This window comes from Lichenostomus cassidix, chromosome 2, assembly GCF_008360975.1.
Source record: "Lichenostomus cassidix isolate B80296 chromosome 2, HeHo_3.0, whole genome shotgun sequence".
NCBI classification, from domain to species: Eukaryota; Metazoa; Chordata; class Aves; order Passeriformes; family Meliphagidae; genus Lichenostomus; species Lichenostomus cassidix.
In genome coordinates, this window is record NC_139482.1 from 69,709,496 (window position 1) to 69,776,328 (window position 66,833).

The window sequence follows — 66,833 nt, forward strand, 5'->3', positions numbered from 1 at the left end:
CTTTTTTCCTATTCCTTCATTTTGACCATTGTTGTTGTTCAGGAAACAGCTCTGGTCACTGAGGCATATCTTTGTACTTTAAGCACTTTCCAGTTTAATAATCATAGGAAGGAAAGGTTGCAAATTTAACCCTTTTGAAATTTTCTTGTTGTTTAAGTGTACAGGATTTTAAATTTAACAGACTTGCTCAACTACATCTGGCTATGAGAAACACAGAAAGTGATTAAACTGCTTATGGGAAACCTTGAGATGTTGAAGTTTTGCATCTCTTGGAACAGTTTATATTACTGCTTTAATTCCTAAAGAAAAAAAAATTCAGTATACTTGGTAAAATAGCTGTCTTTACCAGTGAAAAACAACTGAATCTGTATCACAAACATCTTGATGATATTCAAATAATGTGGATGTCAGACAAGTAGCACCAACTTCTTCCCCTACAGATCTGCTTTTGTCATACCACATTAGGTGTTAAGGTAGAAATAGAATCATAGAATCATAGAATGTCCTGAGTTGGAGACAAGTTTCTGGTCCTCTGCTTCTCAATGTGAGGAAGCTGTAGACTGCAATGAAGTCTCCCCTCAGTCTCTTCCTCAGGCTGAGGCAACCAAGATCTCAGCTGCTCTTTATATTTGCTTCCCCTAAAGGCCCTTTACCATCCTCATGGCACTCCTTTGGATGCTCCCTAATAGCTGGTTGTCTTTTTTGTATTGTGTCACCCAGCACTGCCCCCAGCACTCGAGGTGAGGCTGCCCCAGTGCAGAGCAGAGCAGGACAATCCCCTCCCTTGCCTGGCTGTGATGCTGTGCCTGATGCCCTCCAGGACACACTTGGCCCTCCTGGCTGCCAGGGCACAATGACTCAGATTCAACTTGCCATGGATCAGGACCCCCAGATCCCTTTCTGTGGTGCTGCTCTCTAGTGTCTTGTTTGTCAGTTTATACATACATCCAGGGTTTCCCTGTCCCTTTTTATTGCAATAACTGACGCTAATGACAGAGTACCTCCTCTCAAAACTCTCAGTGGGGAAATGCTTTGCCTGAGAGTTGTCCATCTACTTGTTCTTTCTTATGCCCTATGAGTTATATGATTGTTCAGATTATTTCATCATCTTAAATGGCAGAGTTGCTGGTGTAATTTATTCCTTGAAATATTTATCTGACTGATTGTCAGTTCATCTTTAATACCCATTGGAATTGTATTGAAAAAAGACGTAAGAACAAGTAAATATTCTACTGGGCTATTTCTTGGTAATCTGTCTACAGAGAGGAATCAAACTTATTTCATAAATGTGTAGGAAGCTTCATATCTAGATACTTTATTAATTCTACAAACAGGAGGATTTTGTACTAAATCCCATTTTGCTCACAACAGTTACCAATGTAATAATATTTTTAAGGGTTTGTCATCCAGAAAACTAAGAAAATTCACATAATTTCATGACAAGAATTTGTGAATTTCTTTTATTATGTTAGGGCAAAAAAATCAATTATATGTATCAAAATCAGTAATATATGATTAGAATGAAAACAGGTCATAATATTGAGTCAATATATCAGCACTTGGAGATGCTAGTGGATACATAGAAAAAAAAAGACAGAGTATTCGGATTGTCATGTAGTTCTTGAAAACAAGAGATGTAGTCTTGAACTCTCATAGGAACAAAGAAGAGCAGCTACATTAGTGGAATAATAATGTACTTGAGTTTTGAACATCTGAGAGTTTTCCAGGAACAAATTGAAGTTTACTTGCTAAGCAAGATCAACAGAGAGAGGGATTATTTTAAAAGCTCTGGTTTTTTTCACAAAAAACCATTTCCCATGGAGAAATCAGATTCTTTAATACCACTTACAGGATTTTTCACAAAAATCAAAATGTTCTCAAATTTGAAGTGATTTCCAATGTTTTAAAAAAGAATTCAGACAACTCTTTTGCCTGGCAGTTCTGAGTCCTGGATCCTCTGGACCATCCAGATAGCCATGTTTCAGGCTTTGAATCTACACTCTGTGACAAGCCATAACTGCACCTAGACCAATTAGATTTTCTCAAACATTTTGAAGTGGAAGGAAAACTCTCCATGACTTTGGAGAACCTCTGAAAGAAATTCAGGGTTACATGAGGTACTGATGGAGAGAGGACATCTCTGGTGATAGTGGATATGTACAACATTTCCCAACAGCTAAGTGAAAAAAAAATTACATAGGCATCAGTTAATACCCTGTATAGCAGAATCTTGTCCACAAGCATCTCCTCCAGACTGGGAATCTCAATGACAAAAATGGGTTTGTCAGCAGAATAGTACCAGGGAATGGGATGAGCAGAGCCCATGGCTTTCCATGTAATGGAATACCAAAGACTTGGAGTCATGACTAGCTCTTCAAGTGAAAATCATTTGACCCCTTCCTGGCTTGTGAGTGCTTCTATTCTCTGTGGGTAAGTCTTTGCTTAGCTGAATCAACACTGAAACCAGTCTGAGAAGGGAAAGGAGCAAATACACTTGCTGCTGTTTCCTCACCTGCAGGTGTGTCTGTCTTTGCTATGGAAGCTTCATGAAGGGGCATGACTTAGAGTAGCCTTTCCACTCGGAGAAAATATTGAAGAGATGAGATTATACTACAATACTAAAGGGGGTCTGTTTCTTAAGGATAGGCAAGCCTTATTTCCAGACCTTTTCTCTTTAGGGATAACAATATCTACCAAAGAAGAGGATCATGTTGCTTGGGTTGTGTTTGATCAAGAAAAGGAATGGATGGTCAGCCCTAAACTCTTCAAGCTCAGAAGAATGTTGGATGTCTTCTGTGTCATCTGCCAACCCAGCCTCCTCAGTGCCCTCTTCAGTGACTTCCATGAACGCCCCATGGATGGCCTTGGATATCTTTAGGGTCTCTACTGAAGAGATGCCAGAGAGATTGGCCGAGGGGCTGAACAGGTCAGTCATACCCAAGGATGTTAAGACAGATGTGAAGTTATATTTTTCCCCAATCTTCATGCGAGGGAGGTACACTTTCACTCTCTTCTTTTCCATCACCTCGGAACTGGTCCACTCTGTAAGTTTTTCAAAGCTGATTTTGTTCTCAAGCTGCGAAGAAAGGCAGGGAATGAAATGCCTGGTATGTAAATCCAACTTCTTCCCACCATTCATTTCTGTCAAGGCTATCATAAAAGCAAAACTCCAACCAGAATGGTTCCTGAAGTGCATCCTATTGGCATCCTTCCTGCAGTTTATTAATTTCCTCTCCAGTGCTGCCTGTCACTGTCCTTTTATTCAGTTCTTTACCAACTTGACACATCCAATTTGTCCAACTAATCTTGTCTCATGAGGCAAAACTCAACAGTTCACAGCCTAGCAAATTAGTCAGCTTGTGAAAGAGATTGCAAAAAAAAAGGTCATGAAATTTCCCTACAGTTGATAGTACCTAACAAATGCAAACTTTTCTACATCTGTAATAACTCTACTTTATAATTAAAAAATATTGCTGAAATAAGAGTAATTGTTCATATAATGCCTCCTGCATTGATTTTTCCCTTTCTTGAGTCCAGGTAGGTAATTTTATAACACCGCCTGCGTATACATCCTCTTCTGCAGAGCAACAGCAGACCTACACTGCATTACTTTCATTTTATATAAATGAATTCAGGGCTCTCCTGAGAGGCTCTGCCTGACAACCTGGAAGCACCAGGGCAGCTTTTGTGCTCCCCTGCCTGCCCAGCACAGCCCTGGTGGGAGCAGCTGGAATGTCCATGGACAGCAAAAGGTCTGACAGCAGCCAAGCCCCACTGAAGTCATAACTCTTCTGCTTCCCCTGCTAGAGCCATACCTGCTCCAGGCCAGAGATGTCATCAGGCAGCAGCACCAACAGGCTCAGCTCTCCACTGGCATATGGAAGTTCCAGGATCTTAATTTTATCTTCAGCCACTCTTGCCACTTTGAAGGTGTTGTTCTGACACATCATTTGCACAGGTCTGCTCTCTTGCTGCAAAAACAGAAAAGTGAGACAACGTGATGAGGGAGCAATTTTTTCTTTGATCAGACAAATATATAAGGCCTTTGAAAGGACAGGACTCAATCTTCAATCATGGTGTCTTTGAAGTAGAGCTGTGTCTCCATTTTTGTCTCATCTGCTGGTGTGTTCTGGTCAGACACAGCTGTTGTAAACTGACAGGGAGGGATCCAGGTAAATCACCCAGCCAATGACAACAGAATTGTAAATACAACAGATACATATCTGGCCAGAAGCTGTGTCTGTGCCCCCCACCTCTGTCACATTGAAGGGCACTTCCTGAGTGTCTTCTTTAAATGGGGTCTTCCATATCCCTTTGAAGTAAATGGCATTCACAAGGACCAGTGCAGTGTGGAGATTAACAGAGCTTGGTTCAAGGAAATCTTGGATCTGTCCTTTAAGAAAGAAGCAGGGCACAGAGTGGTGAGTTTCACAGCAGTAGTCTTGCGTTTTAGAAGGCAATTAACATGCAGCTGCTTCACTTGACTTTTCCTTGTCTGAAAGTCTGCACATGGAATTAAGTTTCATGAGGATTATTTAATAATACACAAAAGATTGGCATCTGGCCAGAGATTTCTGCAAGACAGGTAGGTTCAAGTGTGTTGTAGATCCCCAGGAATATTTCTAACAAGTGCTTGTGGAAAAAAATATTTATATAGAAAAGAAGGAAATGGAGAGAGAAGTACCAACACAGATTTTCTCTTTCTCACTGTGTTTCTTTCCCACAATTCAGTCATGGTTTTTCCTCCCCCCTCAACACAATAAATGCACACAAGATTCTGAATCATTTATTTCCCATCATCAGCTTAGAGTGCTTTGCTTTCTCCCCTAGAAACCCACTTCTTACCCATCCAGCACATCCTTGTAAAATTATGCCAATATTAGAGAAGCTGGGACTAACCTTGCATGAGTTAAGCTCTCCAGACACAAAAAGTGTGCATATAAAGTGTGCATATCATAGCACCTCTGCCTTTGCCAGATGTATTTAAAATGCACTGTTAGTGCCACACTAGTGCAACAGAATCATCCCTTTCACTAGAAATTATCCACTAATGGCGTCAGGAGGAGGAAATTTCTCCTCTAATTTTAGTCTTTTCAGGAGTTGCTAAAATACAGTTGTCAGAGGGTAGTATATTCCATAATCTTGTCTGACTTACCATTTGTCTGATTTTTCACCCAGGAATTAATGCGCTGTCTGGCTTGATTTGATGCTGTTTTGAAATTGACCATTTCTAGACCAGATCTGTACAGTTTCTTCACACATTTTAAGTAGATCTGTAAAAACATCAATTGTAGCCACTGAATTAGTAATTTTTTTAAAACAGCATGAAAGTGAAATAAAATACAGCTAATAAGCTTTTATAGTGATGCCATGGTTAAGGTGTTCTCATTGCTTTCTTCCTGAAAGAATTTACTAAAGCTGGGCCACAAAAGTTATTTTCTCTCATGACAATTTCAGATCTGACATTTTTATTTCTTTGGCAGTTCAGAGCATATATTAAAGGTGTTTAAATATTTTCTGGAAGAAAGCCTCATCCAAAATCGCTGTTTTCATGTTCATTTCAGACTATTTTATTATCTTTAAGTCCATTTCCTTTTTTTTTTAAAGCATTTTTCCTTATTTTTGGTTATAAGAATTTGCTTCGCTTTAGAATATTTGTATCTTTTGTTTTGAAAATGCAAATGAAAGATTTTGACACTTTCAAAATTTGTTTTTGAGGTGAGTTTTCAAGTGAAGAAGTATGCCACAGTTAAATTATTTGCTAAAAAAAGCCCCAAACAACCAATTAAAATGCAATGGTTTAAGGGAGCAAGTGGGGAGTGGGGAATTGCATTACGAATAATTTTGTTTATTACTCCATTTTTACTCCGGTCATATTTTTGCTTTCCATTTATACTGTTGCCAGGGCAATGGCAAAGGGAAAAGCCATGTAAATCCACACCAGTAGGGACCATTGGATTAACTGATCACCTACTCTGGCCAGTCCTCGTGGATTACAGAATTATACAAGGTTTAGCAAGAGAGCACTTACTGGTAGGATTTGACTTGTCTTTTCAGCATAGAGTCTGTTGGCAATGTGGAGTGAATAATTGGCTTTTGGTGCAGCGATATCAGAGAGAATTTCTTTGAACAGTAGGTGGATATTCACAGACTTGCCACACTGAGTTGTTGATAAGAAGACAAAAAAGTAGAGCTGTTAGGTTATTTTATGAGAAAGAGGAATATTTATAGAGTACAAATAACATGGGAAAGCACACAGTGTTTTAACATTGGCAAATGAATGTGTAATATACAGTCTAAGAGTTCCATGGGAGGGATGTTCAGTAAAAGTGTTAATGATGTACAATTCATTCATAATATATGATGCCACTCATTCTAGTGTTGACAAGCAGAAAAACCTCGCTGGTGAATTTGAAAGCATATAGCTCAGGAATGAAGTGGCAAAAAGAAAAATGCAGGTGTTAATTGTTGCAACTGGTGACTTGTCATGGGTACAGAGCCTCTAATTCCCAGCTGCTGCTGCCTTTTCATGGCAGTGTTTTGCAGGATGGAAGAAGAGCGTTAGATGGCAAGGGAGTCAGGAAGTGCCTTGTAAAATAGTGAAAAAATGGATCATCTGTCTCAAGTCCCAAGAATGGAATTCCAGGTGACACAGGCTAAAAGCATATAAGAAAATTGCACAATGATAAGCAGTAGCTGGGACTTAATTTTTTTAGGATAATTGTGCTGAACTGCTCCTTTCTGAATGCTTAATGAGTCCCTAAATGCTCTAGCTTTAGATAACTACCTTTATTTAAAAAAAAAAAAAAAAAAAAAAAAAAAAAAAAAAAGGAGGAAAAAAAGGTCTCTTTGTGTTTTGGATCCCAAGTAAATGAGGACAGACCAGGCTCCATGGCTCTCATTACCTTTACAGAGGCAGCAGATTAGCACAGACAACAGCTTACAGGTGGTGTCAAGGTACTGGGACCCCTCATGGTTCTCTTGGGGTAGCAGTGGCAATTGGAGGCTGGAAAAGTCCCTGTAGCTTTGTAAGAGTGTGGTTACTTTCCATCCTTTGAGGATTCTGGGCTCTTTTCTAATGAAGCATCTTCCTGTACCACTTTGGGGTCTCAGGCAAGTCTGCCTACTGTACCCTGGCTTCAGGTACTGAGACCCTTTCAAGTGCTGTACCCCAGCAACCTTTGCAGGTGTGGAGTTCATTCACACAAAAGTGTATCCTGGTGCCCAAAGCATCCTTTCCTGTCCTGGCACTTGCAATATGTGCAGCCTGTCTTCTTTCTCTGGTGGTGTTTTGGGTTGTTTGTTTGTTTGTTTGTTTTTGCTGTTGGTTTTTCACTTGGTGTTTGTTTTGTTGCCCTTGTTCTTTGCATTTTGGTGGTTAGTTGAATTTTTTTTAACTTATGTCTCTTAAATTAAGAGACTTAGCAAAGGTTTGGGAAAGTGTTGAATCTACTAAAAGCACAGTCAGAACAGTCTATTCTCAGGAAAAAGATGTGAAAAAGAAATCAATGTACCTTAGGTTTCTGTACCTTGGTCTGTATACTTCCAAGTCCTGCAATTTTGTCAAAGTGAAGAACCTGCGATTGAAAGTAGAAATTAGGTATGTGAAGTCCACTGATAGTCACTGATATTCATGCTAAAACTGTTGGTTTTCACTAACCAAGTCTGATTAACATATAGATGAACTAAGAAATTTCATGTGAGCTTTAAACCACGTGCCATACTGAAAATTTGATCTTCAGCTAAAATCCCTTCTTTTCCAGTTAATGCTATTCAGTCTATAAACTAGCTACAGCCTTATTCCATTGTATTTGTAACTGTGACTCCTATTTTATGAATGTTTCATCTTTTGTATGTTTCAAGTTGTCCTCTACACCTGGAAGGAATCAGATCTGTGAGATAATATAAACTGAAGCAAGAGACCTCATTTAACTATGCTCTAAAACTGCTTTTAATGAAAACCAGAGGCTGTTCTTGCCCTTCATGGGGAAATGCAATAAGTGAAAAATAGCTCCAGAACCAAACCTCACAGTTTGGAAAGCCATTCTTTTTCTAGGCAGGTTTGGAAGATGTAAATGGATAATCTGCTGGGATCAAAGGGTTTGTACCCATTTATGTAACTTACCTTCTCCATCTGATACTCAGTATTATTTCTTGCTCCCAGATAGACCATGGCCAAGGCTGCAATCATGCTCAGGGGGCAATAAAAGATGTTGTCATTGGGATGGTGAAATTTCAGCTCTTTGAATACATCAAAACAAAATTCTGCATTTGCTGCACTGATGGAGCCCATTGTGAAATCAGTGTTACCTAAAGCAAATGGAAATATGACTTTATGGTTATGATATATTATGCTTATTTTAAAAAGTACTGCCAATAGCTCAGAAACTGCCAGTTCATTGCTGGTTTTGTGATGCTGAACCAGTGAATGACATGAAGGCTACAAATGCTGTGATCATTAGAAATATTGTGACTCCTGACCCATTTATATCTGAACACGTTTGTTTTCTTTTGGCAACATGCTATCTCATAAGCAAGATAGGACCTTATACTTGCCTTTTAGGAAATACAAAGTTTCATGCATCCTTCAATATGATAAATATAACATGGAATGGATGAGTTTCCCTGTGGCCATCCAGAGGGCTCTGAATAGTGTTTGGGACAATGCAGACTTAATTTCTTCTGTGGCTGCTCTAGATCTTTAAATCAAATGTAGTCAACTCACTATACTCATTGTGCACTTCTTACTGTTGCTTAGTACAACCAGCCACAAATTTGGATGTTGATTTCGATTCATTTATAGGAGTAATAGGAGTAAGTTGCTCTATAACCTAGCCAGTTGCTTGGATGCTGACATATAAATTTAGGGTTTTCCTGTGGTCCTGTTTCAGACATTTAATCTGTGCTGATGCTTTTTAGCATAAGCATGCATGCATATATATATATATACACGCACACACGTATATATAAATATAAATATATATAATAGATGGGTTTTGTCAGGGAGTGAGATTGAGAAAAGAGAAATGCCTTTATTCCCAATTATTAAAATTATAAAAGGATAGTTTTAATGTGATGACAGATTTTCAATGAAAAAGAACTATTTCTACTCAATGCTGTGGTGCACAAACCACATATTTTGCACACCTGGAAGTACTTGACAGTCAAACTGTATAAGACATATTGATAAGGCAAGGCAAAATCACTGTGCCTGCTGTCTTTTTACATACCTGTCTTACACTTACCTTAAAGCTCTTAAACATAATATCACTTTTTCTTTTTTTAACATCTTAAAGAATACAAATTAGAAATTACATTTTCTTGGAGCAATACTTACCCCAAAATCTTCAAAGAGGCATGTAATAATCCAGCTTGCCAGCTGAACCTAAACAGCTTCCCTGAGCTGTTGGTGATATATATTGCATGATTTCAGACACTCCCACTGTTGCTTTCAAGGAGTCATCTTTTCAGTCACTGCCTTTCGTCACAACCTCGTGATTCATTGCACTTTGAAGCATTGAGCAGACCAGTGTTAAGCTGGTACTCTATCTGCAGCAAGCCAACCTTTATTTATTGGAGTAAAACCTAATTTAAAAATGAATTATTTAAGCTTTTGCTGTTACTTTCTCTTGTTCTCAGCTGTGAGGCACTGTCAGTGCAGAAAGCACTCTAACACAATACTCCCACCAACCATGAGGGGAAAGATGGATGCTGGGCTAACTGCTGAAGGTCTGATAGATATTCAACAACCCACTGCAGCATCTGTGTGGTGCAACAGAGGGAAATTCCTCAAGAACGGTGACTATCTGACATTGTCAAAATAATGTAATTCCAAGCAAAGCCAGCTGCAGGATGGTCATTCTATTGAGAGGGGTTTGAAATGGATTTTTTTCCATGGAGGAACAAACCCAACACTTTCTGTTTGTTTTTCAAGACTGAAGTAGTACTGAAGGGTGTTTTGGTCTGCCAAAACACAACCATTATATTCCTGGAGTCCAAAGGTTGGTGTGGTGTACAGCTTGTACTTGTTAAAAGCATAGCTACATCTATTTCTCTACCTAGGTGAGACTACATTATTTTACCTGAGGCCAAACTACAAGGGTCTACAGCATAGGTGTGCAGGAGGAGGGGAGAAGGGCTCTGAGGAGAAAGCATATTTTGTTAAAGCCTCATTTTGATGAATGCATTTAGAGCAACATTGTTGAGATGAATTAGAGGTCTCAGGATGAGCATGGTAGAGGAAGAGATTTGATGAATAGTCAGGAATTATTAATTTCTTGGGCTGTAAGCCTGACCCCGGAGTATTCAGGTATTCAGAAATTTATTTAAACCAGAGAGGGGGATTTAAAGGATGACTGAGAGTCAACTTTTCATTTTCATTCTGTGCAGGTCATGGCAACAAGGCCCATGGTACTTGCACAGGCCATTCTCATAGATCTTCCATACCTTGTAACTATGGCAGGTGAACAAACTACAGAATTTGTCTGCAGGAACATTCATGGTCTGTTAGACAATCATAATGCACAATATAAAATAAAATTCAATTGTAAAAAGCTATTACTCTTCATTGAATAATAGACTTGATGAGCAGTAGAGAAACAAATCTGGCATCTGTAAAGGCCATTGGAGTGGATAATAGAAATCCAAATCTGTGCATACTAAGTCACACAGCATACAGCAGTAGGAGCACCCTCTGTGAAAAGGAAGGGGAGCTACTTTACCCTTAGCAGTGTTGTTTGTTTTGCTGAAATTCAGGGATGTATCTGCAAAGCCTAATAACTGGGGTGGCTTTTAGTTTCCCAACTCAGAATGAGGATGTTATAGCAGCAACAAGGATGGGAAAATCTAGAGAGAAGCTTTCCTCTCACTTCTCTCAATATTCCTTATTCTGTGTGCTGGGCTGCTGTAGCTTTTACTTTATCCATAGTTATCAGACCATTACTGCCTGAGGGTACAGATTTTGTGTGCAAAGAGCTGTACTGTGTCTCTTCTTATTCTCCCATTTTCACATATTCACATCAGAGTTCCAGCTATTGGTCAGCAGCTGCTCAAGCACATCTTTGGGACTTCCATGAAGAACTTTCCTGGACACCCATACTCCTTTTTATGCTCTGGTTCAATTTGCTGATCCTGTCTGGACCTCTGTGGAGTTTGTCCAGGAAGGACAAAACCAGCCCTGCTAAGATGGCCATCCCTTTGTATAATGTCCAATATTTTCTCAGCATTTTGTTGCACCAACTCCTCTGGGAGAGGACACGTAGGTGTTTCTGGTTTTCCTCCACCCCAGTATATTAGCCTTCTTTGTACACTCTACATTTCATATGTCTACAGCAACACGCTCACCTCAACAATTCTACACACAGGTAGAGTGGTTGAACATCTGAAAACTGCTCAGTTCCTGAGTTATGCAAAATATGTTGCCCTAATATGAAAAACTACTTTGTCAAGACAGACAGGATGGTTTAACACATCCAAAGTAGAGAAGCTCATGGAAGAAAGTTTGGTTCTGCCAATAATCATGGATGAGGCAGTACAATTTTTCAAGAGAACAGTCTGTAACTGCAAACCCTTGGGTTAATTTTGGGGTTTTTAATACATTGACCTTTAGTGCAAAAGTGGTTGCAGAATCAGCCTGGGAGTAGCTGCACATTTTGGTCATCGTAGGCTATCCATATGCAGTCACCAGTCATCTGCTCTTTTGTAACTTTGCCTGCTTAGAGCATTGGACGTGGGGAAAAGGAGATGCTTCTCCTGAAATTCAAAAGCTACAAGTGTACTACCACAAACAAAGCAAGACAAACAAGTTAAAATCTACTTTCAGCCAGTGTTTGAGAATAATGTTTGCTTGTGCTTTGGATGACCTGTCAGTCTGCATCATTCAGACTGCACACTTTACTGTGCCTGAGTGCCTTTCTTACTGGGATCATAAGGAACCAGGACTTCCTACTATAAAACTTTCTACCAGTTGTATTTTGATGGAAATATATACTAGTTTTTATATGGGGGGGTGTGGATGGGAATGTGGCTCAAAGCTGCCCTCTTTGGCTTTTTCAGTGACAGTCCAAAAATCTTTCTTTGCCTTTCTTGTCTATCCGTTGCAAATCTTCTAAAGTTGTAATAAAAAATGTGTTATATATAAGTGCTAAGAAACTGTTTAAAGGAAAGCACAGTTTCAGAGAAAAGTGAGGAGAACTGCAACCATCAGAGAGAATAGAGTTCAGTGGAAATGTGAAAATGTAAATCAGGAGTCACTCAGTAATCAGGCTGTGTAAAGACAGATCTTTCTAATGCGGGACAAATGGATGTTACCTTTCCATGGATTCTCATGCAAATAGTATTTGACATCTTTTACTTTGTTTTTTGCCAGTCTACACATATTTAGGCTGGCATGGTTCAAAATTTGGCATCGAGCCTGTCCCTGGGGAGGAGGCAGTGGAAAGCCCTTCAGGGATGTGTCTGCTCCATGCACCATTTGGAGTTTCTCTGCCCTGCAAGCTCTGTTGTTTGACATTGCACTTTTACAAGCTACAGTTTCTCACAGGAGAAGCACTTGCTGCCAGAGTGGAGAGCTTACATTCTATGTTTAAGTAAACATCTATGATTTTGTGGGAGCACTGCCCTCCACACCAGGAGCTGCTACCACTACCCTAGCAGCAGGAGGCTACTTTCCAGCTCCTGGTGTTTTTCATCACATTTTTAGATGTCTTGTAGATTAAAATGGCAATAAAAAAAAAGAGATTGCAGAAGGAGAATATAGATATTTTAAATTATAATTTATACTGTATTTTGTTGCTGGTTCTGAATTATCTAGATATCCCTGGTGCAAGTTTTTGTTTGTTTGTTTGTTTGCTTGTTTTTTAATTATAATACAAAAGTACTTCTTCTGTAGTAAACTAAGTGACATCCTTGTTTCAGCCACACCTTCCCCTTTGCTCACACACAGAATTCCTGTTGTGAGGCTTGTACTCTTTGGGATGGTATGTTAAAGCACTTGCCTTTATCACATTAATTCTTTTGCTTTTGCATTTCATCTGAAAATATATAGGCCTGATTATGCAAGCTGATAAATTCTAATACTGTTCATTTTACTTTTTTTTCCTTGTAACCTAAGCAATTTATATTGGAGGCAAACCAGATATACACAAAATTCCAACAGCAGTTGTTGAAAAACACGTAAAGCTATTTTTTGCATACTTTATTTATCAAAGAGCTAACAGCCTGTGTTTTGTGATCTCTTCTCTTACCAGATAATTGATAAGAAAACTGTGTCTGTACAGGTAATTCTACTATTTCAGGCTGTATTTCATATTGCAATTGCAATCATATGAAATATCTGCACAGGCTATAATGGGCCTGCTTTATTTAGCAATTCAATTTGTGTTGAGTACTGCAATTTACTGTAATTTTTCCTGCGTATCTGAGCATTGGAAAAGCCCTTTGAATCATCGGTTCTGAAATGGCACCATTATGCTTGCAGTGTTTAGCTTCTTCCCATCAGTGAGTAACAGGAAAAGGAGAAGTGAGTCATCAAAGAGTGGAATATTTTTCCCATAAAAGCAAGTATTCTTCATGTATCTGTGTATTTTGGACTACATTGTGTATACTGCCTACTGCCAAACTGGGCAGGCTGCTGCCTTCTTGTGACCCTGTGCTATGCCTTCTCACCACCTCCTCCACAACCTCCAGGAGGTGGTTTAGGGAACTAGATCATCAGCAAGAAAAATAGCTTTATCAGAAATTTTTCTCTTGATTTGCATCCCAGAGAACTGTTCATCACCAAGTCAGACAAGTAATAGTGATCATGTAATGGAGGGATAAGTGTCAGGGTTTATATATCCTAATGTTGAATTGTCCTGTGCCTAAACTCAGCATGATGAATATTTAAAAGTGGGAGGTAGACTTCAGTGTCATTTACATTTTTGAGAAGGATTACCATTATATTTACTTGCTATATTAGACTATTCCTCTGTCCACTTAATTCTGCTTACTACATTTAATATTTAGCTTGCAGTGGGTTTATTATGATAAATAATAATAATAATAATAAAAACAAACAGAGGGAGCCCCTCTAAATACCATCACTATAGATTTTTAAATTTTTTCCTGTTAAGGATTAATAAAATAGCTGGAACAAAAAAATCATGCTACGTGAGGCACAAACAGAGCTGGCTCAAGTGAGAATGGCTGATCACTACTCACTCACCCATCAAAGTTTAATGTGGGAATTATGTGTCTCATTCCCAGGCATCACAGAGCAGGCCTTGTCAGAAAATTGTCTCATTATTCTGAAACCCTGTTTTTGTTACATAGAAGTTTCTGAGGAGGTTGGGGAACTTGCTCACACATACGAAGTTTTTCACAGAAAAAATAAATAAGTAATGGGTCTGGCCTTCTTGAGAACAAGCAAAATTACATTAGAAAATCTTCGTCTTCTCTACTCTCTGAGAACAAACCCTGAGAGCTCCAGCTTGAAACACTGCCCCAAATTAATATTTAATAGGAGGCCCAGGGGAATACTTTGCTACACCCCTATAAAGTGATATTTTCCTTGAGATCTTGGGTAGATAAGGCTATAAGAGACCAAGTACCTGAGGTTATGCTTTTAATGCAGATCCCTATCCTCCTGTCTACTTCATCTGAGAGAATATATCACTTACATTTAGGGCACTAAAATCATGGGTTTATTGGATCCATACTGCATTAGTAAATGCTCAAAGTAAGATTTTTTTTGCAGATGTGTCTAGAAGTGTACAGCTTTTTGGCAAATTTTGCATATTGCATTTTAAGGTAGATGTCATTTTCATGAGGCCTCCTAAAATTGAAACATGCCTGAAGTTCATGGAGTTTAGTTTTTTATATTTAATTTGGCTCTTCTCAGATAATCTTTTTATTTACAGCAAACCAGAATTTACTATAAAGTCAAGAGAAATGTCTTTTGTTTTGTCTTTTGTCCTTACTGCTTTCTACTTGGGATGTAGGGGGAGAGAAAGATCTAATTTCCCACAAAACTTCCACTTAAGGAGAGGAATATCTTCCAAAGAAGAGAATGGTGTTGGTGTGGTTGTGTCTGATGAAGAAGAGGAATGGACGGTCAGCTCTGAACTCATAAGTTACTGGGCGACACAGAGGCATTGCCAGAAGCCCTGCGGCACAACCTGCTTCTGTGCCCTCTTCATTGACTTCCACAATTGTCTTCTGGATGGCCTTGGACACAACCAAGCCACCTTTCGTAGAGATTCCTGACAAATCAGCTTTTCCCCAGTCAAAAACATTCATTACTCCCATTTCCTGGAGAGTATTGTTGAGAAGATAACTTTCCTCCATCTTGAACTGGGGCAGGTACACCTTCACTCTCAGCGCTTCCATCGTATCCAAGCTGGTCCATTCTGCGAGTTTTTCATAAGTGAGGGCACATTCAAGCTGTAAGGTATCAATAGTATTGATTGCATTGATAGTAATGATTGGCACCATAATGAAGGAAAGGAAGTTCAGTTTTTCCTACTTGTCTTCTGACCACTCTGGAGCAATGCTAAAGTATTGCTCTCTATGTACATTACTAGAGAGAAAATGAAGTGTTACCTGTTCTAGGCCAGTAAAGTCCTCACAGTCTTCTTCAGGAAGAAGAATGAACATGCTTAGTTCATTATTGAAGTATTGGAGCTCTATAACTTTCGTTTTCAGTTCCCTTATGATGGCCATGTTAAAATATCCTTCTTGAAACATCATCTGCACTTTCCTTCTCTCATTCTGGAACACATGAAATATATTAAATGGAAAACACAGAAGTTATCACCCTGGTTTTAATTGGTTTCAGTATTGAGGTTAGAGTTCAGTTCAAAAGCATTATTTGCACTGGTCATGGTTTTAATGTACTTGTAGCATTCATGTGTTCCTCTCAACTGTAGGTGCCAATGAAGTTATCCATTTTGGATACATAAACACTACATTTCCCTTTCTAATGGTGCCAAATTACTTTACTCAGAACTTGCTTATTACATCCTTCTTTTTTCTATCATGTCAGATGAGGAAACAGATACATCTGATGCAACCATAAATTAAATTCTTTATGAATAATGTATACATTCCCTGAGATAATTTGTCTTTAGCATGTTTCTTCCTGAAAGCACACACTGTTCTGTTTGTAAATAGTACCAGAGGAACAGAATTCTCAATTTCAGTCTCAAGAGCAGACTATTTTGAAACAGCACCCTTAGTTGCAAAATCCCCAACAAAGTTACTGCATGTTCTGCTGCACAAGAACCACTTCTGATGTGAATTTCTACAAACATTTATATATTTAGTTGTCAAACTGGAGACAAATACAGCCTTCTGTTGTTCTGACTGAACACCACTGTTTTGTCTTGGGATAAGAGAGAGGAGGAAAGCTCCCATCTGTTGTTACAGGAGACAGACATCTGACCTCCATCCCCCAGCTGCTTCAGTTCCTGCCCATACTGTACCTTGTTCAGGTGGAAATACATTTCCTTAGTGTCTTCTTTCTTAAATTGTACTGCCCACTTTCCTTTAAAATATATAGCATTGACCAGGACAAGTACAGTAGAGGGATCAATACAACCAGCAGCAAACAGATCTTTGATTTTACCTTTAAAAATAATGAATTAAGAAGAATTATTACTTTGTTCTGGCGATCAGCTGACTTTGACTATTAATAGTTATTTCTTTAAAATTGAAAAGTGGTATAATGCTGTCAGACAAATGACAAAAAAAAATATGTACAGCTTTGGAGCCAAAGAACTCAGGGCATTTTTGTTTCTCTTACTACATTTACTTCCTATTGAGAAAAAAAAGTGCAGGTGTTAAATATACAAAAATCTTGCTATCTTTGGGGGAAAAAAACCTGGAGAATGATATTCCTAAGTGGTTCAATTGCCTGCAATTCAAAAAACCTACACAGTTTTTTCTTTACCTTTTGTCTCGTTTTCAACCCAGAAGTTAATTTTGTCTCTGACTTCTTCTTCAGTGTATTTAAAATTTACTGGTTCCAGTTCTGCTCGATAGAATTTCTTTGTGGAATCCAAGTATTGCTGGAAAGTATAAATTGCAGAAGTTCATTGCAACATGATTTTTTTTATTTTTAGAAGATACATAGTTTCTAAGTGGCTTCAGAATAATTGCATATAGTAGGTCAGCAAGAAAGAAATGAGTAAAAAAGGCATATGTCCCTCTATGCTTTGTGATGGAAGACATTCTGCTGAGCTCCCCACACCACTCCTAGGAGCTGTTACAAGGGACACCACAGTCACTTACCTGGAAAAATGGATAAGTAATTTCTCCAAAGAGCCTGTTGGCAATGGTGAGACAACAGCCTGGTCCAGGTTCACTGACTTCAGCCAACAGAGCCTGGAACTGGGAATGGACTCCTTCATCTTCTTCACACTTCAAACAGGAAAACAGATGTTTCGTGGTAGGCTTGAGCTTTCCTATGCAAAGTTGGACCTGAGGGTGAATTGCAGCCTCTCTCTGCATGAGAAACCCTACTCCACCCAGCTGGTACAGGCATTGGAATAAATGCACCAGGACACCACCTCCTAATCCCCCTGTGCCAGATGTACAGAATGGCAAAACAATTCCACTTCAGACCTGCACCAGTTCACCTCCAAACCATGTCATCTCCTACAGTGATGTCTCTGTGCACACTAAGCAAAAGGCTGCTGGCTTAGAGACTGGGAGAAGCAAGCTCCAGGGTGCCTTTGGCGTGCTCTGTAGTCAAACATTTGCAGGTAGCAATTGAAGCACTTATCACATTTTAGATTTGCACTGCTGTTTTGGTTAGAAACCTGTAATGAGACAGCTGAGCTGTTGAAATGTGTGATCTCACAAGGCCCCTTAAATTACTAATAAAGGAACAGTAATAAGCAGGTCTGCAAATCTAGATGGAGGGGCTGATCAGCCCTGCTGTGGTTTCTGATTAAGTGATTGTCTTCAAGGAAAAAGGCTGACAAACTGGCTCCTGGTGCTTCAGCTCAGAGCTGCAACTGTGTCTTACCTCCTCAGAAGGGTATCTGTTTTGCTGTCTCGTACTGTCCAAAACTTCTCTGAAATGAAAGACCTGCAATGTAAATGTTGGGTGAATGCAGCTGAGTGGCAATACTTCAAAGCTAAAGCAGTGTTGCAAGCCTATCCGAAAATACAACCAGACACAGTCAGTGGGGAAAGGCCCCTTTGTTCTTTACCATGAGATCCTTGCAAATGAGCAAGTAGTTTTAGTAGATGATGAGTGCATGAAATCTTTCTTCATGAGAAAGGAGGCTTTGGGCATCCAGAGAAGGCAGAAAACCACATTAAAGGGAAGGTGCTCTTCTGAGCCCTGGAAAGTGGAGGGATACCTCCAAAACACTTTCTTTAGCACTGATGTAATTTCTTAAACATTCAATTAAATAATAATGCTTAGTCTGAAGAAGTTTGGTATTAGGAACAGCATAATGTATTTATAAAGGGCGCTCTGTGCATCAGACATTACTATCAACCTCTTGGCTCATGTCTTGCCACTGTTCCCTTTTCCAAGCAAAGAAGACCTACCTTCTCAATCTGTTCAAGTGTGCTGCCCCTGGCTCCAAGGACAACCATTCCAAAGGCAGCTGACAGACTTAGTGGAGAAAAGAAGATGTTTTCATTTCTTTTTCTTTTCCTTAGCTCTCTGAAAAAGTCAATACAGAACCTGGCATTGGCTGCACTGAGAGAGCACATAGTGGCACTGTGATCACCTGAAAAAAGGGAAAAAATAATTTAGATATCTCATGCTAACACCCGCTGTGTTTAGATGTGCTGGTAAAGTTTTTTGCAATAGCTTGTCTGACTTATTCAGTACTTCATGGAAATCCCCTTTTCACTACATTCAGGATTTCACAGTGAATCTGAAAACCAGCACCCTGAATGGCAGAAGCAGCACACTTGTAGAAACAGTATTCTGAGTTGAGCTGCTTCTCCAGCTCAAGCAATAGCTATGTCTCTGCCACGTAGGCCTAACTTTGTCCTAACCACACTGCCAGCTCAGATTATATACTGATCTTTTTGCCTCAAGTCATCCAGGCATAGAACTTATTAATTACACCCTTGATCATACCTTACTCTTTCTCTCTCTAAAAACTTTGTGTGTATTACTCAGCTGTGCCTCACATACTGTGTCCTTCTAAAGCTGATTGCTTAACAAATATTGGACAGAAAATTGAACTACAGACAGGCTCACTTAGTAAGATTTTCAACAAAGACACATTGTGAAATAGTAGAAAATTCCAGTCATATCTTTTTATCTGCAGCCTAAAATCTTTTTCCCAAATACCCTTCATTTACAATCACAATTATTACAAACAGATAATCTTAAATTTTCTGGAAAACTCCTCATATCTTAGACCTAAAACAGAGTTCCTTTCTTGTGAAAGGCTTTTCCCACTGTCTTCATCCAGTAAAGTGTTGTAGAAGCATCTGATCATTAGAAATTCAGTTCAGTATTTTAGTGGTTCCACTATTCTGAGTCATTTTTTGTTTGATTCTTACTGAGTCTGAATAATTTCCTTCACAGGTTTGGAAAATATATTTCCCCTATTACACACGAAGAATTAAATTATCCATATAAATATTTGAAAGATCAAACAGTATAGAAAGACTATGCTCCTATAAATTACCAATCTGGGTCATACAGAAGAAGTGGCAAATGGTTTTAATCTTCTTTAGAAACACACTTGGAAAGTTTAGAAGCACCATTGTGAAAGTTAAGCACAAATTCATCACAGTCCCTACATTTTCATGTAACCCAAAACATTGCAGAGCAACTTGAAAATATTCTTGAAAACTTCCTCAAAATATGTCACAAGCCACATATCCGTGCCAAGCAGGTATGCATATCCCTAATGGACATATCGATCATTAGACATTCCTAGTTCTGTCATTTAGAATTAAAGATTGTGGAGATTTTTACCTTCTCCTCGGGACTGACGGCGTCCACTTGACAGTCGAGCTTGTTGATGGGGCTTCTGGAGCTATGGGATATAAAACCATTGCCACTCCCAGTGGCAGCATAAATTTCACTCATGATGAATCACATTCCTGTCTGTTGCAACCAGTTAGTATAATTAGGGGGCCTATTGTGGAATCTTGAATTTTTCCTTATCTCTAGGAGTTCAGAAAGAAGTCACAATTTTTAAATGCATAGTGAGATGTAAAAAAATTCTAACTAGTCATAAGAAAGAAAACAAACTCCTACAAAAAATGTGATTTCAGGGGGTCTTTTAACCTGTAAAAAGTAAATTCTACAAATTTTGATATGTTTTGCTGTCAGGAGTGACACCAATGAATGCATGTATATTGTTTTTGTAGTAGAAACAATTATACTGATAAAACCAGCCCACTGATTTAGTCTGATCATTATCTTATATTGCTTCAGCAAGGTGTGGGCAGCAGGGACAGAGCAACCTACTTATAAGAAGTAGTATATTTCTGGTGTTATTATCCTGAAAAAAAATTCTCCTTCATATTTAGGTAGATACAGTGTGTGGGTGGGCAAGTGTTTGTATGAAGGTATGCAAGCACTAATACTTATAACACTGTTTTGTAACAAGTACTGAGTTATCACTGCTAACATAACAACCCAACCAGATAGTAGGCTTCTCTGGTATTTAGGAAATTCTGAAGGCAGTCATAAAGTGATCATGAGTTTAATTCTTTTCCGGTTTGAATTTTCTCATAGCTTTTTCTTGGGAGGAAATAGAAACTAAAAACACACTGTTCATTCTAGCCCTGAGAACAAGAGACTCAGACCTGCACAGATTTTGCCTGAAGGAAGGAAAGCCATGGAGTCTGGTTTAACTTGCTTAACACTGGGGCAAGAAAATTTCCCAAAGAAGCATCTGGTTTGCTTTCCTGATTTTTGGCTGCTCTCCAGTCACTTAAAAACCCACCTGCTGAGCCTGTTCCTCAGTGCTGAGGAAACTTCCCTGTGTGACCATCCAGCAGCCACTGTGGCACTCACACCTGCACCACCCAGGCTGAGAGGGAGGCCCCTTCACAGCTGCACACCCCACACTCACACAGTCACACCAGGTTTCCTTACCATTACAGAGACTCAGACTTCAAATAATAAGGAGTCTCAGTCCTTAAAATAATGTTATCATGGTGCAATAACAAAATATCAGCTCAAGCTGGTGCCTCTGAGGAGGCACCCCACACAAAGGAAACCCTGGGCTTTTATACCCTCCCTATCTAAGCACAAAAAAGTCCAAGGTCCTTGGTTCCTGCTGTGTTTCTGGGTGTCCAACTCCCTGGCTGGGACACAGGTTCCCAGGCCCTTTGTTCTGCACTGGGTGGGCACTTCATGGCCCCTTACCTGGGGCTCCTACCCAGAGCTCAACCTGCAGCTGCACCCCGAGCTACTTGCCCTGAATGGATTCCCCAACACTCACATTGTCACCGACAGGGAACTGCAGACCAGGACTGGGCAGATGCTCTTCCCTTTCTTGTGGTGACAGGCTGTTCTCTGCATTCTTATTTTGGGCACTAGGCATAGCACATTTGGAGGAAAAATGCTGCTGAATATAAGAGGGGAAAATATACAAGTAGAAGCTGCAAGATGTAGCTGTTTTGAGTAGGGTAGCATTCAGGTGTCTCCCAGAACAGAAGAAGAGAGATGGTTTTCAAGCAGCAAGACACAAACAAGTATTTGCCTTTTGGGAATACTAGCAATTTTAAATCCAAATTAATATTGTGAATGGGAAATTACAATCCTGAAGCACAATAAATCATATCCTTTGTGCACAGGGGTATGTGTTAGAGCCACAAGTATCCCTACAATTCATTCTTCTGTGTAGGTATCTGTTAAGGCAAAGTTCAAGTTATCCAATATGCTTGCAGAGTGAAACACTATTCTCTTAGCCCTGCTTAGCTTTCTAATACTTTTGAGCTCTTGTCTTAGCTGTCTTAAGTGACAGGTTTCTACAGGTTTCTTCATCGTTTGTTATTTCTCTGGTTTTGTAGGTACTTCATTTCTTAATTCCTTTTGAGTTAACCTGAAGACTAACTGTGGCTCCATTTTTCCATTTGGTGGAGGTTTGTTTCACATGAATCATTTTCTGTCAATGGTCAAATTATAGATAATGGAGCTGGACAGGAATTCATTCCCAGAAAGGAACAATCTCTGCTGTTCTGGTCTCATGCTTTGCTACTTTTTTCTCTTCTAAGTTAGTTAAGTTTAGGTTAGAAACTGGCTTAGATAGAGATAGTTTTTTAATGGGGATGTGTGAGAAACCCAGGAGTTTTTGTTCAAGTAGATTGAAGAATCTCCCGAATTGTAGGTTTTGAGGAGACTCACTGTGCAAGTGCTTGCTGGGAAAGGCAAAGCTACACCTCATCCTGTTGTTGAACAGAGGGCTGGACTAGGACTCACACCACATTTGCCAGATCTGTGACTCCCTTCTTGCTCTTTGAGTAATGCAGAGGCTCATTTCAGGCCAGAGAAAAATGAAGAGGGTTGAAGATGGTCACAGTAGTCTCAGAACTGGGAGAATCTCCTTATTGTTTTCCATGGATAAGCTTCCTAACAGGAAAGGATAAAAAACAGGAGGACTTTTTCTAAAGGTTGCAGAGAAGTAGGTGCTGAGATGTGTTGTGTAGGAAGGAAGATGAAGATGTAAAAGCACTGCAAGTACAAATGAAGTGACAGGTTTTGTTTAAGATAGTTAGGCTACTCTGTTGAGAATGCAGATTTAAAAGACAGCTCTTTTAGCTGGTAGTCAGATGCTTGTCATAGTAAAGTTGCTTTCAGGCACAGAGGAGTGGATTGCAGACTGACCTGCTTTCTACACCTAAAATTCCCCACATTTCGATAAGACTGTAAATAGAACTACATCCTTAGGGAAAAGTTTTGTCCAGCACTGTTTACCTGTTTGCAGTTTTTTTGGCTGAAAATCTCAAAATTTGCCTTCACTTTCCAGTAACATTTTTTAATAGTTCTGATGGCCTTGCAGCCAGGAATGCAGGGAATGAAGACTTCTCTATATAATTTTTAATCCACAAAGAGTTGTGATGACATGGAAGAGATAAGCACAGGAAGGCTAAAACAAGGAACAGAGATCCAGTTGGTGATGTCAATCAGCAGAACACAACCTCACAGCAAGAAGCAGTGACTCACTCTGTAGCAGGACAGACCACCAGCTTATCCCTTGTGATTATTCTCTGCTTCAAGAGAGTGCAAGACACTTCGATGTTTACAACTCCCCATTGGCTCTTTTCTCACTGCTTGCAGCCATATGCTTCCCTTGGTGTCAGTGTCTGCAGGATGTAGCAGGGAAGCAGATTCTTGTCAAGGAACGAGAGGCTGATCTCAAGTTTGACAGCAAAGGCTTTCCTTGTCCCTTTCATCTTACAAAATGCACATTCTGCTACCACCCTGCTCAGGTGGTGATTACAGAGTACCTGATTTGTCTGAGGTTGCCTGTGAGCAAAGGTACCATTAGATAAGTGGAGTTGCTGAAGAGCAAGAACAAAACAAGGAGTCTTTTGATTTTCACTAGCCAAGAGGGCCCCCCTCCTGGTTTGTCAGACATCTACAACAAATAGCAAGTCTTATGCAATATATCGGAGCAATTAGGGTGATAAAGTATCTGTGGTGATCCACAGAAAGTTTAGCATGACAGAAAAATTCCTCTTGAAGTTGAGGAAGTTGGAGAGATTTCAGATATTGCTGATGGTCTCAGCTCATTTGGGAAGCACCACGTGAGCAGAGTCTGATATTAATTTGTGTGTATGAGTCAAGAACCTATTGAAAAGCAAGTATCAGCTTCTTAATAGCACTGCTGTCTGCTGACTCTCCAGTACTGAATTTACTGGCTACTGGGTGCAGGAATTGATGAGTATGAACTTTGCAGAGGCCTGGGCCACCTCATGCTGGTCTTTCAACTTCCCAGGGAAAAGGTGAGCCCAGAACTGTTGTTTTTCCACCTGAACATCTTTGTGCACCAGAAGCTTTTCCATGATTGCCATAAACCCCATTTACTCTCCAAGGAAATTTAGACATAACACAAAATAGTACCAAAAAATACTTCATCTTTTATTCTCTTGCCAGCATCCAAAAAAAGCTCTAGCAATACAGCCAGTTCTGCCTGTTGTACCTTCTCTCACACCCTTTCTCACTTATTCATGAGCTTTGACTAACAGGAAATTGCATTTGTAAGCAGGGACATCTGCATGTGTCTTCTGAACAGACTTCCATGGTGTAAGTTGTTATGAGTACAGATAAATATTTCTGCATGATGACCCTGTTTTATAATGCTGATTCAGGCTTTGTGAGTGATCTCATTTATAATATTTCTGGATATAATTTCTTTGTGGCAATTTAAATCATTTTATAATCCAGGTTTCTTTACCTTAATAGCAAGTGCATCATTTTTTAAAGTTATGTGAGACAGAATGTCTATAAGTAGTCCTCTCCTGGCTCTGCCTCAGTGCATACCTTTTCTTGTCTGTCATCATTGTGGGATGCAGTAGATAGAAGGAAATTTCCTTTGCATTTTTCAAAATGGGCTGGTTTTCTGTATTGCTAAGCTACTGAAAAATGTAATAGTCATTTTCATGCAATGGAGCTGGTTTTGTTCTTAGCTTTGATTAGAAATGCCAGAACTGTGTGGCTGGAAGGAACTTTGAGATTCCTGGTGCATCTGCTGCCTGAGGTGGGATGAAAGATCTAGATCACAGTTGATAGGTGTTTGTTGAACCTGGTTTTGAAGCTTCTAGACAAAGAATTTCCAAACCTCTGTTACATTTCAGTTCTTCCTTATTCCTGAAGTTTTAACTCAGCTTTGTCTTAAGTTGTCCTGACTGTTAATTAAAACAGTTATATCCAATCATCTTTAAACTTTGATATGTGCTGCTGGCCAGGTTGTGCAAATACTGAGTAGTCAATTTATTCTTTTTATAAGACATAGTCATTTGGGAGTGTCTCCCTGGTCATAAAACGTAATTATTGCAGGTGTATTCATGACCAGGAACGTTAAACTAGTCACACTACCCGAAACACTGAGGGTATTGTTAGCTACTACGCTACTTTAACAAATTATGGACTTGGAAACCTGAAATGCCTTTCAGGGCTGCTCAGCCCTGTAGCACATTGTATAATTCTCACCATTCTGAGGAGAAAGGTGTTGCTTTTAGCCATCAGTCTGGATGGTAAAAATAATTGTTCTTCCTCATTCCTGGGACAATCCTTGTGGTATGATTTCCATAGCCAGTCAAATTATGCAGTGGCTCAGTAGTCTAACATGTTATTTGCATAAATGTTAGTGTAAATATTCTTGCCAGTCCTTACAGCTAATGAAATCAGATTTTTCGTAGGTCCAGGAAAGGAGCATAAGTGTTTGCCAATGTTGTGCACATATTGTTAACACCTGCATTTTGAAAAGAAAATGAGATTTGAAAATACCCTTCCTAAGCTGCCAAGCCCTGTGAGGATAGTTTGAAAACACAGAGTCAGATTTTCAGCCAATGTAAACTGATTCATCTCCAGAAGAGGTATGAAAAGAAATTTTTTTTTCCACAGGAAAAGGTTCTTCTTCAGGCCATAGAATAAAATGGCTATGTAAATTGTATGTTTTCCCCATACTGCCATTGAACTTGTGCAATATATCATCATTCCAATTCAAATTCCTACATCCCTGGGGCAACCAAGGACTACTGAACTGTCCTGAAAAATAAATTCTCTGCATCTCTTCACATTTCTGCTTTCCCTCAGTTCCACTGATTTTAACCATTGAAAAAGTTTTTCACTCATATTAGCCTGGATAAAATGTGACAGCCCTTTCTTTTCTGGCCTGCCTGTAGCCCAGACACCTCACCTTGTGAATCCCAGATACTTGTATCCCACCCGGCTGTAAACATTGTTGTGTAATCTAATGTGGAACCTGACCAGCATCACTTACCAACAACCTTCATAAAACAAGATACTTTTACTACACAGAATAATATATTTAAGAAAACTTGACTTTAAAGCATTATGCTTCCAAGAATCATTATTTCATGCAAAGTAATCCCTTCTATTTCATTCTTGAGTCTCACTGGATGCAAACAAGAATTTCTTGACAAAACACAATCTCCAATAGCTTTGGTATTTGGCCTGGGACACCCAAGTGAAATTCACACAGAGAAGTGCCTCACATTGTTCCAGATGAAGGCAGATATCTAACTATAACATGCTGATGTGAGGGCATTAAGGGTGTGTGGGGAACCATGACACAACACTTTCCTTGCAACTCTCTGTATGCCAGTGGAACAGAGTCCCTGTGGTGCAGAAGCACACACAGCCAAGTGCTGCTGCTGGGGGAAAGTGCCATTTGGCCCTTTTCCTAAAACTCTTTCTTGTACAAAGTAAACATTACCAGTAAGCCATGGAAGGTAAACAGGATTTGGAACACCATCAAATGCTTGTGGGGTGACTTCAAAGCTCTGACCCTGCAGCAAGCATTCCTATTTGAAAGTGGTTTTAGCCAGTTATCCCAAAAGACCACTATCCAGGCTGCTGTGAACACAGTCAGCTCCATCCCAGTCACACTCAGTGCACCTCAGTACAGACAGGAGACAATTGCATCAATATCTGAAAATAATATGGTACTTTAGAGGGACTTTCATTCATTATGGAATTCTGGATTGAGAAATACTTTTCCCTCAGTGGTCACCCCTTTTACATTTTAGTCAGGTAATTTCCCACTGGTCAGGCAGAAGGCTGTATAACTGGCAAGATGAGGAATTATAGACTTAGAACAATTTTCCTCCAAGGCCAAACACCTCATGGTCTCAAAGAAGCATGGTTTTTTCAGGCACATGTCAAACTCCAGAGCACTGGAGAAGAATTTTCTTAGAAAGGTTTCACAGTGATACCAAAAAACCCCACCTTTTGCATTCATTATTATTTTCAGAATGACAGGTCAGAGAAATGCAGGTGGAAGACATTTAAGTTCCTGGTGGTGGTAAATTACACCTCACTGCGCTTTTAGTTCATGGATTAAATACAACAGGCAAGAGACAAGACGTGGCAAGATGTTCAAAGGCATTGAGTGCCTAAGGCAACCTTCAAATCAGGGTTCAAAAAGCCATACCAATTAAATGCTTTGAATACTTTTACTGCTGGCACACTTCACTACTTCCAAAGGGATTTTCTGGCGAGAGCACCTGAGGAGAAGAGTGAGGAACAAATCTCTACATATTTCTATACCCAAAATCTGTATGGAGACTCACTCAGGACATGAACATGACCTGTGGGTTTCACTGCCTTCATGGCAGCCAAGACCCTTCCCTTGTGGTGGTGTTTAGGCACAGATGAGGTTGCTGGAGACACATGGGAGGAAAGTGGGGGGTTCAGCACTGAGCTGTCACTCTCTTGGGACCTGGTGGCTGGGGATGAAGGCCTGCAACACCACCAGCCTTGTCACGTGGCTGAAGAGGAGAGGCATCATTCTTGGACTTCTTATTTATACAACACTTCACCCAGCTGTTTAGACAATCCTACTGCAATGGGAGTTCTCATGACTAAGGATCAAATAAGAATGAAATAAACTCCATTAAGTGTTGTTCACTTGTTTGGGAAGAGCTCTAAACAGGAAAGGCCCAGTATAATTTTTCCAGTTTTTTTAACCAGAGCAGCTTGGTGATTTTCTTGGGGTCAAGAATATGGATATCAGGAAATGCCAGTGACTTTCAGTAGTAACATGTTATTTATATCTTAGTCCTCTCTACCATGGTATTGTGGTCTCATTGTTCAGAAAGAAGCAGAACCTGCTCTACCCTTAGAGGGAACAACATTGGCCAAAGAAGAGAACGTTCCTGCTTGGATTGTGTTTGATCAAGAAGAGGAACAGGTGGTCAGCTCTGAACTTGTTAGGAATGTGGTGGGAAAACATTCTTTTGGTCACCACTGTAGCAGCAGCTGCCTCAGTTCCTTCTCCATTAACTTCCACAAAGAAGACTCTTCCCCTGCCTGCTCCAGCTACCTCCACACTCACTTTCCTCTCCTCTTTGTTTTTTCTTTCTAAAGGCAGTACTCTATAAATACCATCATGTAGTCAACATCCTGGGTTTTTTGCAAGATCTGCTACATGGTTTAGAAGTGCTGATCAGCCTTCAGACACTGTGGTTCACTGAAGGACATTTTACTGGATGTGGATTTTCCCCACAACATTACAGAAAGTTAGACACTGCAATGGGAATATAGCTGGGGTTCTCAGTTCTGGATATTTGCTGCTGTACTCCAGCTGTGGATCGGATTTCCTCTACCCTAGGCCTAGCCCACATGTTTCAGCAGAACAGTGTGGAGAGCTTGAGGCATCAATGATTATGGCTTGAAATGTATGTGGGGCTCCTGAGGCTTCTGTTGAGCTCTACAGTCATTGTCAGTCTGCACCTCTGCAAGGTTTGCACAAAACAAGTAAATAAGGCAACAAGATGGAGTTGCTGCTGTCTGGGCTACAAGAGATACACCAAAGGCCCCCAGGCATGTCTTTCAGGATCCTTCCTCTTCATCACCATTCATGAGCAAGGAAATGGGCTCCATGCTGCCAAAGCACTTGTCCTTTGACTCTGGGGGCTGCTCTGCATCACAGGCAGCAGTCAGTTTTTTCTTAGTGTTTTATCGTGGTGTCTCAAGGGTGGCTGTGGGCTGAGCAATGCCTCTATTTTAGGCCAACAGGTGCTGTGCTGCTCAGCACTGCTCTGGGCAGAATATTGCATTTCTCACAGAAGACCAGCAGCTGAACCCATTGAGCAAAATGCAGTTAAGTCCCCACTGGATAACATGTAATGGTTGCATGAATATAATCTGAAAATAGGACTGGGTGGCCTTTTTCCTATTATGACACTCTAGATTGTGAAAGCCTTTCCCCTCAGTGGTCACCCCACTACAGTTTATTAAGATGATTCCTCTCTTGGCAAGCTGAGGGCTGGGGAAAAGGCAGGATTGGTCATTGCTGGCCTGTGTTTGGGACTGCTTTGTTCTGACAGATTGCAGGGAAGAGAAGGGACAGGCAGAAGAGTGGGCTGTGGTGGGGGTCTCTTGGAAAAGGAGCTGTCAGGGCTGTGAATGGAGACAGAGCTGCAGCTGATGCTAGGAGGTTGCAAGCTGCAACTCTCTTGGCTACCTGTGCCAAAAGCTACCTGCCTCATGAGGCATTGCATGAGAAAATAAGTCATCCATCAAGATTTGTGAGAAAGGTTCTTTGGGAGTGCTTTTCCAGCATGTTTAAAACTGTCAGTAAGTGTATGGAAAAGCAGGACTCTGTTTCCAAACTTTAGCACTTGAGTGAGGGAGGAATGCAAAATAATCTCAGAGATGTGTAGGTGGCAGTGCTCTTACACAAAAGCTGTGACTCAACATTCTATAACAAATAATATCTAATTTCATGCCGGAGGATTCAGATGAAAAAGCTGCACAGCAGCACTCTCCAAAGAGCTGAGAGGAAGCTCACAATTAACCTACTTCATTCACTATGTTCTTTTCTAGGCAGGTATTAAGAAAGTGAGGAAAAATTCATACTGTCAGAAAGCTATAGACCAAAATACTTTCATTGCATTATTGTTAGGATAGACACCCACATACAGATACTTTTTTTCTGTGTTACTGGACTAAAACAGGAATGGCACCAGACCCTGGAAACCAGAGTTCATTTATACCACAGTTATTGAAGTGCAATGGTATCAGTCTGGGAGTTCTCTTCTTGTGCCTTCAAGCTGCACTCCTTCATGTAAGGGCTTCAAACAGAAGGTGGGCAGTTTTGCCCTGCAGCCTATGCTAAATCCTAGTGCCTGAGAGCACTTGCATTCTCTAGAGAGCCACAGACTTGAATTCGAGCAAGGATATGGGATACAGGCCCTTCACCTCCTGAGCCACATGAATTTCTGCACTGCAGGGGTTAAGTGCTATGTTCAATTAAAAAAAAAAAAAAAGTAATGGCATTTTTCAGGAGCCCATTTTGAACAACTTTCACAAGATCTGCTTTGAATCCATTCACCAGATGTTCTCCAGGAATTTACACCTCATCCTACCTTGCTCCTGTATTTCGACATGGGCAAAGCACCTCATTGCTCACATCAAGGCAGTTCAAAGCAAGCAAAGAAAAATGCTAGCCACTAGAAAATTTACAAAAGAAGAAAATAAAATGCCTTCAAATTTTGGATGAGAGGATTTTACTTTCAGGTGGCCTTTTGGACGTGCAATTTTAAAGGCAGTCTATGTTCTGTTTCAGAGAGACGCATCATAATTTTAGTGTGTCTTCTCCTTTCTGAAACCATATATAATTCTGTGCATTAAACATGTTATTCACTGATTCTACATTGTATATATATTAAAAAAGAACATTATCAATGTTAATTTGTTAAATCTCGTGCAGAATCCCTCTGAGGAAGATATCACTTATGTTAAACCAGCAAATTATCAGTAATGTCTCCCTGTCAGCCAGCAAGAAGTTTTATTTTTTCCCACAAATATTCCAAGGTAATGTTTTACTGTAATTTCCATGATTTATACTGCAATTTACAAAACCTTTTCTCATTTTTCAAAACATGGAGAGAGCTCTGTCTCTCAGATTTACATCTCAGAACATTCAAATTCACCACACAGCAGTATGGGAAAAAGAAAACACATTTCTTGTAAGTTCATTGCTACAGTGTGCCACATCAGTAACTTCAGTGGAACGCTTTAGACCATTTTCTTCCTATTCTTTGAAACTTTGAGATAAATAATTTGATTTATCCCCATATAAAAGAAAGCCTTCTTTACCATGTAAATAATTAACCATCTTTAGGAATATGCAGTTTTGTATCCTGTTCCTGCAGACACCATGCATACAAAATTCTCTTTGGAGTTATTTGAGAACTTAACGCAGACTTAGGAGAGGCTGTCCAGAGAGGTGGTGGTCTCCATCTTTGGAGATATCCAAAAGGCATCTGGACATGGTCTTGGGCAACCAGCTGTGGATGACCCTGCTTGTGCAGGGGAGATGGACAAGATGATCTCCAGAGGTCTCTTCCCACCACAAGCCTATTGTCACCATCATTAGAATGCAAATGGATGAAGGAATACAGGGGCATATGAGTACATCAAAGAAACAAAATGTTATTCATATCCAGTGAGCTTAAGGGAAAATTTACTCCTGTTCTGGATTTAGATCAATATTTACAATTCAAGGAGCCTACTGGCAGAGCATCCAATTCATAGGTTCTAAACAAAAATGGCTGCAGTGTTTATTTTGAAGTACAAACTAGCTGTCAAAGGATTAAGAAAGCATTCGGGAGAAAAATACAATTTCTGCTTTTCATCCAGGTGTTCCTCACAGTGTTAGAAAATAGCCCTGATTTTAAGGTGAACAGAGTTTGCCAAAGAAAATGATAGTATTGGTAGGATTATGTCTAATAAAGAGTAAGAAAGGGTGATCAGCCATGAACACCTCTTTGAGAGGCAGAGATCTCCTCACAATGGAAGCTCCTGTGCCAGCTGCTGCCACGGTGCCTTCCTCATTGACTTCCACGTACGCCTTATGCACAACGTTTGACAGCACCAGAGATTTTGCAAACGTCATTGCAGAAAGGTCAACTTTTGATTCACTGAAGATGTCAGTCATCCCCATTTCTTGTAAAACCTCGTTGAGGTTGAAGGTGCCTTCCAGCTTGAATCGGGGGAGGTACACCTCCACTGTTGACTCAAACATGTTCTCTGAAGAGGCCCACAGCATTAAATTTTCATAGGTCATTCTACTTTCAATCTAAAAGATAGGTGGGAAAGGAGATTAAAATAGGTGGGAAGCTTTGAAAAATTTAGATCTTTACCCAGTGTTAATTCAGACAACTGACTTTCACCCCTAGTGCATGACATGCACTGCCTTACCTGCTCCAGCCCACTGACAGATCCATCAGCTGCTTCACCTGGCAGCAGGATGACCATGCTCAGGGAGTTCTGAGCATAAGGGAGTTCAAGGATCTGAGCACCCACCTCGTCAATGTAGCCCAGTTTAAATTTGCCTTTCTGATACATCATCTGCACAGGTTTTTTTCTGTTCTATTAAAAAGAAAATGGTACAGTCAGTTAGGCAACACAGCTCTTACCAATACCTCTACCCAACAGGGCAGTTGGGTAGAGGTATTGGTTAAGGTCCCAACACACCTATACCTTACTCACAGGGCATTGTTATTCTTGCTGCAATGCTCACAGTATCTAAGGTGAATAATGTTGAGATTTACAGAATACAGATGTACCTGATTCAGTTTAAAATCTCTCTGAACTGTTTTTCCTTCCTCAAATTTGTGTTCCCAGGATGCTTTGAAGTAGATTACATTCACAAGCACCAGCAATGCATGTCCATCAATCACGCCAGGGGCAAAGAGTTCCTTGATTTTACCTACAGGGAATTTTGAAACACTTAATTATTTGTTAGCTGTCATTAAAACTCTGGACTGAGACTCAATTACTGGTCTGTGAACTTAGTTTTGGAAAAACTTAGAAACACAATTCTTGATTTATTCAAAAGACAAAAACAATGTAAGTAATCAAATTGTAGATTCCTCTGCAGAGTTACCAGCCAGGGAGTGCGGGGTAACTGTGGGTCACCAAATTATCCTCTGCTGCTTTGAATCTGCATTTGTGGCTGTTTGCAGGAGCAAATTTTGCTCCTGTAAACAGCAAATTTTGTCTGGTCAAGGCTTATAGGTATTACTGCAATTATCAGGCCAGCCATAAGGGTGGGAATGCAAAAGTATTTGACAGCAAACATATCTTCAATTCAGAAATAATTTAGCTGGTAACTTACTCTAATATTTCAAGAGCAGATGGGAAGGCAAATTGTCTTTAAAGAGCATAAGAGTGAACGCACAGAAATGTGAACAGGTCTTTGCTTTTCCTACACTGCAATTTCATTGGTTGAACCAGTGTAGGAAGGCAGGGACAGAAGAGCTACAGTTTTGCTGTCTTTTACCTTGTGTCTCACTTTCAACCCAAGCATTAATTTTTCTTCTGGCAGCTTCAACAGCACCATGAAAGTCCACTGTTTGCAGCATTGCTCCATACAGTTCCTTGGTACACATTAGAAATTGCTGTAAAGCAAAAGAAAGATTATTAATTACTCAAAAAACTAAAGAAACAGAAAAAATGAAAGATGAGTTGTTTGACGCTTCAGTATCCAAATAAATGACAGAAATAATTGACAGAAAAGCAAAGATGTGACTACCAAGTTAGCCGTACCAAGTAGTCCCAAGACCACTCTGTTATTCAATAGGAAAGGAGCAAGAAGTTCAGCACAGCAGCCCTGTGCCAGAGCCTGTACAACACCCCAGGAGATAAACCCTCTCCAAGGTTACTGTTGCCCCAGCTGTGCCACTTGCAAGTGGCATTTTTGGCTGTAGGTTCACCTTTGGCTGAGTGTTCATGTATTTGAGAAGTGAACAAACCCCTGCTTTATTTTTGCTCTACAGTCATTGATATCCACAGGATGGTTTGTTTGTGGGTTTGTTTTCTTTTTAATAAAAGAGTGGAAAGTTGACAATCTTTTCTTTTTCCCATCAACCCCAAGAGTTATAGCTCCATGTAGCACCTCACATGCTCCAAAACACACAGAAGGGGGGCAACAGTGAGGCTCACAGTTAGAGGGAAGCCTCAGCAGGTCAGGGCCACAGCAGTTAGCAGGCACAGGGGACTTACCTGCTGGAGTTCAAATCCTTGCTGTATAAAGAGATTGCTGACCAAGGCTAAAACATATTTTTCACCAAGGTTTTGTAGTTGTAAAAGCAGTTCCTGGAATGCTATATGATCGAGGTCTCCATCCTTGGTACACTGGGAGCATTACAAACACAACAATTAAAATGATTCCTCTGTATAGCTTTAGTTGTTAATCTGCATCTTAATTAGATTACACTATAAGACTAACTCTGCTGTACTGATTTTTAAATCCAGCTAGCCCAAGATTTACAAATCAGATTATATCACTGAAGGCTTTGATTTGAACTTACTGGAAGACTTGGTCCTCAATAACACCTTGTATCAGGCATTTCCTAGAGGATTAAGCAGAATCTGAGCCTGTGATCTTGACTCCCTCCAGTGGCAAATCCTAGTGCTTTACCTGCACTAATCCACCACACAGTGTAGTAGGGGCTCCCCACCCAAGGACTCACCTCTGAGAAGGAAGGCTGACCCTCCAGGCTTCCTTCTCGCTCCATTTCTGGGGCTGCACTCTCATGATCATGTCCAAGACTCATTCTTCCTGCAGCTTTTCTGACATGGAGCACCTGCAGTTGAAGATGTCAAGTTTTGGCAATTGTAACTGGGATAAAACCATATTCCTTGTTTAAAAGCTTTGCTATGTTGTACTGGATAAGTGGTGTACATTCACAAAATGTTTTTTTCAGCTTCACTCATCAGTTGAAATTACAGACTTGAAATTGTTCGTACATTCATGTTCAGACTCACATTTCTATATTAACAAACCAAGAAGAACTTGCACTTAATCCTTCAAAATGTTACTCTTCACAACCTCAAAATGTTTGGTTTGTGTTTTCATTGCTACAGGTACCCCAAATTTCCAAATAAAAATTTGCCCCAAGCAAAGAGAAAAATTATTTTCTTTGAAACCATCAAAACTTGTCTCTTGCAATCCTTCTTAACATTTGCATCAGCTAAAGAAATAGATCAAAACCACGGTGCTCTTAATGGAAACCAGTCCTTGTTTCTAATGTGAAAATATCTTGCTGAAAATCTCTATTGTAACAATGTTGCATAATACATACACTTAAACTCTTTTTATTGAGGATACTGATATTGAGCAATATTTTAGTTCTTTAAATAAGCAGAAGTCCTTGTCTAAAGGATTGATGTGGCAGGGGGTTACAGTGGTGGTCTCTGTGCAAAGAGAACACACTCTGTATGTCAAACAGGGCTGGCTCCAGACAGCTCCAAAATGTCAAGTCTGTTTTACCGAGACAGTAATTGGCAAGTGATGTCCCTGTCCTTGTCTTGACTCACAAGCTTTTTCATTTTACTTTCTCTCTCTGTCCTTGTTGAGGAAGGTGAATGAGAGATTCTCTGGATGGGCATCTGGCAGCCACAGCAAAAGGTCAACCCACCACACCCTGGTAAGAATCTCTGCCTTAGGATTATTGGTCTTTTACCACTCATGGGCTCAAAAAAGAAAAGAGAAGAAAGGTTGTAGAAAGCAGAAATTGCACTGCAGGGAGTAAAGGCACAGTGTTTGGAGCAGTGGTGGTTCTTCACCTCCTCCTTGCCCACGTGGGTCTCTAGGGTGAGACATTTTGACTCTTGAATGTCATAAGAGACAATGACAAAATGAGTTAATGCTTCCAGAAAGCCAGGTGCAACCACTTCAGTTTCTGCAGCTCTCCCCACTGCCCACCCAGACTCCCACTTTCAGGATTCTCGTAGCAACCACGAGAGGAAATGCCTGCCCATAATTCTGAAACAAAGTCTGATATTCTGACACAGGCTGGGGGAAAGCCAGAGTGCCCCACTGTGCTGTATCACCTCCCCTCAGTCAGCCCTGGCTTTGGGAGCTTGCATGGGGGCACGATGAGACTCTCACCAGCAGATGGCAGGGATCCTAGTGCTCCCAGCACGGCTGTGAAGGCAGCATCTGTGCCTGCACTTGCGCAGGTTTCCTGTGGGACACTCGCACATGTGTAGCACTGGAATGCCCCACATCTCCATTAAGGGAACAGCAAGCAGCATGGAAGCCCCTCACCATGGTTCATTCTTACTCACTTTTTCTATCTGAGCAGCAGTGTTGTTTTTTGCACCAAGATGGATCAGGGCCAGGGCAACAGAGATGCTCATTGGAGAGAAGACAATATTTGTGTCCTCTGAACTTCTGTTGAGCCTTTTGTAGAGGTCAAGGCAAAACTCAGTAATGGATCCAGAAACTGAGCCCATCATGAAGCAGCTGCTGATTGGGAGCACAAAAGAATGAAGACATTTAATGCAGCTGGCATAGCTAGACCATATTGTGAAGCATCTCTCTGCCCTGAGATTGTCCCATAGCTGGTTGCTGAACATAGTAGATGTGCTCTAAATTCCGAGAGTTTTAATCAGCCTTGCACAGATCTGTCAGTCTGTGATGCACAGCAGGAACATGGACACAAAGGGTCTGCAAAAGGGACCCACACTCACAACACATGTAAATTCCTCAGAAAGGAGCCTTTTTCTGTCTTATCCCATGCTGTGTCTTATTTCAACTCATGGTATCAAAATTAGACAGGTATGGATTAACATTTTCCTTTTCCAAACTGGTTTGATGCGGTTGCATCGACTCCTTCCTATTTAACAACATAAGATTAGCAACAGACATAGTGACAGAAACTAAGCCTGAACATAACCATGTGTGATACCCAGAACTGTGGTAAGGGGATTTAAAACAACAGGTTTATAAAAATTAAATCACCATTAATTAAATGTTTTCATCAGGAAAAAGGGTCATTAACAGCTATGGAGACTGTACTGCATACAGAAAAATTAACAGTTTGAAATACACTTTTTCACTCCCCATGGGTTTTCCAGGAGCCACAGACACAGGCAGGATGCACAATTAAAAATTCCAAACAAATTAATAGCTCAAGAGCCCTGAAAAGAAGTCTGTAAGATCCTGCTCAGTGATATGACAGGCCCTGTGTCACTCTCTACTTTTGTACTAGAAACATTACACTCTGATACCTCTCCTGTGGGTCATTTACATTCAATCCACTCTGCTAAGAATAAGTTAGGACCAAGTTCAGCCTGATCCTTGCAAGAAAGAGGCCATCTGAAAAATAGGGGATTAGAAACTCCTTTCCTGAATCTTAGGAGACTTGTAGAGGTGCTGTGTGGATAACACTGGGATCACACAAACCATTCTGGAATCATTATACAAAAAAAAAAACCCCGCATCACTTTCAGTATCAAAAGTTTTGGACAAATAGCGCTGGTCTGTGTTCCAGGAAGATAACTTATTTAGGGGGAAATACACAGGCACAGTGTAGAGACAAGTCCTTCATGTCTCCTGTGGTACAGATCTGTCTCTACCTTTCAGCCTGCACTGGGATCAGCATGGATCAGGTCCAGAGAAAGCTGCCAGAGCTCCTCTCTGGTGGAAAAAGGAGTGAGTGCACAGCCAAGTGGTTCTCTCCAGCAGCCACAGATGCCACAGCACAGCAGGCACTCTTCCTCAGCCCTGTCTGCCCTGAAGTTGCAGCCTGCAAAGTGAAGTAACATGAGTAGCTCTAGTCTGTGTCACCAGAGGTTAAGGGTGGGAAGAGGCTGGTGCAGAGCTGAAGTTCAGGATCTTTTATCAGCAGGGCACTTGTACAGCCTGTCCTGGGCTGTTGGTGCCCCTTTGAGAGTCATCTTTAGCCCTCTGGGGAAGGGGTTGCCTGGTGCTGGGGATCTCCAGCCAAAACTCTCCTGTCACCCTACTCTCCCACTGAGGCCCCAGCTCCTCTACCACAGCCACAGCTCCCTCCCTTCACAGAGAGCCTGACCTTCACAGAGTTTTCTTTATTCAAAGAGCTACTCAAAATGCCTTGCAGTGTTCTCAAGGTGCAGAGTGCATGCTATCTCCAGCTCTGCCATGAGCCAGGCATGACTTTGTATGAAAGGCTGGAACACAGGTTGTTCCCAATGCCCAGAAGTTACCAGGGCATTGGGAGGTGATACGGCTCAGCCAAGATACAGCATTTTTCTGTGAAACCATCTTAGCCTGCAGTAAGTGACAGACAATGGGAACAAACTCAGCCCACAGGAAAACAGACTGAGCCTAAGATAGATTGCTGGAGAGGCTTGGAAGAGATGAAAAAGTAAAGTTTCTGAATATATGAAGGTACAACATGTGGCAAATGCAGACATTTCTTGCCATTTGACTAACTTGAAAAGCACACCAACAATCAATGCTTCATCCTGTTTCTGAGTGATGCTCTGTGGAAAGAACCTGTGATGTTGAAAGAATAGTTCATAGATGTTTCATAGTGAGACTTTTGTTTTACCCTGAAGTCTGGAAGTACTTCACATAAAGACCTAATACAAATGGACAAAACAGATGAGAAAAATCCAGAGGGTTCTTTGCACAGACAAACTAAAGATTAGTTTTATCTCATTAATTCTGAACACAGCTGTTTCAGCTCTGCTGCTTTGCGTCTTTGTATGTAATATGGTTTTCATTTTCCATGTAGTAATGCAGTCATCTCACTGCAAGACATTGCACTAAATAATTTCTCTTTTCTTCCACCTTTGTATCCTACTATCCACAACCTCCTGAGAACAAAACTCAGTGCATCTTAGGTGCTGAAGTCTGTAGTGCTGTACTTCCCCATCTCTTGAAAGATGTGAAATGGAGCTGTGAAATTGGTCACGGTGAATGTAGGGCATGAGGCATTTTTGTAGGTGTGTCCCAGCTTCAGAACGAGTCAAGGAGAAAAAAAAGAGTTGATAAACTTACTCAGTGGGAAGGAAGCACCTCCACCCCACCCTGCAGGGAAAGGGCTGGGTGCCAAGAAGGGAGGGAGAGCCCAGGGTCTGGGAACAGGTTTTTAAAGTGAGTGGCTGGCACACTGAGGTAGCTACTCCCTTAGCAAAAGCAGCAGGCTGTCATCGGGGAGACATCCAGGTACAAACACTACAGCCAACTCCATGGTTTTGTGAGTGGCAACTGCTTAGAGAGCTGCACTGGAAATCCAGAGGAAGGGAGGGCAGGTATGGGCTAGTGGAGAAACTTTCTTACTGCACAATGAAAGGATTTAGTGACCTTTCTTAATCTAACATGGGGTGGGAACAAATGTGTGAATGATTCCACACTATAAAGACTTCTGTGTAATCTGTGTAAAAATTCAATCAGTCTTTTGGAGCTACTGCAAGGACCACGGCATTGGGAGAACATCTACATGGTGGACAGCAAATGGTAATGTCACTTTTAAATAATCTTGGAGTGGTAAGGAGGGATGATCCAGGATCAAAAGAAGCATTCCAGGAAGTTCCTAGCTACTGTTCCACACCAGCCAAAGCACATACACTGAGCATTAGATCCTTTGCATGATGGTTCAGCAGCTTTTAACATAGTCTGGCAAATGAAATTACTGGCACTGCAGTATTTGAGTAAGAAGCTACCCAGGAAAATAGCTTCCTTCAGAAGAAACCACTGCATACCACAGACCTTGTAAAAATTACAAACTTCCTCCATGGCTGTATGAAATGATGAACACTCCTTTTCTATAACTATTCATGATCTGTTCTCTCTTTATAGTTTTTGGCTAAGGGTAGATGAAATCAAAATAAAAACTATCAAGGGACAAAAATGTGTGTGCTGAAAGCTGTCATAATTAATAGTTGTATTAGATTATACTATTCAGTCAACAGGAGGAGGCAGTAAATAGGGTGGAGAGGGTAGGAGAGCTGTAGCCTTGGTGTTAAGGAAATTCTGTATTTCATACAAGTTAAGTAAGAAGGAACCTGTTTTGCCTGATGCTACATGATAATTCCTATTGCATGTTTTACTTATTCAATCTGCATCCCATTAAAGTGCCTTAATACACACTCATTCCTCCTACACAGAGGAAAACAGAATTGGCAGGAATTATATGGTCTATCCTAGAAAAAGACAAAATGGAAGATAGTACAGTCTCCTCACATGCAAATTGGTAGAAGTGGCTTTCTCATTTTTCATGACCATTCATACACATATACATTTCCAAGTGTTTCTGTGCTGATTTGGAGTGAAAGGGACAAACAGAACATAAAAAAATAAATTTTCTATAACACGGAAATTCTGATCATCCCTAAGTGGCACAACACATGCTTTAAATTAAAAACCAATAAATTTCACTACAAAACAGCTTTTCAAGCAAAATTGTGCCAAGCTCATTTTCCAAACATCCTAGCCTCTCAGGATGCTACTTTTATGCCAGAAAGCTTTTTCCTGACTGCTTTTATTAGTTTGCATTGAGTCCCTCTGGTGTCTTCTATACCTCCTTCTAGGCCAGTTATTTCTGCATAAACAGACATTGATGTGCATCAGCCTGCTGCAGGCTGTGCAGTGGCAAGTTATTTGCTGTGCCTGTGTGCAGCTGCACAGGCTCCTCTGCAAGCTTCTGAACATCATTGCCAAACCCAGGAGCTAATATTTTAATAGCAAAGACTAGCGCCACCACTAACAAAACAAAATCTGAATACCACTCCACCCTTTCTCTTTTATAGTGTCATTGTTTAAGAATATAACTTCCCTGGCAGTGGGGATCAGTGTAAAGGGGAAATGCCTAGGAACCCAGTCAAAGAACTGAAATGCCCTCTCTCTCATCTAGTGAACTTTTCAAGGCTTCTTCTTGTGACATGGAAATGTGAGTAAAGAAGGAAAATCACCCTGTATCTCTCATCCTGTGGGCCAGTTTGCCCAGGTCATCAGCACCATCATTTCATATTAAGCCTGTTTCTACCAGAGTGAGCACAGGTGCTCTGAAAGAGCCTGTCTTTCAGCCCTTCTGGAGATCCAGGCAGAAAAGCATCTACTTTCTTGTACAAGCCACTGAGCTCATCATTCTTGTGGCAATTAGACCTAACTGGGTGGACAGAGAGGTTCTGGGGAAATCTCGGATTCAAAAGCATGTGAAATTTAAGCAAGAGTATTTAGGTGTGTCCCTAAAATCCTCATTCATGTCCCACTGAAGACCAGCTCCCTTTGTGTGAGCTCTTGGGCCACCTGAATTTTGGCAGTGTGTTTTGCTGCCTGCATCCTGTAAAGGTATCTCTCTCTCTGCCCAATATATAAAAATTATGCTTACTTTACCAGCCTGTAGACTACTTTGGATCAGAAAACAAAAAACACAGTTATTTGGAAAAAAAGCAACAAAACAACATTAAAATTTTACCTTCTTGCCTGAAGAGGTTAAATGAAGAAGACAACAGCTGAGTTCTGGAACACGTTCCTGTGAATACTGTATTAAAATAATCTCCCCCTCTCTTGTGGGAAAGTTCAGCCTCTAACCAATGATTGCTGATAGCAGCATGTTGCAGTTTGATGCAAATGCCATCAACATGAAGTTTCCCCACAGAAGAATGGGAAACCTGTATCTGGCAATATGCTATTAGCATTTCTCTCAAGCTGCCCAACAAGTTTGGCAGGCAATATCTGCTGGCAACATCTCCTGATTGCAATGCCAAGTCACCCTCAGCTGGAAAACTGATCATTAACCCTGGGGACCCATGGCTGCTCTGCTGTGCATAGTCCCTTTCAAATTTTGATCTGTTCTGGCCTGGACACAGGTGTGTGCAGGGTTCATGCCAAGATTGTTTGGAGCTGAGCTTGCTTGCAGAGATGGGATAAATGAAAGGGAAATGCATGAGCTTTATGTTGCCTGCAGCCATCTCTCCCTCTCAGGTAAGGAGTTGGCTTTATGTGCATGGAAGGAGCTTAATTAGAGAAAGGAAGAAGTATTTCCTTGAACTGTGGCAGGAATCCCCAGCCAGGGGGTATTCTTTTAAATCTCTGGAGTTAAGAATAAAAAAAGGCCAGGAGTGGTTGATCACATAGGTTAAGTCTCCAGCATAAAGTGAGAAGGAAGTAAAGATATGAGAAGCATGGAGCTGCACTAGGACAGTGTTGGATCTCCCATAATAAGTACCACTGAGCTCAGGTGCTACACTGGGTTATGGCAGCTGGACTTAGAGGTCAAAGATAATCTAGGGCTCTGTGTGGCTTTGCAACACTGAAAATGTTATGTCTTTCCTTTCTCACCTCTTCTTTCTTCCTACAGAGTGTAAAACTGCCTTTAGATTCATAGGATACTTATGGGATCAAGCATGATAAGCAGGAAAGAGGAAGAAGGTCCTCCAGCATTATCTTGTCCTTCCCACACTTTCCTTCTAGTGCTGAAGCTGGACCACCCTCTTCTTTAGCCACAGCACCATCCAGCTTTGCTGTTCCCTTCTCCTTTGCCAAAGTCTCAGCCCAGCTGGCTAAGTTCCAGTGCTCCAGTACCCATCTGAAAAGAAGAATTTGTGAGCAATGCAAGATACAAGGATAAAATTACTGTTTCTGTCACCTCTGCTCTTTTTCTTGCTTTTTTGATTCCATTTGCCATTCACTTCCTTGTTTCTGTTTTTTCTTCCTGCATGTTTCTGTACTGCTCCTTAGTCTTCCTTCCTTCTCTGTTCTTTCTTTCTCTATTTCTTAGATTTATGTATTTATGAACATTGCCTTACCATGCATCTTCTGATGCTTTTCTAGTCCAAGCTTCTTTTCAGTGGCAGCCTAAGTATTTTTGAGTATTTCACAAGACTTTCCTTCTTCCAATCTCTGTGCTTTCTCCCACCCTCCTACATTGACATCATTCCTCCACTATTTTGCTTGCTCTGTCATGTATTCTCTCAGAACTTCCTTGACACCAGCTTAACTGCTTTGCCTCAGGAAATGTCAATGTATGTGCAAATTCTGTCTTTTCTAGGCCTTTAGGACAGTATATTCACAAAAATGTACCGCTTTTCCAGTGAGGCCAATTTACCTAAGTAGCATTTTTCAAGTTTCAGAACTTCCCCACAAAAAACTTTTGCTACCCCAAGACACTAAGATGTGGCCCTTCTCCTCAACCAAATGCTGGGAGCAAGGAATGGGCAATGACTGTGCAGATGAGCAAGTGATGAGGTGAGCAGGCACATAGCACTGCAGTTTGCAACTGCCTACCAAAGCCAGCCACAGCTTGCTGTTTTCCATCAGGGGCATCATCCATCACTGGATAGTAATGCCCTGTTGAAAGGTGAGGTGGAGCACCTTGTTGATCTGAGCAAGCCCTCAGCTATGCTCACTCTCTCCATTGTAACCAACACCTTCCAGCACGTCAGAATTCCTACACACAAACTCCCACATGTGTTTTCCCACGTCCTCCCATGCAATTTCTTGCCCAAGGCCAGAGGCCAGCATGGGAGGAACGAAAACAGAAGACTGTAACATGGTTTCTCACACCAGCAGGAGCCTCACGGATCCTTCTCCCTCACATGCTGCAAGGTGGAAAGGCTTCGCACTGGGACTGGCAGAGAGAAAAGGCAGAAGTGGAAAATGAACCTGAGATTTTCATGGGCAAGCCACCCTATTAATAAATGACCAGTAAGTGGGTTTGCCTTAGGTGGCCAAGACAGCTTTGTATCTCTAACATCTGCTTGCCTTGCACAGGCTGGGATACCTTGGAATTAATTAGTCAGGAGGTGGAAAAAGACGGGCCCCACCCTGAAGCTCTGTTTCTCTCTGCTTTCATGGGATAACGCTTCCTGGCCAAGTCATCACAAGGGGAAGAATGCTTTCATAAATCCGTGGGAATATGCCAAATGCTCTGATCAGCATTTAAACAGACTATTAAGTGAAGACTAGCTCCTGAACTAGAATGTCCTCAGAACCTGAAAAAATTGACAAAGTGATGTCTGAGCTTCTCTTCTTTAGAAGTTTTCATTCAGAAAGAAAAAGAGGGATGGGGCAATCTGCCAGAGGTTTTCATCAGTCTAGCAGACCTGCAGAGATGCAGCAGTAAGTGTGATATGGCCCAAAGGACAACCTGAGCTACCTGACAAAGAGACAGTGCCCAAACACAGACTCTGCAGACTAGAGGCAGCCAGTCCGTCTTCTCTGTGCACAGACTGCCTGTGCAGCTGCTTAGTCACCAACCCCAAGCACAATGTCCTGAGCCACCTCCTACAGCAGACCCAGCAGAAGCCACAGTGACAACAGCCCTGAATATGTCAGACCCCAGCCTCCAGAGCAGATCAGACAGTGGTGGGGTATATCAATCATTCTCAGTCATTCAGGTATCACTGGAGTTGAGCCAGGAAAGATCTTTGCAGGTAAGTCCTTCTCAGACAACATGGGCTCACAGCAATTGTTGTATTTTTCATTCTTCTGACTACTATCCCTGTATCAGGACATCTGATGCATATCAGCAAAATCCACCAGAGGTCTGCAGGGTCTCACCTGCCATTGTTTTCATTGCAAGTTAGTCTCCTCAGTACCCTCAAAGATATGGACCACAGACCTCAGTTAACCCTCTGGCATTAAAATGCATTAGAGACCATTAAAGATCCACTGAGGGAACTGCTGAATCATTGTGACTAAAGGCTTCTCATGGGTTGTTAAGTTCAAGAATCAAAACAGAACTCCTGTCTCTAAATTCCCAATAACCAGTGCTCTGATGTTGAAAGTATGCATATTAGGGGTTGTTGCATGTTCTCATTTAGAGATCTCTTTCCAGTTTCCTTTAGACCTGAGACACCAAGAGGATTTCTAAAGTAAAATGCCTCCATCTTTGAGGATACATAATTGAATTCTGTGCATATCCTGACCAACTAGCAACATAGTCCTTACTGGGAACTACCATCATGTGGCTCAGAAGGGCAATCCAGACATTCACTTAGTTGGCTTTGTTTTTTTATTTTGGCTTTGTGGCCAAAGTGAATCTGTTAATTTCCATTCCTATAACATATTGGAAGTCAGGAGTGAACACTAACACTGACAGTGCACCAGTCTGACAGACAGACACTAGTCAGTGCCACAGACTGACACTAGAGGTATTATACATTTGACACAGGTTTTATAGTGCTTTATTGTGAACAGTAATTAGGTAAATGAGTACTGAACATATGCAGCAGGCAGTCTTTAGATAGAAATGAAATCTGATTACCATAATCTCATGTGGAATTTGAAGACTAGTAATTACAATGTTAATTTCACTCAAGTTGAAGTCCTTATTTCTTTCGCACGCTTCAGACATTAAGTAACAGTAAGGAGTTTCCTTAATGCTGAATCCAGAACTAGAAATGGCAGATAATCTGTGCATGAAAAGTGTGGCACTTTCAGTATTAATCCGACTGTGTTTTATTCTTGAATTACAGAATGTTCTTTTCCTTAGGATATATACAACGGGGCTCCTTGTAGCCGCAGTGAACTTGTCCCATCTTCTGTGAGGGAATGAGTCAAAAAAGACCACACAGCAGAGTCCAACCTCCACAGTCTGGGAACTGATGTAGCTCACACTGAAGAGTCTTCTGGGGACGGTTTTTGTCCCCATGATTTTTGCCTCTGGTCTCCCTAGGCCTCAGTGTGGCTGCTGTTTCACAGACGCAAATTCTGCTGCCAGCCTGAACTGTTGTAGCTACACTGCAGAACTCAGGCACTGCTTCACTGGGTGTTGGCAGAGTCTGGTAGGGCACCCTGGACCACCAGAGTGGAGCCAGGGACAGGGAGAGAGCTATCACACCACATGTCCACATTTCCCCTTCTAGCATTAGGAATCCAGAGTGTGAATTATGAGGGAGAGAGGTTTTACTAGGGAGCAGGAATGCAGCTCTTCCTCCCAGAGCCCTTTCCAGCTCTTGGTCTATCTTAAATCAGGCTCTCAGTTCACTTCATTTGGGGAAAAAAGTGTCGTAGAGGAACAAACATTCTTGTTGCTGAAGCTGGGATACTTCTCAATAAAATATGGTGTGTTCTTCACAGTGGAAATTATTCCGCTAAAGGGATGAAACATAAGGAGATAATACTAGTTCTGCTGCATATGTAGAGTACATTGTATTACTCAGCCAATATATGAACCTCTTAGATTTCCTTTCAAAGGTGATAGTCAGGAAGAAAAGCTTTACAGGAGTGTGCACCACCACAAATGCAATTGTGCTTTTTCATAATGAACACACCCTGCTTAAGGAGAACAGAATCGGCCCGCAAGAATCACATTGCGAGTTTTGGTGTGTCTAAACAAAAAGATAAATGGATGGTCAGCTTTAAATTCATCTTTGTGCTGCAGAATCCGATATCCTGGTACTTCTCGGGAGTCACCACCTTGTTCATTTACTTCCAAGGAGACTTTATGGATGATCTTTGACACAACCACGCCTTTTGTTTCACACATCTCAGAGAAATCTGATGCACTTTCATTGAAGATATTTGTCATTCCCAGGCTTTCCAGAAGTGGCTTCAGGTCATAGTCACCTTCCACACTAAACTTGGGAAGAAATACATTCACTTTGGTGTTGGCCATCATGCTGGGATTGGTCCACTGTAATAATGTCTCAGGGGTCAGTGCCTTTTCCAGCTGAAAACACAAAGGAACAAAAGAAATTAATAAGCAGTCCAAGGAAAGACAGAGGAAAAAAAAAAAAAGACTGTTCTTTAACTTCTCACTCCTATCAAGCCTCCAAAAAACAAAGTCCAAAAAGCAACTTTTGCTTTTGAATTCACAATGGTAGCATTCAGGCTTAACGTACTCTCAGTTATATTGATGCAAGTATGATTTAATCCATAGAACAGGCCTCTGGAGCAACTCTAGTGCATGCTCTGGCAAGCTTTTGATAAGCTATCACATCAACAGCCATATGAAGGAACCGGAGGAAGACAGTCTCTACCCAGGTTACACCTAGCCAACTGGCAGAGATCCAAAAGCCTTTATTTCTGACCCTACAGAGTAATGAAATTGCTGGTATTTGAGACAGAAAATCCAGAGCCTGATCTCAATCAAACATCCAGCTGCTCAAGCAATTTTTTTAAAACTGGAAAGGGAGGAGGCAGACTGTGGGGCCACAACAAACTGATATCAGGAAAGGTCTCACTTGCATTTTATGATAGGCATGTTCTGTAATTTACTCCAACATATAAAAGTATCTTACAGCTGCAAAGACAGATTCTTCCTGCCTTTAAAATTTGTGGCCAGCTTCAGCAAATTACAAAGGAGACTTGCATGATCTGTGGTCTTTTAATCCTCAAATACCTTTATTATTAATTCATATTATTAATTACTTAGTCCTTAATAAACTTTAAAGAGGGCTGAAAATATGTTCTAAAATTTTCATAGAGTAATGACATAAGAAATTGTTGTTATTTAGGAATTGCCAATTAATATTCACATTTATGTGCCATTGTAACAAAAAATGGCTCATTTGCAGGCACCTCTACTCAAAATTAAAACTTGGAGAAGTGTAAGACCTTAGTAAAATAAATCATGGACCCATGTCAATTGAAAAAAAATAAGGATACCAGAAATAAGGGTACCTTCTACACTTCACACTGTCTTATGTGCACTCCCTATCTAGAACAAAGCCTCATTTACAACCTCCCACCTGGACACAGTGAAAACAATGATGCCACAAATACACAAGTAGGAACAGAGAAGCAGAATGAGAAGGTAAATTCACAGGAAACTTACTTTTTGTTTCCTAATGCACTGCTTCTAAATAACAAAACCCTTCCATAAACATATGACATTATATGGGTTGTTTCCAATGCACGTATCACAGAAATACTATTTTTTTCTCTTACCTTCTCCAAGCCAGTGGTCTCATCTTCAATCTCTTTGGGCAGGAGAATGAGCATGCTTATATGCTTGTTAAGGCATGGAAGCTCAAGGATGGCAACATTTAAATCTTTTACATAGCCCAGGCAAAAAGTAGCTTCCAGATTCATCATCTGCACTGGTTTAGTTTCAGTCTGCAAAACATAGAGGAAACAATCTGTCATTCCTTTTAATTCAGAGATAAGGTGGTGGCAGAGGAAAGTTTGTAAGCTTGCATGGAAGGGATACACTGTGTTATTATCAGAGAACTTGTTAACAATCAAAGGTAATGAGAGTAGCAGTAAGCGACTGTTGGCTTTTTACAGTAGGCAGCTTTCCAAAGAAAAGTGAAACAGAATTCTGTGTAATACAATAGCAACATATTGGGAATGTACCTTAAAAGAGCAATTTAGCTAGTATTGATGGCCCTTCATGCCTTTTCACTGATTGCTACAAACTACACTACCTACAGGACATTGTATTGCCAGCAAGTGTCAAGAACTGAGCACATCTCAACAGAAAAGATTAAGCTCTTCATACCAATAATTGTTATTTTGGTTCAGAAGCTGAAACAGAATAAGAATTTTCAAGTTTACCTAAATCCTTACGTATTTGTTTTCATTTTTTTTTGAATGAAACAAAACAAAATAAAGCAAAACAAAACTTTATTTGAAGGGGAAGATTTAAAAACTATTCTGTTCCCATGAAAATGTTCGAAATTCAAATTCAGTAGAAAAATTTTACTTCAGGAAAAAAAAAACTTGAGATGTTTCACTTAAAAACTTTAGTGTTGGTTGTATGATTTTAAAAACTTTTTTAGCTAGAACTATTGGCTGATGAGGTAATCTATTAATATTTTCAGAAAACCTGAAATTCCAACTTTACTTATGCAACTCTCAATATATGTGTGTAAATATTTGGAATACAATCTGTTTATCTGACAAATGTTGTGCAGCTTTGTATCTTGGCTTTAAGTTGTCTGATTACAATATTGATCACTGATCAGAGATTCCTGAATGCACCAGCTGCAGGTTCTGCTCCCACTTGGGCCTCAGGGCTGGGCAGGACTGATATACAGAGGGCTGCAGTCCTGAGCCTGACTGAAAAGAGGGAGATTGATGTGGTGCCATCTCTGAAGAGGAAAACACTGGGCCAGGCACCTAAGGGATGTACTCAAAGAGGTGACACAACTTTAGACATTTCACCAGAAATGCAATGGACTTCACCTTTGCTGATTTTTGGATGCCTGGTACCTCCAAATTTCCAATCTCTTGGAAGCAGCCACCCATGAAAATGTGCATCTCCTTGCGTACAACAACTGCTTCTGACCACTTGTACTCAGCTCGTATTGTCTGAACATATCATATCTCCCAGGACAGTCTGGGAACCTTGCAATACTGTGTAGCTTAAGACTGAGTCTAAGAATGCCATGGTAATAAGCATTTCTCATTTTCTCTTGTTGGGTAGGATTTCCTTAGCTCAAAGTTTGCATTTTCATGAGAGGAAAGACTACCTTTTTTTTTTTTTTTCCAGAACATACCTTGTTGACTTTAAAAGGACATTCTTTGATCTCGGCCTCTGGGAACTTCTTCATCCAGTTTGTGACAAAATAAGCTGCATTAACTAGAAGGATCTGAGTCTGGTCACTTACACTATCCTCATTCAAAACATTCTCCATTTTTCCTGTGAACACAATTAAAGTGGCCATTAATGCAACAATATATTAGCAGTATATCAATTGCTTTAAGTCAATATGGTAACATTTCACTAAACTAAAAACATTGCATCCCACGTCTCACAGATAAAAGATTTTGTTTCTAATGGAAAATTTCAAAAGGAACACTAACTTAAAATTACAGCTTAATCTTTGATATGGGATTTGGGATCTAGGCAGATCTTCCAAATGACATGTTTTGTTGGTTTATATCGCATGGAAATCAAAAACACCTCTCCTGCTTTTCTCAGTACCTTAAAGAAGGTGCTGAGTTTTCAGTGAAATTCAACAGGTGTAAGTGTAAAAACATTTGTCATTTGGAAAGCAAGACTCTTCAAGGGGAAGTTTTGGATTAGCAGCTACTCATTTCTAGACTGATACATGACAATAAAATAACTGGGATAAGAATGCTGCTCTGATTGCACTCAATAAACAAATACTGCTACAGACTCCAGAAAGAGTATGTAAATATAATGTCCCACTGTGTTTTAGGCCCCTTCAAACACTGCCACAAATGACCCTGGATCCAGAGCACAGGGGAGGCAAAGTCTTGTCTTCAAGTTGCACAGGCAGGGTGAGATGTTTCCCCATGGGCATCTCTGCCAGCCTGGGAAGGACCAGACTCGTGCGGTGTTTACATATTTGCACCACACGAGGGCAACCAGTGGCAAGCAACCCCATGACCAGCTCTGCCAGGGCTTCCACAGGGTGGCAAACAAGAGACCCACATCTGCTTGTGGCACCCTTGCTGGCAAAGAAGCTGAGATATTCATTCACAGCCTGAAATTCGGAGTCCAGCAAGTACTTCCCATTAAAATGAAGCTTTTAAAGGAATGAGAGGGTTCAATGTTTTGGTATCACATGTTGTGATGCTCCACAGCCAGGACCTGCCATTCTCCCAAACCATCCTGCTGCAGTCACATGTGAACAGCTTTCCCTAGGGCTAATGCAAGGTCAGTCTCACATTTCCACCTTCAGAAGTGCTGCAGCAGTGAATTCAGTGATTTCAAAACAGGCTGATTCTGCTAATCCTCATGACTCCAGTAGGCCTAGCCTGCTTTCACTATGTATTTACTCCTAAAGAGGTGCCACAAGGACAAAGATCTTTCTCTGAAGAGGCAAACAGCATCTGCCAGGTTAAGCTCTACCCACCATCAGTTAGCTCTGAAAGAGATTTGTTGATCTTCTGTCGAGTTTCCTCAGTTTTCTCTTTGAATTCCACTAATTCAAGTTCAGATGGAAAAGGCCTCTTTGTGGAGTTGACAAAGTCCTGAAAGACACAAGTTACCAAAGTCACACTTGGTGAAATGCCATTGGGTAGTTGAGGAGTTAATTATAAGTCGAGGAAAGCTATTAAATAATTGCAGGAGACAAGAAGGACGTACACCTGCATGCAGCACATCACTCCCAAGGTTGCCTTCAGTCCAGTGGTGTTACATCAGCAGCTAAAGTAACTCTGACATTGCAGGACTGACCATGTTGCCAGAGTTTGACAGGATAACACAACCCTCAGTCCAGGCCTGAGTAAGACTGCGATAGAGGCCAAAGTCTGCTCCATTCATGTCTGTCCTCATCAGGGGAGACATTTACTGCTCTGGAAGGGTGCTGGCCTTTGCTGTAGCAGAGGCTGAACAGCAGGTTCAGCTGAAGCATGTTGAGTTTTCTGAAACACCACATTTAGGCTGATGGTGTCCTTGCCTGGGAATCTACTCAAAGACAACTTTGGGGGGGGAAAAAACCCCAACACAAACAGCATTCTTCTCTTTTTTTTTTTTTGCAAAGTTCATAAGATATAAGGCCAGACGCCACCATCTTCACTTGTGTTGCTTCAATAGTCAGGCTTCTGCCTTCTCAGACAGATTAAGAAAACTAAAGCTTATGCAGTAATTACTTGGGTGTGTCAACTGGACACACACTTGCACCACCAATTTTTTTATTCTCATTTTCACTCATACTTGCCATGCAAAGACTTTGATGTGGCATGGAAGTTATGTTGCATTCAAAACCAACCCAGCTACTGACCTAAAGCATATTAATGAAAGAATTAGGAGCGTTGTAAGAGTTGCACAGCTTGGGGTCAAGCAGCAGACCCATCCATCTCCTACAAACTTCTGTGGCAGCAGACAATATTATGCTGTTTACCATTTGAGTCCAGCCAAAAGTGAGAGAATTTATTTTAAATGATATTGCAGTCTGACACCATAATCCATCAACACGATGGCCAAGCAATTCGTAACACCAGGGTTTTCCTGCAGTACTTACTGTGGTAGGATTGAGAGACTTGTCTACAAAGACTCGTTTGACCATTTTCAGTGCAAAGAAAGAGCTGAGTTTGGAAACATCTGAAGTTATTGTTTGAAACCCGAAAGAAACATCTTTGACATCTTGTAAATGGAGCACCTGTTAAATGAACATAGTAAAACACTAAACATCTTTTTTTTTGTATCATTGTCTAAACATTCCTAACAGCTTAGAAAAAAATGTTAGTTAGACCACAGCTGTTGCTTTTTGTATTTGAGCTAATGACAGAGCCTCTCACTATACTCAAAAATCATTTATGTATTTGACATCCTCACATAAATCTAAAAACCTGATTCTACCAGAACTTTTATCAAAAAAAAAAAGCCCAAAGAAACCAATAGAGCTGTTCATGCTGGTTATGTGACTTAGACAACTAAAACTTCATAATATGGAGTCATAATGTTTTTGCCAGACTTATTTTTCCACCCAAAATCCTGATGAATTTAAGCCAGATAAGTGAGGGTCCCAGATAATCTCCTTTCTAGAAGTGGGCTTCACCTTTAAAAATGCTTGACAGATAATCAAGTGTTCTGGGTGCTGTGACTCATACATGGCATCACACCACATTTCAGCAAAAACTGATCAGATAAAGATAACTGTCTGTTTTTGTAGACACAGTGTAACTGTGGGTAGGGCTGCTGACCTACACGTGGCCATCTCCCAACTCCTGGGAATGACAAGTCCAGTTCTAGGAAATACTGGGGTAATGATGCCTTTGTTCAAGAATAACCCTATAAATATGAATTAAACTTTTAATGCGTACTTATTACAGGATCTTTGATGATGGCTGTTTCATTACAGAAAGCCTGTCCAACCCTCCTCACCTGCCTCAAATTCCCTCATGAGGCATAGCAGGCACTTGTGACCTTCTTTTCCCTTTGTACATCACTCCTGCTCTTTCTCCCAGAACACATCTCCACAGACAAAATTGCTGCTCTGTCTTAGTCACCCCTCCATGTCCTCCCCTCTCCTTGCTCAGTGGGAGCAGAAAGAAATAAACTCCCAACACAGCAGCAGCACAGCAGCTCTCATAGCCAAACTCCAGGGCCATTTCCTTAGAAAAACAACTTTCTCAACTTATTGACTTTTCCTCCAACAGTTTTATTTCTTTGTATGTTAAGCGCAGAAAGCTTCTGTGCCTGGGAACCAGGTCAGAGAAGAAAGTTACTGCAGCTTCTCTACCTGGGAGAATTTTTGGCACAAGTTTGTTGACTGATTTCCAGAGTACAGCTGCCAATCTGGCTCCTTTTGTATCTAGCACTTAAAACCCAAGCACAAACTCAGGGGTGGGCAGAAGCTAGAATAGACATGGAAAATAGGAGATATTACACTTAAAAGCATACCAAGCTCTCCTTAGTATCTGTAGTCAGCACTTTTTAAATACCACTAGAGAAATACAAAACGTAAGTGAGCTTGTGTAACAGAGCTCTACTTGTGGATGTGCAGGTTAACTTGTTATTATGGAATGGTTCAAAGCAAATTGCAGACACAAGTGAAAACAAAATAAGGGCAGGGTATTATTTTGCACTTTCCCATCAGAAAGACAAGTTTGAATTTTGAAATGCTGAGGAAGCTTCAGGGTACCATTTAAATTTAAAGTTAATTGTTTTTTTTTTTTTTTTAAAATGCTGTTTGGAAAAATTTGCAGTGCTTACAAGATGAATTCCTGAAAGTGTTCAAAGCCAGGTTGGGTAGGAGCAACCTGGTTTAGTGGAAGATGTCCCTGCCTATGGCAAGGGAATTTAAGGTCCCTTCCCTATGAATCTATGATTCTGTGATTTTCATGGACATATTGCTGTGCAGCTCTATGAAAAACACAAGACTCCCTGTAATCTGTGGCATAAGTATGGGCACAGAAGGCTGTGCTCAGAGGTACTTTCAGTGAATGAGAAAGTACATGGAGGAATTCCCAAAGGAGGGAAAATACATTCAAATATGTAGAAAGTCTTTCAGATCCAGGTGATAATCAGCATACAAATGCATACTGAATTTGCATTTCATGCACCTTTAGGTAACTGCAGAAAGCATGGGGACCCTCACTGGATAAAAAGCTCAATCTCTGCTTACATAGAGGCAGCAGAGAAGGCTGGAGGGCTGACTCCCTGCACCAGAGTGAGCTTGAGAAACTGATTGAACCATGACTGCCATGCTGGATCATGGTGCTGGAAAACCCTTGAACATCATGAGCTGCTTGTAAGGAGAAACACGGATGAAACAGTGTCCTTTCTACTGCATCCATCTCCTCTTCACAGTATTGCAGCAGAAAGGGGGAAAGTCAGTGACAGGGCTGCTACACATATGCTGCACATTTGCTGCTGACAGCAATGGCAAAATTATTTTCAATTTTATAATGCTTAAGTGTTCTTGAATAATGCAAAAACAGTTATCTAGAAAATGCAGTGATCTGGACAGTGACCTGTAGCCACAACCACTACACTAAAAGAAGACAAGGCTTTAATGCAACTGTTAAGGGCTCTGCCACATCCACTTCTCTTGCACATACTTGAAAAGATTTTTCTTTAAGACAGAGTTTAAACCTTTTTGTTGTGCAGGGCTGTGGAGTGTGGAATCATTCAGGAAATTCTGATGGATGGTTTGAAGACTGTCTTACAAGAGAACCAGACATCCAGGAGAATGTTAACAAGAGTCAGTAAGAAAGACACCTTCAACAGCCATATAATTTTGCAGCCACAGAACAGGTTGCTGACAGCTTACCTGTTTCATTTGGTCTGCAGTATCACCTTTCGTAGCTTTATATGCCAGAGCCAGAGACGTTGAGGTACACAGTGGGGAAAAAATAATATTGTCTGTTTTGTCCTTCTCACATAGTTTTTTGAACATATCAACTGCAAAGGCAGTGTTTGCTAATTGCAGAGCGTCCATTGTCATCCTGAAATGAAAAAGGGAAAAGACAGGTGACTCGGGTTGTAATTCTAGCTCCTGCTGTGGTGGGGCTGGGCCAGAGCACTGAAAGAAGCTGGCACCAGTATCTGGACCGGGTATCTTGAACTTTCAGGGTGAGGAGAGGAGAGGAGAGGTTCAGTAATAGCCATCATCGTCAAGTGACAGTGGGCGATGCCACATGTTATGTGGAGCCAGTGTGGTTGTACGATTCTCTCCCATGGGAAAAAATCCTTTCTATTACTTGTTGTCATTAAAACATAAGATAAAATTCCATGTTACTGAGAGTGGCTTTTGGAACAGGCGCTGAGACGCCTTGGCCAATCCTTCCGAGGGGTGGATGATAGTTAGCCAATCCAAACAGCCTTCTCACATGTATATATATTTTGTTATTAATTAAATAAATGGCATTCTCTTGCCGCTCTTATGTGTGCTATTTCGCTCCGTTACTGTTTCGACAGCGACAAGCCAGTATTACCAGAAGCACTTGGGAAAATCTGTGTAGGTCAGGGTGACCCATGCACACTGAGTCAAATTGGATCACCCATGAATTTAATCTGTTTTTAATTGGTACTCTTAAAATGTGCTAACTCAGAAGGTACTTTGCTTGTGCTGTGGGCTCTCCTGGCTCTCAGACAGGTCTTTAATGGTCTCATAACTTCTCTATCTATTTCTTCATGGCTAATTGTCCATTAAACCTTTAGCTTTGGTACATGTCCTTCCTCTAAGGGTTGATTCCCCCATTCTCTCTGGCTTTGCTACAAGTCTCCAGAAAGCTGTCTGGTCCTGTAGGTTGAGATTGTTCTTAAGTTTAAAGGAGGAGAAACTTAAAGGAGGAGAAACTTAAAGGAGGCCATCTAAAAAATACTGCCCACCCATCATTTTCACTGTTTGAACTCAAATATTTTCCTAGCCACTTGCAGTAACTGCAGTTGCCACAGGGCTGTTACATGACCAGTGCAGTCAGGCATGGCAAGGCACAGTTGCTGCAGTCCATGCTCTGGGAAAACCAGACTATTCCCATCTTCCAGGCTGCTTTCACATACCAGAAGTTGCACTTTAGTACAAAGCACATTTATGTAAATTCAAGCCAACATGGGTGAACCACAGAGTTTCAGTCAATAGCACAAGTCTGGCTTTAGATCAGCAAGCACACAGAAGATAACCCCTTTGTCATGGTGAATTTGACACTACTGTGCCCCCAATAACATGTATCCCTAATAAAAAATAAAAAAAAGGAATCTGTTAAAATTGGTGCTAAACAGCTCCATCATCTATTGACTGAATTAGAAAGGAAATGGAAATGACAAACTTGCACATGTGTTATACTGCCCAAACAAAGCCCAGTATCTGACACCATTGTATAGAGACACTCTAGAGCAGCTGTGGTACTTGACAGCAGTGATTGACTTCCAAATAATTTGTGGTAATTATAAATTTTTACGGGAGTAAAAAAAAAACCAGGCACATAATTTGCCCATAACATGGTAGAGAAAACGCTTTGATTTACTTGTAAGACCTGTTTGACTACAGAAGGCCTTTTACAAAATAAATGTCTTTATTTTTATTTTAATTAACTTATACGTATTCTTGGATCTATTAGGTAAGGCAATTGTTTTACTTGACAACTAGTTTGTTTTGGGCTAAAAGATGCAGTATAAAAGGTTAGTGAAATGCACTTCATTTAACCAAATTAAAAAAAAATATATATACTGGCATTAAACCAGGGCTTTTTAAGTCAGTGTTTGAAGCTAACTTAAGCACACCTAACCAGCCCTGCACTCTTGCAAAATGTTCTGACTGTTGGTATTAGCAACAAACTATTTGCTAACAAATCCCCTCCCACTGGGATAAAAAAAAAAAGTTGTCTTGAAGAGGGAAAACACTAAACATATTTCACTGGAAAAATTTATCCCTGCATAAAAATACAGAGGAATCTGCTTTGCAACGTCCAGAGGTTTCGCCAGACTCTGAATTCAGAATGGGTTTGGCTGGACTTGTCCACCTTCCAGTAGTCTGGCAGTCACTGGCAGCTGCTTGGTAAAGAGAAATTTTCCATGAGCGTTTCCATTGTACAGCATCAGCAGGTATTGAGCTGATGTCACAATGAGGTTCAGGAAACATCTCAGAGATCTCATGGCTGTAAAAGGAGTACGAAATGCCAGCCTAGCCCTGCAACCATCCACCTCGTTTATGTAGACACCATTTCTCAGGCATGAAAGCAATTAATTACCAGAAAAATCAAGCTTGCCAGCAGCCACGGGCTCAGCACACATCTTAAAGGAGGAGAGCTTTAGGCAGGACAGTGGCAAAAGACAGAACAAGTTTGAAAGACTGAGACTGCTGATGAGGGAGTAACTTGGAACAACAGGAGTACAGAAGCAAACATAAAATCCTTCCTTAAAATGCCTCACTGTAATTGCTTTTCACAGATGTGCTCTTTTGTGCCTGTGCATGTCTTAAATAAATTCCCCTGCATAGGCTATCTTTGCCATTAACTCAACCATTCTCACATGAACACATGCAGCACAGTTGTATACTTTGTCTGCTTCTCAATCTCTCTCTCTCTGCCCCACCCCACTTCCCCCCCAGAATTGAAGATTTGGGGCAAGTACCAACTTCACAGGTATTTCTTACAGAGGAGCTGGTGGAAAATTACCCAGAGAACCAAGAATGTGTCATTCAGTAAACATCTACCACCCTCAAAAAGACAAATACTACGAAGAATCTCATGAGTCTTGCAGTGTACCTGAAAAACCTTAATTTGTTAATGGGGTAAAGTATCATTATTTAGTGCTGGCTGGCATGATATTATTCTATTTAGGTCTTTGGATCTCCCTTTCAGGCTAAAAATCAGTATGAAATCATAACCACTTAAAATATCCCTTGTTTCTTTCTGGCTTAATGCTAACTATAAGATGTGGATGTGCTACCTGTATTTCACTTACTTGGGTTGCAAGAGATTCAGAGTAAGAAAATAAAATAGCAAATTTTACATAATCAAACTCTTCTGCCTTCTGCCAGTTAAAAGCTGTACCATGTCTTAAAAACTCCTCTGACTTCATTCGTAACTCTGATACTACTCACATTTGATCATTTTTTAAAAGTTTCGATGTTTCTTTTCAGTGAGAAAAACAGAAGGTATTTCATGGTGAGCCTTTCATTTATCTCTGTTCATCAAGTAGCTGCTGATACTGTCAAAGCTTCCTTCGTGCAGAGTGAAACCATTTCTGGTAGTGGCAAAGGTCTCCATTCTAATTTCTTCCTTTTAGTGCTACTATTGAAATAAGGACCATTCAAGACATGTTGTTGGGAAAAAAGCTCAGTGGCAATCTTAACTTTGAATGACTGGCTTTGGATAGCAAAGAATAATCTCTATTCCACCATCTTTTTCAACCAGTCAGTTTTTTATTCTCCATTTATTAATAACTATTATATATTATATTATATTATATTATATTATATTATATTATATTGCATTACATTGTAATATTATATTTATGAGCTCACAACCTTCATATTACTGAAAAGAATTTATAGTATTAAATATGAAAAAATCCTAAATCTCTTTAAAGCCTTGAGCACCCTAAGCCCTGCAAGTCCAGTTAAGCCAGTTCCAGACAAGTGAGAAGGATTGAGGCTCCCAGTGAGAGGAAAGCCCATTAGCTGCCCATTAACAGTCTCAGAAATCAGACGTAGCTCCTGAGTCAGTAATCACAGGGAACCCTCAAACAGGGAGGAGTCAAAAAACTGAAAATGAAATTTTAAAAAGGCCCTCTGCATGGATTCTTGTTGAGTCCCTCCTTTCCCAGGAAAGCAGGATGTCAGCATTTCCAGAGGGGCCCACGGCACTGGGGCATCTTCTAAGCACTTGGAGCTTGTGATCCACCCAGCTTTGCTAAAAGCTGTGACTGTCACACCGTGAAAGAAGCATTTTCAGATACAGAAGGGAGCTGAAAGGCTACTGAACAGAAAAATCTGATTTAAACTTGTTTATTTTTATAAGACACCATTTTTGCTTAGTCACTCTTGGATGCAACAACAACAAAAACAACCCCCCAAATAAAAAACCAACAGGAAGGCTTTGTTTACTATCTGCTTGCTATGGGAAAATCTAAATATAGCTTATCATTTAAAAATATAATCACAAGAATAGTAATGTCTGTGTGGAAATGTCTGACAAGTCAAGTTAACTGTATGGTAGGAATAACCCAATAAAGCAGAACAAGTATTTATTTTATTCTTGTCTCAGTTAAGCAGCCCTTCCAGGAGAAGACACCTGTGGCAGATAAAGTGTAGTCAGTGCTGGTCATCCAGTGCTTGGGGGTATGCTGGGTTTATACTTCAGGAACTTTGAGTGCCAGCACTGTATTCTCTCCAGTCCAAACAAAATTCTGAGAGGATGAATTATATGAAACAACCCACAGGCAAATTTCACAAGTGAGGCATTAATATTGAAACTAGATCAAGTGTTTAACCAGACCCCACTTCAGCTCTTAGTCAGCAAACACAAGATATAAAGGAAATAAAAGATTTCTGTGCGCCTTTTCTTCTTCTAAAGAAATGACAACTCTCCACCTGGAAAACTACCTGGATAAAAAAACAAGGACACACTTTCCTCTGAACAGACATTGAGGAACACAAGACATCAGACTGGTGTGGAACCAGACCATCTCATATGGTTGAGGAAAAAGCAATGTCAGCAACACAGTGGGGAAAGTCATTCCAGGAAGGAAAGAGAAACAAGCTTTTCAATATGCTTTGTTGTACTTCAATAGCAAATGAACTCTTCAAACTAAATGGTCACACTGAAAATAGATTTGTAATTACTAGGCCTAGGTTCCTGCCCTTCACTTTGAACAAGTGCGGATTAGATGCTTGATTGATAACTCAGAGCAAACAGAGCAGAGCGTACACACCTCTGCTGAAAATTAGAGAGGAATATTCCTCTGTAACAGAGCCTTACAAAACAACCTAAATCCTTCCTTGGCACACGGAGGATTTTCATGGCATCATACACAACCTGCTTTTTCTGATATGGGAATAGCCATTTGCAACAAACCACCATATTTTAATAATTCCTAATGCCCTTGCTGTCTCACCCGTCAGATCTTATTCACCGCTTCCAAAGAATCTTTGCAGAGAGAAAGAAATCTAGCATAGCAATTGCAGCAGTTTTGAAATGAAACCAAAACACCGTCATTTGGGAAGGCAAAAAAAGTTTCTTGAATTCCACATGGTATCTTTTTGTACAAATTTCCTTATCCCACTCCTTCCATGCAATTACATTTCACAGCTGAGATTTGTTAACTTTTAGCTCGGCATAAATTAAAGTATCAGAGAAAGAAAAAAGCTGTACTTACTTTGCTAGGCTATAATCCTGGTAAACGAATCAATGAAATGAGCACAGCACGAAGAGCCAGCTGCCCGTGCTGAAACCTTGCTGAGCAGAGGACTCTGTTACTTGCCTACTCATTGACACCACTCCCACTTTCCCAACCTCAATTTGTGCACACACACACTCCCTCTCACTCTCGCTTTTTTTTTCCCTCCCTTAATCATTCTTCGTGGCAACTCCTACATTGGAGGAGCAATGTGATTCACACCAGAGTTGTCTTTGCCTGCCCAGCCACTGAAGACAACAACAAGCTCTGGCAGGAAAGAGCAGCCCTGCGCGTTGCCTTCAGCAAGCGCAGTACAAAAGGCACCAAACAAGAATGAACGAAGGCTACAGAGGAGAGAATGCAGGAATGGACGAGCAGTCGAAAGACCTTCTCAGCAAAACCAGCACACCAAGTAACTCCAACTGGGATTACCGCTATTTGCAGAAAAATTGTAATCGTGAAAAGAGACCCAGAAGAAAACCAAAACATGTAGAAGTGTGTGGCTGGGCACTTTGCATCTGTATATGCATTAAGACAGTAAGACAGTATCTTAACTCTGCCTAAGGGGCATAGTGTGTGTTTGGCTGCCTAAAAAGCCCAAGGTCAAATTGGAGTTAATGCTCACAGAAAAACATCTGTCCTTCTTGTTGCTGTGAAGCAAAAGCTCCCTCCCATAAGCAGCCAGGCGCTCTGCAGGGGAGCAGCCTTCCCTGAGGCCAGCTGTCCCCAGAGGTGGCAGGGGAACAGAAAATCCCATCTCTTCACATCCAAAATGGGCACGACTGTGTCCATGTAATACAGATCACATTTGTACCAATGAAGACGATTGTGGGAAATGAAAAGGAGAGGGAGAGGTGCCGGTGCAGCCCACCTTGTCTATTTTCTATAATTTGAAGGATGTATGCAGTCCTTACCAAGGAGGAGGTGTCCTACTCCTGCTCCACACAATCCTCTGGCTGGGCAGCCAAGCCACCCACAGCAGACACCACCAGTGAGTACCCCTGGGAGGCCATGGCTGCCCCTCACTCCCCATGAGGAAACTGCACCACACCACAGGCACAGCTCGGGTTCACGCCTCAGCAACCTCAGGTGGCCCTGCATATTTTTAGACTACAAAAGGCATAAGCAAGATAACAGAATTTGCTTTCAGGTTTGAAGAGCTGGTGTGCCTACCTTCCTAAATGAAAGGGTAGTACACCAAAGGACATTCTCACCAGCATGGTACTTCCTTGGTGACAGTGGGAATTGGGGAGATGGTATCTCTTTCTGGAACGACATATTTCTGTGTTGCTTTGAGCATAAATCAGGCCACACCACAGCATCCTGACTAGGTCCTATGCATGTTTCCTTCCAAAAGGCTCCTAAGTTCTTACTACCCAAATGAATTTTTTTTTCTGCTGTGATGCAGATGAAGTTCACCTTCCAACACTGCCAGACAGCAAATTTAAAATACGTGTCCTTTTCCATAACTAAATTCATAACAAAGACAGGGTGTGGATATGTTTAGGCAATTAAAATAAGACACAGGCCAGCTGGCTAAACTGTGCCATCTGGGCCATCATTGTTATGTATCTAATTAAGCCTTCTGTAAGAGAAATGTTTATGAAAATACACAATAACATTGGCTGCCAGACTCTTCTCAGATGTCTGCAGATAATATAAAGCCAAATGTTGCCATCTCTGCAGGAGCAAACCTTTTTTCAGACTCAGATGTAACAAGAATGATTACTGTGAAGCGGCCCAGGAGCTTCTGGATAAGCTGCAGGGAGGTGGACAACAGGCAGTCTGCCTTCATGGAGACAGCACAACTCACCAGATCCATTTCCTTCCTAGTGATAGGCAGGAAATACAAATATAAGTATGTCCCTCAAAAGGCTGGACAGTGGAAAAGGGAAATGGTTCTGCATTGCCAAGCTGGAGGTGTATAAGCATCACTCAGACTTCACTGGCTAACTGCTCTGTGATGGCTGAGGTCTGGCACTATGTAGCAGTACATAATCCCTCAGTCTGACCCAGTTAATGCTTAGAAATTAATTAATTCTGATTGTGGTGCCATGAAACTAGTAATTACTGCTGCAATTGTTATGCTTCAAGTGAAGGAGTCCACACTGGCACTGGTAACTGAGTGACTCACAGGGCTGTCTTGCTTCTCCTCAGAATGGATAGTTTGGGTCACTTGCTCTTGGAGGTAGTGTTGAAACAACTGTGGCTTCCTGCTAGCTACTTATTTGGATTTATGGGAATTGCTGGCATATAACTGGCTTTACTTACAGCCCAATGAGGAAGATATGAAAAAGCAGAAGATGCTAACTTGAAAAGTAAGAAGATGCCTAATCTCAGGTAGTTAAGGTTTGCACAGGACAAGAAGCAACACAGTTCTCCCTGTGTCCAGGAACATTCTTCCTCAGTCTGACTGAATAACAACTACTTGCGTCAGCATCCCCATGTCCTCCATTTACCTTTCACTAAATTAGTTCTGTTCAGTTTAATCTCAAAGTATTTTCAACTCACACTTATTATGACCTGTTGTTCTACCATCACATTAAAAAAAAAAAAAAACCAAACCAGAACCAATAGCAGGATTTTTCCGTATGAAAAAATCAAAACTATTTTAAAGCGCCCTGTGAATTGGACACCTCCTACCACGATATTATCTTGGAAAATGAGGTAAAAGAATAAGGTAGAAACAATGGGGATGTGTCATGGAACACTTTGAATCTTAAATTGTGAAGCTTTTAAACACAGACAAGTTACAGTCTACTGGCAAAGTAATAAATGAGCTCCTGTCCTCACTCTTCCAGGTCTCAAGGAAAAATCCAAAGATGTTGCTGGATGCTGGGATCCAGCAGTTACATTTGTGTCTCTGCATCTCTGAACTGGCATGACAGACACCCTTGGTTGCAGAAAGGATGCAACCCACCAGGTGACTCTCCTGTTACTCAGCCTGCTCTCAGTCCTCACTCCCCGGGCTCTCCCTGCCACACCCTCCTAGGGACGCTGTTCCTACATGCTGCTGGAAAGGAAAAAACACCAGCTGCCTTCTCCACGCTCTTCAAGCAAGCTCGTTTCAGGGGAGGGAATACTCTTCCTGCTCAACACAGCATGAAGAACTATTTCAATTACTTCAGAGGCTAAAACTTATCTTTCCTTCCCCCTAATCACCAACTCTTAGTGCATGTCTGATTGCAATTAATGCTGGCATATTTAGAAGACCACACGGGAAATCATCTACAAGTGGGACTGAATAATGAATAGATCAAAACTGGTGTACTCTTTCTACACTGTCAGTCATGAACTTCTAACCGAGTTACAGCTTTCACAAGCTTTGGATGTTGCAAGGAAACCAGCAGTGGGAGGTTATTTGTACTATTTTGTTTTGATTTAGTGGCCTACAACTTTAACACAATTAGAAATACTCAAACGTTAAGAAAAACTGCAGTGTCTGTAAACAGGTATACACAGCAGAGCTTCTCAGTTTTCCCATAGCATGGGTCTGTATTACTATTTAATAACAGGAACAAGCCATAGCCAAAGTATTTTTAATTTCATAAGAAATGCTAGTAAAGATCACATCAACCACAAGCTAATTTGAAATTGAAATAACACAGTAACAAAGCATTACTCTATGGTTCCATTGAGAGAGACATAAATTGAACAGCAACAAGCTGCCTCTCTTTTTTTTCCTCCCAAGGCATCTGCACCAATAGGTGTAAAGGATGGTGTCACATAGCAACACATTGAACCAACGTATGGCAGCAAAATAGTTTTCTTCAGACATCTCTGCTGACGTACAAGTATTACTCACCAGTGATTACTTCTAATAACAGACAGGAAATTAATTTCTCATACTTAACTGTGCTCAATTTTGTGGGTGTTTTTTTTGTTCGGGTTTTTTTTTGTGGTTTTTTTGTGTTTGTTTGTTTTGGTTTTTTTTTTAGTGAGGCTTTTCTGGACTTGGGTATGTGTTTCACTGGGGAAAAATAAATTTAAATAGGCAACCAAACAGCTGACAGATTTCAGTGAGAACAAAGCCTTTAATCTGGTGAATGGGAAATGAATGATCCCATGTGCTGGGATCAAGTTGTTGAAGATTCGACTATTTTCACCAAAGATGTTGCCCCCAGCACTTAGCACTGGACATAATGCTTAGTATAAACCAGCTTAATAAAGACACAGATTTGTCTGATTACTTGGAATAGCGTCGCAATGTAACTAGGAATTCAAAACACAAGGGGAAATCAATATGTGTAAACCAGCCTAAAAACTCTGACACGTTACTCTGAAAGAGAGAAAATGCTTTGGATTAATAACTTCTCACCAAAACACCTGTGATCCAGTCCTTCCATGAAAGAAAACCAACTCTGAACCCATCCCTGTGTGCACTCCTGGTTCAGGGTGCCATCTCATGGGGACACAGATAATAGTCTTTTCCCTTTGCCACTGGTGCCCACAGTTAATGTATCAGCTTCCTTTGCCAGGCTGGAATTATGATTTAAAATCACATGTCCTATGTTGGTCCCAGAAAAAATGCAAACACACTCACATTTTTCATGTTTTCTCAGTATACTTTTTCAGTTTAGTGAGATTTTCAAATATTTGAAGTGTCACTCTCTAGAATTGTTTAGTCAAAACCACTTTATCACAGGACTGCTGTTACTAAGGATGCCTTCCCTACATATCCAAAATTTGTTGTGCTTGATTATAGATTTGTGCAAGACCCCACCTAGTGAATTATTGACAGCATAATAATCCATCAGTAGATTCCAAACTGAGCACAGGAGCAATGTTAGAATTATCTGTTTTCAAATAGCAAAATAAAATCCATATATAGATAAGATTGATCCTGTCAACGTGGAAACACTAAAGACAGAGGAGATCACATTGACATAAGGTAAATTAGCAGAAACAATTTTCCCAAAAGGAATAAAAGGACTAAGTAGTTCCCTCCCTCAGACAGCAAACCAGGTTTAACTCAAGATTCAGCAGATTCTGGAAGGGATTACATGACTTTTATTGCTCACTGTAGCAGACCTGGACTCTGACACACAGCTTCTCTTCCAGCTCCCTGTTTGTATTACTCCCTTAAGTGTCTCCTTATCAGTATAGAGGACGGAGGAATGAGACTTAGGGAACTTTCCCACCATTTTCTTAATCCATTGTGATCTCTAGATGAATCACTTTCTTCTGTAATCCAAGTAGTTAAGTCTGTGTGATTAATCTGGGTGAAGGCCCGTATTTCCCAAGGCTTGCTTAGTGCAGGTTCACAGCCCAAATTTATAAACATTGAAGAAAAATAAAAGCTTAGAATTAGTATTTGCTGAATATTTCACAGGAAAAGGGTGTGCCTTCACAGGCTGAATTTACTCCTTGTGTGTTTTCAGGGTAGGATGAAGACCTTTGTTTATCCCTGCATGCAGCTAAAACGAGGGGTGAACATGTTAATTCTTGCTTCTCCAGGTTAAAGGCAACCAAACCACAGCGTGGATTCTTACGCACTACTTGGGGAAACACACCCTGCACGTGGTCTGTATGATCAGTAAATTACAGAAGTTAAACCTGCAAACCTATCTTGACTTCTGGTTTTAAAATTTACACCTTATGGTCCAAAACTCCAGGTAATGTAAAATGTAAATCTAGTGCCCATGAAAGCGAGGCAGCTATTCCCATAGCCAGCAGTTGATTCAGCTCCTATCACCACTAACCCAGGACTGCAGGACTTGCATGACAAAACAGGTAGGAAAGAATATTATATTATCCCATAATATGGAAAGCATTAAAAAGCTGAAAATTTTGAAACGTTTATATATTTTACAAAAGGAAGTCCTAGGACTTGATAATAAAATTCTTCATTCTTACTTTCCCTGTTACATTTACCCAGGCAATAGGTAACCCACTGAAAAGTAGTTTTCCTCAGTCCTTCTGAGGTCTAAATGTCCCATTAAGCACTATGGAAAAACTTCAGAGGATACTGCATGTATATTACAAGCTAATAAACTTACTAGCACAATAACATTAACATTTATATAACAGGAGTAGGACATAAAATGTAATAACACAAAAATGTAATAAGGTAAGATGTAATTACTTGTGGTAATGCAAATACTTACTTATTTGTCTATCTAAGGTCAACATTCAAAGCCCACTGCAAAGGTGGCTACTGACTTCAGTGGGTTTTGGGTAAAACAGGGTAACAGACTTCCTAGAGACAATTATATTGAAAGGTGTGGAGAAAGCCTTGTACATGTGGAAGCACTATAGATAGGATATGGTGGAATAATAGCCTGCTTCAAAGAGCTTCCTGCTTAAAATGAAAATTATTCTGCTAAGGGTGGCTTGGATCAAGAGAAAGTTAAATGACTTCTCTATCCAGTTTTTGCTCCTTTCCATACAAGACCTAATTAAAAGGCTTGGGGTTTAATAAAGAGGGATCCAGTAGGGAAATTCTAGCCTAGAAATCTAGTGCAGACTACATGGCAGTAGCTGCACAGCTAGTCTAGTCCCAGACCAGCTCTCTTCCCTTTATCACCTTAATCGTTCAGACTACAAGCCATTCAGTAAAGTTGGAAACACTGCTCTCTACAGTCACACAGGCAAAAGCCACTTTGAATTTAGCATGATAATAAAGTCTGGAAGCATCAGAGGCAGCCCATCAGTTTTAAAACCTCGTGAAGATGATTCTCTGTTTTGCAACAGCCAAGTTCAGTTATTCTGCTTTATATTGGAATGGCAGAAGTTATTCCCCTGTCATCTGTTTAGTGGAGTCTGGTAATACTTTAAAAAGTACCTACTGGAGCAGAACTAGTTTTATGCTTCTCGTTGCCTAACACAATTCAGATTTCTGATACTCTGGCAACAGTAAACACTACAGGCTTTCTATTGCACAGGAGATTCATGGAAAGAAAATCTGGGTCAACTCACAGATTTGTGTCTTTTATAAGACAGTGAGACACACGCTGTGACAACCAGCTGGCTTGAACTCTTTCATAACATAGGCTGTAGAACCTGATCTACCAATTTTATGAGACCCAAGATTTCTCTTTGGATTACAGCACATATTTTTTAAAAATCTGGCAGTGATTAAAACAGACCCCCAGGTGATGAGACAATCTACAATATCCTTAGGAGTTGTTCCAATGGTTCTACAGGTCATCAAAATTTTAAATGAAGGCAGTATGAAGGAATCTAAAGTGCACAGTCCAAACTGGAACATTTCTAAACTCAAAGAAGCATTGGCT

General features: G+C 40.7%; 4 protein-coding genes across 6 annotated transcripts; all 4 read right to left on the reverse strand.

Annotated features, from left to right (window-relative positions):
• Nucleotides 1-2,304: 2,304 nt before the first annotated feature.
• Nucleotides 2,305-8,302, reverse strand: LOC146441605 (ovalbumin-related protein X-like). 2 transcript variants are annotated; one of them, XM_085052057.1, is made up of 7 exons: nucleotides 8,126-8,302; nucleotides 7,515-7,577; nucleotides 6,032-6,160; nucleotides 5,156-5,273; nucleotides 4,254-4,393; nucleotides 3,816-3,971; nucleotides 2,305-3,076 (listed from the first exon to the last, which is right to left on the reverse strand). In XM_085052057.1, the coding sequence occupies exons 1-7, from the start codon at nucleotides 8,291-8,293 to the stop codon at nucleotides 2,675-2,677; spliced, it is 1,176 nt and encodes a 391-aa protein (XP_084908183.1). In that variant the 5' UTR covers nucleotides 8,294-8,302; the 3' UTR covers nucleotides 2,305-2,674. The 2 variants fall into 2 exon arrangements, with proteins under 2 accessions (XP_084908183.1, XP_084908182.1); XM_085052056.1 differs by having other exon boundaries at nucleotides 7,530-7,577; nucleotides 8,126-8,293.
• A 6,279-nt stretch (nucleotides 8,303-14,581) lies between these two features.
• Nucleotides 14,582-18,708, reverse strand: LOC146441606 (serpin B4-like). The gene is made up of 7 exons (XM_085053951.1): nucleotides 18,541-18,708; nucleotides 18,008-18,070; nucleotides 17,269-17,397; nucleotides 16,928-17,045; nucleotides 16,461-16,603; nucleotides 15,580-15,747; nucleotides 14,582-15,420 (listed from the first exon to the last, which is right to left on the reverse strand). Exons 1-7 carry the CDS (start codon nucleotides 18,706-18,708, stop codon nucleotides 15,016-15,018), a joined length of 1,194 nt encoding a protein of 397 aa, XP_084910077.1. The 3' UTR covers nucleotides 14,582-15,015.
• Nucleotides 18,709-30,614: 11,906 nt separating this feature from the next.
• On the reverse strand, nucleotides 30,615-41,225 carry LOC146441607 (serpin B11-like). 2 transcript variants are annotated; one of them, XM_085052060.1, is made up of 8 exons: nucleotides 40,867-41,225; nucleotides 35,747-35,924; nucleotides 34,147-34,260; nucleotides 33,677-33,808; nucleotides 32,955-33,072; nucleotides 32,239-32,381; nucleotides 31,871-32,041; nucleotides 30,615-31,748 (listed from the first exon to the last, which is right to left on the reverse strand). In XM_085052060.1, exons 2-8 carry the CDS (start codon nucleotides 35,915-35,917, stop codon nucleotides 31,344-31,346), a joined length of 1,254 nt encoding a protein of 417 aa, XP_084908186.1. In that variant the 5' UTR covers nucleotides 35,918-35,924; nucleotides 40,867-41,225; the 3' UTR covers nucleotides 30,615-31,343. The 2 variants fall into 2 exon arrangements, with proteins under 2 accessions (XP_084908186.1, XP_084908185.1); XM_085052059.1 differs by having other exon boundaries at nucleotides 35,747-35,927.
• A 3,323-nt stretch (nucleotides 41,226-44,548) lies between these two features.
• Nucleotides 44,549-59,723, reverse strand: SERPINB5 (serpin family B member 5). Its single transcript, XM_085052061.1, has 7 exons — nucleotides 59,578-59,723; nucleotides 54,029-54,203; nucleotides 51,275-51,412; nucleotides 50,165-50,282; nucleotides 48,839-48,981; nucleotides 47,286-47,453; nucleotides 44,549-46,065 (listed from the first exon to the last, which is right to left on the reverse strand). The coding sequence occupies exons 2-7, from the start codon at nucleotides 54,200-54,202 to the stop codon at nucleotides 45,673-45,675; spliced, it is 1,134 nt and encodes a 377-aa protein (XP_084908187.1). The 5' UTR covers nucleotide 54,203; nucleotides 59,578-59,723; the 3' UTR covers nucleotides 44,549-45,672.
• Nucleotides 59,724-66,833: the final 7,110 nt, after the last annotated feature.

Bases quoted from the DNA above. Each gene is read 5' to 3' on its own strand.
- LOC146441606 (XM_085053951.1), bottom strand. From the start codon at position 18,708: ATGTGCTCTCTCAGTGCAGCCAATGCCAGGTTCTGTATTGACTTTTTC. The intron at 17,046-17,268 runs GTAAGTGACTGT...TATACTTTCCAG, and splicing joins TTACTTATCCATTTTTCCAG to CAATACTTGGATTCCACAAA. The intron at 15,421-15,579 runs GTAACACTTCAT...GATACCTTACAG, and splicing joins ACTTTACTGGCCTAGAACAG to CTTGAATGTGCCCTCACTTA.
- LOC146441607 (XM_085052060.1), bottom strand. From the start codon at position 35,917: ATGATGGGCTCAGTTTCTGGATCCATTACTGAGTTTTGCCTTGACCTC. The intron at 34,261-35,746 runs GTGAGTAAGAAT...CTTCAACTGCAG, and splicing joins CTGCTGCTCAGATAGAAAAA to GTGCTCCATGTCAGAAAAGC. The intron at 33,809-34,146 runs GTGAGTCCTTGG...TAATGCTCCCAG, and splicing joins GTCAGCCTTCCTTCTCAGAG to TGTACCAAGGATGGAGACCT.
- LOC146441605 (XM_085052057.1), bottom strand. From the start codon at position 8,293: ATGGGCTCCATCAGTGCAGCAAATGCAGAATTTTGTTTTGATGTATTC. The intron at 5,274-6,031 runs GTAAGTGCTCTC...ATGTTTTTACAG, and splicing joins AGACAAGTCAAATCCTACCA to ATCTACTTAAAATGTGTGAA. The intron at 3,077-3,815 runs GTATGGCTCTAG...CTTTCTTCGCAG, and splicing joins ACATCTCTGGCCTGGAGCAG to CTTGAGAACAAAATCAGCTT.
- SERPINB5 (XM_085052061.1), bottom strand. From the start codon at position 54,202: ATGACAATGGACGCTCTGCAATTAGCAAACACTGCCTTTGCAGTTGAT. The intron at 48,982-50,164 runs GTGGGTAGAGCT...TTGTGTTCACAG, and splicing joins TCTTTCAGAGCTAACTGATG to GAAAAATGGAGAATGTTTTG. The intron at 46,066-47,285 runs GTAAGAGAAAAA...TTGTGTTTTCAG, and splicing joins AGACCACTGGCTTGGAGAAG to CTGGAAAAGGCACTGACCCC.